The 72,089-nt window shown below is 44.2% G+C and overlaps 1 long non-coding RNA gene across 1 annotated transcript; it reads left to right on the forward strand.

The window, feature by feature from the left end:
* The first annotated feature begins 33,648 nt into the window (after window positions 1-33,648).
* On the forward strand, window positions 33,649-46,253 carry LOC122549598 (uncharacterized). The gene is made up of 3 exons (XR_015756820.1): window positions 33,649-33,745; window positions 40,608-40,672; window positions 44,640-46,253. It is a non-coding gene; the product is annotated as an uncharacterized LOC122549598 (long non-coding RNA).
* The last annotated feature ends 25,836 nt before the right edge of the window (window positions 46,254-72,089 follow it).

The following is a 72,089-nucleotide window of genomic DNA, read 5'->3' on the forward strand; positions in this document are numbered from 1 at the left end:
AGACAAGACCAAAGAGGTGATGCTTGACTTTTACAGTAATGAGGAGAGAGTAAAGAAGTTAAGATGCTCTCCTCAAAGACAAGAAGAAGAAGAAGAGATCTGATAGAGATTTTCATAATCATGATCTGGCTGGATAAAGTAAATAAGGAGAAACTATTCCTGCTCATAAAAGGAACAAGAACAAGATGGCAAATATTGAAAGAAATCTTCAAAAGAAGCAAAGCTGAAGTGAGGAAAAATCTTTTCACTCAGCGAGTCGTGAGGGAATGAAATGCACTGCCTGGACATGTTATGGAGGCAGGTTCATTTGAGGCATTCAAGAGGGAGTTGAATGATTATTTAGATTAGAAATAATGTACAAGTGTGTGGGGATGGAGCAGGAGATTGGCACTAGGTAATGATGCTTGTTTAACAAGCCAGTGCAAGCACATTGGGCTGAATGGCCTCCTACTGCACGGTAAACACTTCCTTGATTTTGTGATATTAAGGAGTATTCACTCATTTTTTAATTTCAAATCTGTGCTTTATTCATTTTTTAAAAATCTGTAAGTACATACAAAAGGTGCTCAAACAGTTCTGTACAGTTTTTGCATAGAAAAAGCAAACCACACCTTGGAATTTGATATTCTTCAGAGGTTTCCTGTAGTTACAAAGCAAAGGCATTTTCTAGTCATGCAGGAAACTATTTACATTTATTTTGAGTTAATAAGGTCGTCTAACAACTGAAAAGGACCCTCGTTATACTTTGGCAGAAAGACCCTAGACAGTGGCCTTTCCCCACTGCACTTTGACAGCAGCTGCTCCAAGCTGTAGTCCTGGACCTTGGAATGTGCCAGTCTGACATACTAATGGAACTCTTTACACTGCAAGACTGTAGTAGGGGAATGAGAGGTTTGGGTCATTTTAGGGTAGCGAATACTAGAAAGAACATCAGGGTTATCTGATTTAACCAAATCAGGAATTTTATACATATACTTAATAAAAGCAGAGGGGGTAACAAACTGATTACCACAGCTGGATGTTGAGATTTCACTCACTATTGTTGGTTTACTCATTCATTCATTCAATTTCACTGAAGCACTATTTTGATAGTAACTTTCTTCAAAGAGACAGAGGTCCTATTCAGGCATGTATCTAACAGGTACGCGTTGATAAAGAAAACTTGCTTGATGTCCTACAGGCTATTCAGTTCCCAAAAGGTGGTGCTGAGGGAGGATTAGTAGTATAATCGTTTCATAGTTTTGGGTGATGTAGTGCGATGGGGAATGGAGACACCACAGTTTTATGAATGAATGAATGAATGAATGAATGACTGAATGAATGAATGAAAGGTGGTAATACTAAATACAGAGTGCTTGTGACTGGATTGGTAAAACAAAGGATTTTAATACAAAAATAAAGAAACTTCTATGTGATTCTATGATGTGGGTAAGCAGGGCAGACTTTTAGCAGATCACAGGATATTCAGGGGCAAAGATTCCAAGATAAGCAAGTGACTACATAAGCGAACAAACACCGTGTGTTTGAATCCAATTTGGAGCTATGTAATACACAATGATTTGATGTAATCAAAATGGCCAGTTAATTGAATTATAAATTTGATGTAGTTATTTGTAGACCTGATGTATTTAACTGCCTAGTCAAATGATTTACCGACTTCGCCTAATTGATTGACTTATGAACTAGATATTTTGATGTAAGAAGGTATAAAGATAGCATTGTGTAGGTGTTTGACGGATTGAACTCGATCATCCTGCATGATGATCTTGAGTTCCTCTTCTTGCTGCAATCAATTACCGCTTGAATAAAGTGCTGTTCCTGCTGAATTCTCAACACCTTCAGAGTCTTCTTGCCTCAGAGACCGAGGTCACTCCTATAAAGACCAAGGTTTGGACTGATTAAAGAGGGTCTTTCACCAAGTGATGGTCTTTCAGGCATAGTTGATGTTTGTCTGGATGTGCATCCCAGCCCATAGTGTACACAGTCCTGCATCACGGAGCTGCTTAGGATGTACCTCGACAAACACCACTGCATCTCTCTCCAGACATACATATGTATATACATAGATGCTTATATTAATTAATTAATTTGTTCATTCATTCATTCATTCATTCATCAGGTCCCTCATCCCCTATGTCTGCCTCTCATGTGTCCAATAAGTAATAGCATCTTCCACTTGTATTCACTTCCTTGCAGTGACAACAATGCTGGTGTGGACTTGCCTGCCATGTCAGAATTAGCACGTTATGCTGAAAATGTTATCATTCTACATGTGGGTTATTCTGTTGCAAAATGACTACAAAATGTCCTTAAATTCTAACTTTAATGTGCATCAGCCAAGGTAGTTACAAATCAAAAGTGGCACATGTACAGTTTAAGTTTCAGTAGGTGCAAGATTACAGAAGTCGGCCATGCATTCTCTAATGGTTCGAATTCACATTGGAATAAAGCATTCAATCTGTCATCTTAACATATCTGGTCATCATGATGGTTAATATTTGACAATGTGTATTCATTAGTGAACATGATAGAGTATGGAGAGTCATAGATTCAAACTAAGATTTCCTGATGTCATGAAGAAAGTAATTTTGGAACAGCAGTCTGATCACGATGGCATGATGTAATCCTTTTCAAGTGAATCAAGGGTTATATCAGTAGGATTGATTTGATCATTAAAGGAAAAGTCCTTATTAATACCTCCACAAGAACGGTTATATTCAAATTTTCTGCTCCAAAGTTTCTGCAGGATGAGATGTACGTCTTTATTGCAATGAATTATACAATTACTGTTGATGATCATTGTTCAATCAGCAGATGCCCTGATGGTTCATGTGAGGTTTTTCATTTGAATCAATTTGACTTGGACACTTTATTTTCCACAAATGTTAGCTTCTCATATTGAAATAACTACACAGAGGCTAGTATCCTGCCACTAAGTTACCCTTTATTTACTTTTGCACAGAACACCAGCTGTGGCCAGTGAGCTAGGAGTTAGTCACCTCAACTAAGGAGATTCTAATCTCCTGGTTATATATTTTTTTTTCCAATGACAAGCAAAGCTCAGTGCAAGCAATGCTGCCTCCTGTTTATATTTTCTTTCTTTAAAATACTTTTTAGGAGATTCTAATCTCCTCATTACATATATTTTTTTCTTTCTTTATAAAATTCCCACACTTATGCCTGACAGTGGTAGTGCTTATTTTTCCCCAGCATTCATGTTGTGTGTGTGTGCGCAGGTGTAGAACACAGTGAAGAACAACAAGTATACATATCTTTATTCAGTTGCCACCACCAGGAAGAAAGGAAACATCCGAGTGGCCAGTGACAAGCAATGCCCTCCTTATCAAAGGGCAGTGGCTGCATGATCAAAAAAGTGAAGGAGAGGGCAAAAATTAAATCAAAATAGAGTTGAAGGAAGAAATGAGACACTCCACACCCTGTGGTGCCCACCTCTCCCTGTACAGCTCGAGGGTGTTGGTGGACAGTGCATGCTCCTTCTGTGGGGAAACCCAGGCTTACCTCCTGTTTTTTTTTTAAGAACCTATATTCTCTTTTTTTAAGCATAACTGCTGACTCCTTTTTTTCCTCTTTTTTTTCTTTTTTCTTTTTTTCTGAATAAACAGAACCTCTGACACGTCTTTTTTTTTCTTCGTTACCCCTGCACTACTGCCTAACTGAGGTAGTACTTATATTTTCCTCCGCACCCATGTTGTGTGTGTGCAGGTGTAAGACACAATGAAAGACAGAAGGTGCACGAATCTTTATTCAGATTCTACCACCAGGAAGAAAAGAAATACTCAAGTGGTCAGTGACAAGCAGTGCCCTTCACATCAAAGGGAAATGCAGTGTGATCAAACAGTGAAGGGTAGGGCAGGGATTAAATCAAAATAGAGTTGGAGGGAAATAATTCACCCCACTCCCTGCGGTGCCCACCTCTCCCTAAACAACCCCAGGGTGTTGGTGGACACTGCGTGCTCTGTCTCTGGGGACACCCGGGCTTGCCTCCTGGTAATTTTTTTTTCCACACACTCACACTGATCCAACTCTCAAATGGAAAACACACAAGTGGCCAGTGACAAGCAGTGCCCGTACAATCAAAAAGCACTGCTGTATGATCAAACAGTGAGGGGGAAGAGTAGGGACAGCTCCTGTTTATTTTTTTTTTCCTTTTTTAACCCACACACTACCGCCTGACTGCAGTAGTGCTTATTTTCTCCCCCCAGCACCCATGGTGTGTGTGTGTGCAGGTGTGAGACACAGTGAAAGACACAAAGTGCACAAATCTTTACTCAATTTCCACCACCAGGAAGATAGGAAAACACCTGGCCAGCCAGTGACAAGCACTGCCCTTCACATCAAAGGGCAGTGCTGTGTGATCAAAACAGTGAAGGGGAGGTCAGGGACTAAAATCAAAATAGAATTGGAGGGGGAAATAATGCACTCCACTCCCTGCAGCGCCCACCTCTCCCTGAACAACTCCAGGGTGTTGGTGGACACCGCGTGCTCCTTCTCCAAGGACACCCGGGCCCTAACGTAACCGCGGAAGAGGGGCAGGCAGTCGGCCCTAATGACCCCCTCCACGGGCTGCTGCCTCGACCTATTTATGGCCAGTTTGGCCAAGCCCAGGAGCAGACCCACGAGGAGGTCTTCAGACCTGCCCTCCCTCCTCCGTACCGGGTGCCCGAAGATCGGGAGCGTGGGACTGAAGTGCAACCAAAAGCAGAGGAGGAGATTTTTGAGAAAATCAAAAAGGGAGTGCAAACGCCCACACCCAATATATACATGGTCCACGGACTCCACAGCGCCACAGAACAAGCAGTTGGGCTGGGAGTCCGTGAACCACCGCAATCTGCGGTTGCAGGGGACTGCTGCATGCAGCACCCTCCACCCCAGATCCCCGAGAGAAAGGAGGAGGACTCCCGCGTAGAAAGTCCTCCACTGGGGATCCCCACCGCCCGGTGGCAAATGGGCAACCCAAGGCGTGTCCGGACGGTGGATGAGGGAGAAGAGGTGGACGGTGTGCAGCAGCAGTCTGTACAGGGCCTTCCTTTTTACATCCTTGAAAGAGACAAAATTAAAATTTCGGGGGCGGCTCAGGTTGTGGGGCACAGGCTCCCACGGGAAGTACGGGACCTTGGGGCCAATGTGAAATTCCGTCCGGGCTGGGGTGAGCGCGGACGGGATCCCACCGCACACCTGAGCGTCCTCCAACTGGTGCACTACGTCGGGTCCGAGCACCGCAGTTTTAAGGCATCGGATGGCGGTGGCCACATACTGGACGTCTACCACTGCCCTGCTCGCTATGTCCTGCGGCAGCGTCCAGCCCAGGCCCCCGGCACCCAGCACGTCCCCGACCCTGGTCACCCTCGCCGCCACGGCCCTCCCCTCCGACAGCCACTCGAACCCCCGAGTACGGAGGTGCGGATTCCTGAGCAACGGATCCCTGACGACAGCCGCTACTCCAGCCGGAGGGTAGGCGCGACGCGATTCGACCATGTTCCAGACAGTGATCAGGTCCTGGTAAAAGACAAGCAGCGTCTTGAGGGCGACCTCCAAACCGTCACGGTCGACGAACAGTAGCTGCGTGTCATAGTTGAGGTTACGCAGCTGGCGGAAAAAATACGTCACCAGGGCACACCACCTAGGAGGAGGCTCGACGTAAAGGTATCGCCGCAAGGTCTGAAGGCGGAACGTCGCGACCTGGGTGCGGACGCACACCAGCGACTGACTGCCCTCCTCAATAGGGAGACTCAGAACCTGCGCGGCGACCCAGTGCATCTTTTTGTCCCAGAAGAAATCGACCAACGTTCTCTGGATGTCAGCGACAAAGCCAGGAGGAGGGACCAAAGTGACCAGCCGGTACCACAGCATGGCGGCCACCAGCTGGTTTATGACCAGCACTCGACTCCTGTAAGACAGCACTCGGAGCAGTACTGTCCAGCGGCCTAGGCGAGCCGAGACATTGGCCTCCAGCTCCTGCCAGTTGGCCGGCCAGGATTCCTCAGCCGGGCTGAGGTAGACCCCCAGGTAGAGGAGATGGGTGGTACTCCAGCTGAACCCCCGTAACTCCTCTGGCAGAGAGTCCACCCGCCACGGACCGACCAGTAGTCCGGAACATTTGGCCCAGTTGATCCTGGCGGAAGACGACGCCGAATACATGGCCTGGCACTCGCGCATCCTCCCCAGGTCAGCCAGGTCGGTGAAAGTGAGGAGCACGTTGTCGGCGTAGGCCGAGAGGACCACCCCCGTGCCCGCGCCGCACAGAACCAGCTCCAACAACCTCCTCCGCAAGAGGCGCAGGAAAGGCTCCACACACAGGGAATACAGCTGGCCGGACAGGGGGCAGCCTTGACGCACTCCTCTCCCGAAGCGAAGGGGCGCCGTCAGGGACCCGTTAACTTTAACTAGACACTCTGCGGCGGCGTACAAAAGTCAGATCCGGGCGACGAACTGCATCCCGAACCCGAATGCCCGCAGAGTCCTGAGCAGGTACTCGTGATCGACCCTGTCGAATGCCTTCTCCTGGTCAAGAGACAGGAAGGCACTCGGCAGACCAGCCCGTCGACAGAAATGGATCAGGTCCCGAGCCAGGTGGACGTTATCGTGTATCCTCCGGCCCGGGACCGTGTAGGACTGGTCCGGGTGAATCATGTGGGCCAGCACGGAAGCCAGGTGAGAAGACAACACCCTGGCAAAGATTTTGTAATCCGTGCTGAGGAGGGAGACCGGACGCCAGTTCTTCAAAGAACGAAGGTCCCCCTTCTTTGGCAGCAGGACGATGACCGCCCTGCGCCAAGAAAGGGGCAGCTCTCCGGCATTTAGACACTCCCCCAGGACCTGTGCGTAGTCGCTCCCCAGGACGTCCCAGAACGCCCTGAAGAACTCCCCAGTCAGCCCGTCCAGCGCTGGGGACTTGCCCCTCGAGAGCCGGTCGAGGGCGCCGGTCAGCTCCTCTAAAGTGATGGAGCGTCAAGCCTTCCGGCGTCCTCCGGGCTGAGCTGCGGCAGGTCTTCCCACAGAACTCTGCGAGCATCCTCGCTGGACGGATCCGGAGAGAACAGAGCCGTGTAATAGTTCCGGACGTGGGCCCTGACTCCCTCCGGATCCGAGACGAGGGACCCGTCGTCGGCCAGCAGCGCAAGGAGCTGCTGACTGGTGCCACGCCTTTTTTCCAGCGAGTAGAAGAAGGGGGAGCCGCGGTCCAGGTCCTGGAGGAGCTGAATTCGCAACCTCACGTACGCGCCCCGAGCCCCGACGAGCTGCAGGTCCCGGAGCGCGGCCTTCTTCTCTTCGTACGCCCCGCGCAGGGCCGGGTCCGCGTCGGGCTGACCGAGGCGTGACTCCAGGTCGAGCACCTCCCTCTCCAACTCCCCGATCCTGGATTTCCGCCTCTTCATCGACCCCCTCGCGTACTCCTGACAGAAGACACGGACGTGAGCCTTGCCCACATCCCACCATAGCCTCAGGGAGGGGAAGCTTCCCCGCTTCCTTCTCCAGCCGGCCCAGAAACGACGAAACGAGTCCCGGAACCGCTCGTCCTCCAGCAGCAGGTTGTTAAAGTGCCAGTACGTGGAGCCGAGCCTGGCGCCGAACGGAAGGAGTTCCACCCACACCAGGTGATGGTCCGTGCACGACACCTGCCGCGTGGAGGCCTTCGGAAAACAGGAGGCGTACGCCCGCGAAACGTACAGGCGGTCGATTCTGGACACTCCGACCCCAGGCCTCACGAAGGTGAAGGCGATGGAGTCGGGATGGAGATTCCGCCAGACGTCCACCAGGTCGAAGGACTTGACCAAGTCCCCCAACCTCCTCCCCGACGCCCAGCCAGTGCGGGTACCGCCGTGGTCCCTGCCCTCGAGGAGGCAGTTAAAATCTCCCCCGAGGACGACACACTGGTTCTCGTTGATGGAAGCGAGATGAGTGCACACTTCTTCAAAGAAGCTCGCTTGCCTCGGCCCGGCCAGGGGAGCGTAGACGTTCACCAAGTGAAGCACCGCGCCCCCCAGCCGAACCGTCAGGTGAAGCAAACGGCCTGGCACTGGCTCCCTGACCCCCAAGATCTCTGGCTGAAAATGCGGGGCCAACAGGATAGCCACCCTGCCAGATCTGCGGGTGAAGTGACTCATGTAGATCCCCCCTCGCCACTGCAGGAGCCAGGTGGCTTCGTCTCCCGGGGTAGTGTGGGTTTCTTGCAGGAAGCACACCGCATACCTCCCGTCCCGAAGGACCGAGAGGGTCTGGAATCTGCGCTGTGACTCCCTGCTGCCGTTGATGTTGAGACTGGCTATAGTCGTCTCCATGTCGGAAGCGTTGTGCAACCACCACCAGTACAGTTAAACCGATATACATATTTACAGGGAGGACGGGGGAGGGGCACAGAAGTCCCTCGCCCTCACCAGGAGTGCTCCAGGAAGTTCCTGACTTGCTTTCGCTCATTGACATCGAGCCCAGGCGCCTGGTGAGCAGCGTGGGCCGACCAGTAAACTTTCAAAGGAGCTCCAGCGGTCGAGCGCCAGTTGGGCTCTATCCCGGCGACTCCAAGTTTCCTCGACAAATTCCCAGAGTTCCTCGAGGGGGATGAGGGGGAGATCGGTGGGGGGCACTTGGGATTCGAAAATGTCACTGCAGACGGAGCCCGCGTTGTCCCCGGTGTCCGCCACCGATCCCGAACCCTCCTCCGGGAAGTCGCCCACAGTCACCGACCCCTCCCCCACCGAGAGGATGGGGGCTGGTCTGGCGCCGCCAACCGGCCTCAAACCCCCAGCGACCCCACCCCCAGGGTCACCGGCGGTACCTTCCTCGGCGCACCCCTTCCCGGAACACCCCGAGTTAAGGTTGTCGGGCAGCAGAGGCTCGGGGCCCCGCTCCTCTCCCGACACCGGGACGCCTGGCTCCTCGGGGAAAAGGTCATCCCCCAGGAAAAGGTCGTCCCCCAGGGCCAAGGCCCCCGGAAAAACAGTCTGGGAGGGAGGAGCGAGGATAACACCCTCCTCCCCTCCACCGCTCGACGACCCAGCAGAGGGTCCTCCGTCGTCGCCCGCACCACGGCCCTCGTGGTTGTTAAAGTTCTCCCCAGGGGCCGGAGGAGTTGAGGCAGCAGGAGGCCCTACCATAGCCCCTGGGGGTTGGGGTAGGGGTAGGGGTAGGTCGGGCCACGGTGCGGGACAGTCAAGAGGCACCGTTAGCTCTTCCCAGAGAGACAGGGAGGAATTTATGGGCCTTCCCCTCCCCGCCCGCCTTGGTGGTCATGGGGCCCGAGGCGCCTCCCACCAGCCTTTCCCGGAATACGATTGGGTGGGGGAAGACAGGGGGCATGGCCAGGGTGGGGAGAGTCAGCCGTGTCACTCCCTGCCCCGGCCCTGGTTTATCAGGAGATCGCCGGCGGGCGGGCGGGCCAGGGGCCCAGTTCCCTCTCCGGGGCCCAGAGACACGGTCGCTGCAGGAGGTGGGGCAGCGGTGGTTCCCCCCAGGTTAGTGGCAGGGTGTGGCGGGGCGTGGCGGGGCGGGGCGGGGCTCGGGGGCCCCCGGGCCATCTGTTACAGCGCCAGGGGCAGGTGTTGAAACCCCAGGGGTTTCTCAATCGGGGTGGGGAGTGGATATGGGGTCTGTGGGACCAGGATCAGGTACGGGTTTGGGGGTCAGGGTTCCCACGCCGGGGCGATGCTGGCACGGCCACAGGGGCATTGTCGTGCCGGGGTGGGGCAGGTCGTGGGCTAGGTGTCGGGGAAGGGGATAGGATGGTCTCCCTGTGGGTGGGCCTGATGCGTCGCGTCTTCTTCAGCGCCTTCTGGCCAGCCAGGCGCTCACCTCACCTCCCCCCCCCCACCCCCCCCCTCCCCCGCCAGAGGCTGGAGCATCGGAAGCCTCCGGCTTAGCCTCCGGTGCCGGGGCTTGTGGTGTTGACTTCGGGGGAGGGGGCGTGGGTGCGGTGGCACCACCATCAGCCGTTGGCACGGGCTGGGCAGCCTTCTGGGTGGGGCAGTTTTTTCTAATGTGCCCCACCTCGCGGCGCAGGTGGCACCGCACGCTGTCCGCCGTCCAGAAGGCACGGTAGGCCGCACCCTCGTGGAGGAGGGTGAATGAGCCCTCGGTGACCTCCTCCCAGGCCAGGCAAATGAACACCTGGCGTCAGAAGGAGTAGATGTGTTGGAGGGCAGGGTCCTTCAGACCGAGCAGGAGCGGCTGGACCCCTGACCGGATCTCCCCCAGGGTGGTGAGGTGGGGAAGAAGCAGCTCACTGGCAATGAAGGGCGGGACGTTGGAGATCATGACCCTCTGGGCCGTAACCTCCAGAGGGTCGACGGGCAAATGTGTCCCACCCACAGTGAGCCCCCTCTCCACGGCCAGGTGGACCGCCTGCTCAGTCTTTTGGAAAAAGACGGCCTTCCCATACATCCGGGCCGCAGCGATGATGACCAGTGGGCCGACCACACTAGCCATGGCCTTGCTGCAGGCCTTGATGGACGTGTTGGGGTGGGGATAGGCAGCAGTGGAGGTGGGCCTCCAGCAGTGGCAGTGGTGGAGGTCCTGGGGAGGGTACAAGGCGAGTCCCAGGCGTTTAGTCAGGTGCCTGAAGGGGGTTGCGGTTGCAACCGGGGTTGGGACAGCCGAGCCTAAGGCAGCAGCTACCCCGGCGTAGGTGCGGCTGGGCCCCGCGACCTTCGGGCTTGCCATACTCTGCTGCTGGATATTGGTAGGCCCCAGGCAGTAGCGGTGGAGGTGGGCCTCTGGCAGCAGCAGAAGTCCTGGGAGGTGCCCAAGGCGAGTCCCAGTCAGCAATGGTGGAGACCGGCCTCAGGCAACAGCAGCGGTGGAGGCAGGCCTCGGGCGTGTCCCAGGTAGGCCCTTGGTCGCAGCGGTGGGGGGCAGACCTGTTGGGGAGGGTCCCCAAGGCAAGTCCCAGGCAGCCCCAAAATTGAGTCCCAGGCAGCAGCAGCAGCAGTGGAGGTGGGCCTCCAGCAGTGGCAGTGGTGGAGGTCCTGGGGAGGGTACAAGGTGAGTCCCAGGCAGCTGTGGTGGAGGCAGGCCTCAGGCAAGTCCTAGGCAGGCCCTCGGTCGCAGCGGTGGGAGGCAGACCTGTTGGGGAGGGTCCCCAAGGCCAGTCCCAGGCAGCCCCAAAATTGAGTCCCAGGCAGCAGTAGTGGTTGAGGTTGTGGGGAGGTGCCCCAAGGCGAGTCCCAGGCAGCAGTAGTGGAGGCAGGCCTCAGACAACAGCAGCAGTAGAGGCGGGCCTCTGGCAAGTCCTAGGCAGGCCCTTGGTTGCATCGGGGGGCAGACCTGTTGGGGAAGGTCCCCAAGGCAAGTCCCAGGCAGCCCCAAAATTGAGTCCCAGGCATCAGCAGTGGAGGTGGGCCTCTAACAACAGCAGCAGTGGTGGAGGTCCTGGAAGGGGCCCTAAGAAAAGTCCCAGGCAGCAGCAGTGAGGCAGGTCCAAAGCAGCAACAGCTGAGGCAGGTCCAGGCGGGGTCCCAGAGACCAGCAGTGGGAGTGGGCCCCAGGTCAGAAGCAACACTCCCTTGACCTGGGTGAGGCCCAGGCTGCAGCTCCAAAAGTAGGCCCCAGACTCAAAATCTCTCACCTCCTTCTGCTTCTGCCTCCTCCTCTTCTTCTTTCCTTCCTCTCTCTCTCGATGCAGGGCAGCTAATCCAGGGACAGTCCCCTTCAAGGAGGAGAGTCCTTGCACGTGTGCACACTCACTCACACTGTTCCAACTCTTAAGATAGGCCAACACCCGAGTGGCCAGTGACAAGCAGTGCCCTTCACATCAAAGGGCAGTGCTGTGTGATCAAAACAGTGAAGGGGAGGGTAGGGACTAAATCAAATTGGGTTGGAGGGAGAAATAATGCACTCCACTCCCTGCGGGGCCCACCTCTCCCTGAACAAATCCAGGGTGTTGGTGGACACCACATGCTCTGTCTCCGGGGACACGCAGGCTTGCCTCCATCTTTTTCAAACAGTGAAGGGCAACACTCCTTTTTAAATTAACCCCCACACTACCGCCTAACTGCGGTAACATTCCTGTTCATTTTATTTTTTGTTTATTTTCTTTTTTATTTAACCCTCACACTACCACCTAAGTGCGGTAGTGCTTATTTTTTCACAGCATCCATGGTGTGTGTGTATACGTGTGAGACACAGTGAAAGACACAAAGTGCACGAATTTTTATTCAAATTCCACCACCAGGAAGATAAACACTCCTGTTTATTGTTTTTGTGTGATCAAAACAGTGAAGGGGAGGGTAGGGACTAAATCAGAATAGAGTTGGAGGGGGACACTCCTTTTTTTTTTCTTCTTTTTTTTCTTTTTTTTTTCTTTTCTAACCCCTACACTACCACCAAAGTGTGGTACTGCTTATTTTTTTCCCCAGCACCCATGGTGTGTGTGTGTGCAGGTGTGAGACACAGTGAAAGACACAAAGTGCACAAATCTTTATTCAAATTTCACCACCAGGAAGATAGGAAAACACCCGGGTGGCCAGTGACAAACACTGCCCTTCACATCAAAGGGCAGTGCTGTGTGATCAAAACAGTGAAGGGGAGGGTAGGGACTAAATCAAAATAGAATTGGAGGGAGAAATGATGCACTCCACTCCCTGCGGCACCCACCTCTCGCTGAACAACTCCAGGGTGTTGGTGGACAACGCGTACTCCTTCTCCAAGGACACCCGGGCTTGCCTCCATTTTTTTTTTCTCTTTTTACTGTCCAGGTATTTTTTTTTTTTCCCCAGCACCCATGGTGTGTGTGTGCAGGTCTGAGACACAGTGAAAGACACAAAGTGCACGAATCTTTATTCAATTTCCACCACCAGGAAGATAGGAAAACACCCGGGTGGCCAGTGATAAACACTGCCCTTCACATCAAAGGGCAGTGCTGTGTGATCAAAAACAGTGAAGGGGAGGGTAGGGACCAAATCAAAATAGAATTGGAGGGAGAAATTATGCACTCCACTCCCTGCGGCGCCCACCTCTCCCTGAACTCCTCCAGGGTGTTGGTGGACACCGCGTGCTCCTTCTCCAAGGACACCTGGGCTTGCCTCCAGTTTTTTTTTTTACCCGGGTGGCCAGTGACAAACACTGCCTTTCACATCAAAGGGGTCACCTGTTTATTTATTTATTTATTTATTTTTTAACCCCCACACAACCACCTAAGTGCGGTAGTGCTTATTTTATCCCCACCACCCATGGTGTGTGACACAGTGAAAGACACAAAGTGCACGAATCTTTATTCAATTTCCACCACCAGGAAGATAGGAAAACACCCGGGTGGCCAGTGATAAACACTGCCCTTCACATCAAAGGGGTCACCTGTTTATTTATTTATTTTTCTTAATTGGAGGGGGAATCTCCTGTTTATTTTCTTTTTTTTTCTTTTTTTTTCTCTTTTAACCCCCACACTACCACCTAAGTGCGGTAGTGCTTATTTTATCCCCAGCACTCATGGTGTGTGTGTGTGCAGGTGTGAGACACAGTGAAAGACACAAAGTGCACAAATCTTTATTCAATTTCCACCACCCGGAAGATAGGAAAACACCCGGGTGGCCAGTGATAAACACTGCCCTTCACATCAAAGGGCAGTGCTGTGTGATCAAAAACAGTGAAGGGGAGGGTAGGGACTAAATCAAAATAGAATTGGAGGGAGAAATGATGCACTCCACTCCCTGCGGCGCCCACCTCTCGCTGAACAATTCCAGGGTGTTGGTGGACACCGAGTGCTCCTTCTCCAAGGACACCCGGGCTTGCCTCCAATTTTTTTCCAGGGTGTTGGTCGACACCGGGTGCTCCTTCTCCAAGGACACCCGGGCTCTAACGTAACCGGAATCTCCTGTTTATTTTTTTTTTAACCCCCGCACTACCACCTAAGTGCGGTAGTGCTTATTTTATCCCCAGCACCCATGGTGTGTGTGTGCAGGTCTGAGACACAGTGAAAGACACAAAGTGCACGAATCTTTATTCAATTTCCACCACCAGGAAGATAGGAAAACACCCGGGTGGCCAGTGATAAACACTGCGCTTCACATCAAAGGGCAGTGCTGTGTGATCAAAAACAGTGAAGGGGAGGGTAGGGACTAAATCAAAATAGAGTTGGAGGGAGAAATGATGCACTCCACTCCCTGCGGCGCCCACCTCTCCCTGAACAACTTCAGGGTGTTGGTCGACACCGCGTGCTCCTTCTCCAAGGACACCCGGGCTTGCCTCCATTTTTTTTTTGTGAAGGGGAGGGTAGGGACTAAATCAAAATAGAGTTGGAGGGAGAAATGATGCATTCCACTCCCTGCGGCGCCCACCTCTCCCTGAACAATTCCAGGGTGTTGGTGGACACCGCGTGCTCCTTCTCCAAGGACACCCGGGCTCTAACGTAACCGCGGAAGAGGGGCAGGCACACTCCTCTTTATTTTTTTTTCTTTTATTTGTTTTTTATTTTATTTTTTTTTAGTGCACCAATCTTTATTCAATTTCCACCACCAGGAAGATAGGAAAACACCCGGGTGGCCAGTGACAAACACTGCCCTTCACATCAAAGGGCAGTGCTGTGTGATCAAACAGTGAAGGGGAGGGAATTCCTTGTTAATTTTTTTCTTTTTTTTTTCTTTTTTTTGGACAGTGAACACTCTGGTTCTTTTTTTTTGTGAGGGGGAGGGTAGGGACCTCTCCTGGTTTTATTTTTTATCTTTTTTTTCTTTTTTGTGTGTGTGCAGGTGTGAGACACAGTGGAAGACACAAAGTGCACCAATCTTTATTCAATTTCCACCACCAGGAAGATAGGAAAACACCCGGGTGGCCAGTGACAAACACTGCCCTTCACATCAAAGGGCAGTGCTGTGCGATCAAAACAGTGAAGGGGAGGGTAGGGACTAAATCAAAATAGAGTTGGAGGGAGAAATGATGCACTCCACTCCCTGCGGCGCCCACCTCTCCCTGAACAACTCCAGGGTGTTGGTCGACACCGCGTGCTCCTTCTCCAAGGACACCCGGGCTTGCCTCCACTTTTTTTTTTAAAATAGAGTTTCTCCTGTTTATTTTTTTCTTTTTTTTTCCCCTTTTTTTCCCTTTCTATTTTTTTCTTTTTGTTTTTTAACCCCACACTACCACCTAAGTGCGGTAGTGCTTATTTTATCCCCAGCACCCATGGTTTGTGTGTGCAGGTCTGAGACACAGTGGAAGACACAAAGTGCACCAATCTTTATTCAATTTCCACCACCAGGAAGATAGGAAAACACCCGGGTGGCCAGTGACAAACACTGCCCTTCACATCAAAGGGCAGTGCTGTGCAATCAAAACAGTGAAGGGGAGGGTAGGGACTAAATCAAAATAGAATTGGAGGGAGAAATGATGCACTCCACTCCCTGCGGCGCCCACCTCTCCCTGAACAACTCCAGGGTGTTGGTGGACACCGCGTGCTCCTTCTCCAAGGACACCCGGGCATGCGTCCATTTTTTTTTTTAGGGTGCTGGTGGACACTGCGTGCTCCTTCTCCAAGGACACCCGGGACCTAACGTAGCCTCTTGTTTATTTTTTTTTCTTTTTTTTTCCTTTTTTTCCCTTTCTATTTTTTTTCTTTTTCTTTTAACCCCACACTACCACCTAAGTGCGGTAGTGCTTATTTTTTCCCCAGCACCCATGGTGTGTGTGTGCAGGTGTGAGACACAGTGAAAGACACAAACTGCATGAATCTTTATTCAAATTCCACCACCAGGAAGATAGGAAAACACCCGGGTGGCCAGTGACAAACACTGCCCTTCACATCAAAGGGCAATGCTGTGTGATCAAAACAGTGAAGGGGAGGGTAGGGACTAAATCAAAATAGAATTGGAGGGAGAAATGATGCACTCCACTCTCTGCGGCGCCCACCTCTCCCTGAACAACTCCAGGGTGTTGGTCGACACCACGTGCTCCTTCTCCAAGGACACCCGGGCTTGCCTCCACTTTTTTACAAAGTGCACCAATCTTTATTCAATTTCCACCACCAGGAAGATAGGAAAACACCCGGGTGGCCAGTGACAAGCACTGCCCTTCACATCAAGGGACAGTGCTGTGTGATCAAAACAGTGAAGGGGAGGGGAGGGACTAAATCAAAATAGAATTGGAGGGAGAAATGATGCACTCCACTCCCTGCGGCGCCCACGTCTCCCTGAACAACTCCAGGGTGTTGGTCGACACCGCGTGCTCCTTCTCCAAGGACACCCGGGCTTGGCTCCATTTTTTTTTTTCTTTTTTTTTTCAGTGCTGTGTGAATCCCTATTTATTTTTTTTCTCTTAACACCCGGGTGGCCAGTGACAAACACTGCCCTTAATCTCCTGTTTTTTTTTCTACTGCCTAACTGCGGTAATCTCCTGTTTATTATTTTTTTTATTTTTTTTTCCCCCTTTTATAAAACCCCCACACTACCACCTAAGTGCGGAAGTGCTTATTTTATCCCCAGCACCCATGGTGTGTGGATGTAGGTGTGAGACACAGTGAAAGACACAAAGTGCACCAATCTTTATTCAATTTCCACCACCAGGAAGATAGGAAAACACCCGGGTGGCCAGTGACAAGCACTGCCCTTCACATCAAGGGACAGTGCTGTGTGATCAAAACAGTGAAGGGGAGGGGAGGGACTAAATCAAAATAGAATTGGAGGGAGAAATGATGCACTCCACTCCCTGCGGCGCCCACCTCTCGCTGAACAACTCCAGGGTGTTGGTGGACACCGCGTGCTCCTTCTCCAAGGACACCCGGGCTTGCCTCCATTTTTTATTTTTTTTTCTTAAAGACACAAAGTGCATGAATCTTTATTCAATTTCCACCACCAGGAAGATAGGAAAACACCCGGGTGGCCAGTGACAAACACTGCCCTTCACATCAAAGGGCAGTGCTGTGTGATCAAACAGTGAAGGGGAGGGAATTCCTTGTTAATTTTTTTCTTTTTTTTTTCTTTTTTTTGGACAGTGAACACTGGTTCTTTTTTTTTGTGAGGGGGAGGGTAGGGACCTCTCCTGGTTTTATTTTTTATCTTTTTTTTCTTTTTTGTGTGTGTGCAGGTGTGAGACACAGTGGAAGACACAAAGTGCACCAATCTTTATTCAATTTCCACCACCAGGAAGATAGGAAAACACCCGGGTGGCCAGTGACAAACACTGCCCTTCACATCAAAGGGCAATGCTGTGTGATCAAAACAGTGAAGGGGAGGGTAGGGACTAAATCAAAATAGAATTGGAGGGAGAAATGATGCACTCCACTCTCTGCGGCGCCCACCTCTCCCTGAACAACTCCAGGGTGTTGGTCGACACCACGTGCTCCTTCTCCAAGGACACCCGGGCTTGCCTCCACTTTTTTACAAAGTGCACCAATCTTTATTCAATTTCCACCACCAGGAAGATAGGAAAACACCCGGGTGGCCAGTGACAAGCACTGCCCTTCACATCAAGGGACAGTGCTGTGTGATCAAAACAGTGAAGGGGAGGGGAGGGACTAAATCAAAATAGAATTGGAGGGAGAAATGATGCACTCCACTCCCTGCGGCGCCCACGTCTCCCTGAACAACTCCAGGGTGTTGGTCGACACCGCGTGCTCCTTCTCCAAGGACACCCGGGCTTGGCTCCATTTTTTTTTTTTCTTTTTTTTTCAGTGCTGTGTGAATCCCTATTTATTTTTTTTCTCTTAACACCCGGGTGGCCAGTGACAAACACTGCCCTTAATCTCCTGTTTTTTTTTCTACTGCCTAACTGCGGTAATCTCCTGTTTATTATTTTTTTTATTTTTTTTTTCCCCCTTTTATAAAACCCCCACACTACCACCTAAGTGCGGTAGTGCTTATTTTATCCCCAGCACCCATGGTGTGTGGATGTAGGTGTGAGACACAGTGAAAGACACAAAGTGCACCAATCTTTATTCAATTTCCACCACCAGGAAGATAGGAAAACACCCGGGTGGCCAGTGACAAGCACTGCCCTTCACATCAAGGGACAGTGCTGTGTGATCAAAACAGTGAAGGGGAGGGGAGGGACTAAATCAAAATAGAATTGGAGGGAGAAATGATGCACTCCACTCCCTGCGGCGCCCACCTCTCGCTGAACAATTCCAGGGTGTTGGTGGACACCGAGTGCTCCTTCTCCAAGGACACCCGGGCTTGCCTCCATTTTTTTTTTCCAGGGTGTTGGTCGACACCGGGTGCTCCTTCTCCAAGGACACCCGGGCTCTAACGTAACCGGAATCTCCTGTTTATTTTTTTTTTAACCCCCGCACTACCACCTAAGTGCGGTAGTGCTTATTTTATCCCCAGCACCCATGGTGTGTGTGTGCAGGTGTGAGACACAGTGAAAGACACAAAGTGCACGAATCTTTATTCAATTTCCACCACCAGGAAGATAGGAAAACACCCGGGTGGCCAGTGATAAACACTGCGCTTCACATCAAAGGGCAGTGCTGTGTGATCAAAAACAGTGAAGGGGAGGGTAGGGACTAAATCAAAATAGAGTTGGAGGGAGAAATGATGCACTCCACTCCCTGCGGCGCCCACCTCTCGCTGAACAACTCCAGGGTGTTGGTGGACACCGCGTGCTCCTTCTCCAAGGACACCCGGGCTTGCCTCCATTTTTTATTTTTTTTTCTTAAAGACACAAAGTGCATGAATCATTATTCAATTTCCACCACCAGGAAGATAGGAAAACACCCGGGTGGCCAGTGACAAACACTGCCCTTCACATCAAAGGGCAGTGCTGTGTGATCAAAACAGTGAAGGGGAGGGTAGGGACTAAATCAAAATAGAATTGGAGGGAGAAATGATGCACTCCACACCCTGCGGCGCCCACCTCTCCCTGAACAACTCCAGGGTGTTGTTGGACACCGCGTGCTCCTTCTCCAAGGACATCCGGGCTCTAACGTAACCGCGGAAGAGGGGCAGGCACACTCCTCTTTATTTTTTTTTTGTTTTATTTCTTTTTTATTTTATTTTTTTTTAGTGCACCAATCTTTATTCAATTTCCACCACCAGGAAGATAGGAAAACACCCGGGTGGCCAGTGACTAACACTGCCCTTCACATCAAAGGGCAGTGCTGTGTGATCAAACAGTGAAGGGGTGGGAATTCCTTGTTAATTTTTTTTCTTTTTTTTTTCTTTTTTTTGGACAGTGAACACTCTGGTTCTTTTTTTTGTGATGGGGAGGGTAGGGACATCTCCTGGTTTTATTTGTTTTCTTTTTTTTCTTTTTTGTGTGTGTGCAGGTGTGAGACACAGTGGAAGACACAAAGTGCACGAATCTTTATTCAATTTCCACCACCAGGAAGATAGGAAAACACCCGGGTGGCCAGTGACAAACACTGCCCTTCACATCAAAGGGCAGTGCTGTGTGATCAAAACAGTGAAGGGCAGGGTAGGGACTAAATCAAAATAGAGTTGGAGGGAGAAATGATGCACTCCACTCCCTGCGGCGCCCACCTCTCCCTGAACAACTCCAGGGTGTTGGTCGACACCGCGTGCTCCTTCTCCAAGGACACCCGGGCTTGCCTCCATTTTTTTTTTGTGAAGGGGAGGGTAGGGACTAAATCAAAATAGAGTTGGAGGGAGAAATGATGCATTCCACTCCCTGCGGCGCCCACCTCTCCCTGAACAATTCCAGGGTGTTGGTGGACACCGCGTGCTCCTTCTCCAAGGACACCCGGGCTCTAACGTAACCGCGGAAGAGGGGCAGGCACACTCCTCTTTATTTTTTTTTCTTTTATTTGTTTTTTATTTTATTTTTTTTTAGTGCACCAATCTTTATTCAATTTCCACCACCAGGAAGATAGGAAAACACCCGGGTGGCCAGTGACAAACACTGCCCTTCACATCAAAGGGCAGTGCTGTGTGATCAAACAGTGAAGGGGAGGGAATTCCTTGTTAATTTTTTTTCTTTTTTTTTTCTTTTTTTTGGACAGTGAACACTCTGGTTCTTTTTTTTTGTGAGGGGGAGGGTAGGGACCTCTCCTGGTTTTATTTTTTATCTTTTTTTTCTTTTTTGTGTGTGTGCAGGTGTGAGACACAGTGGAAGACACAAAGTGCACCAATCTTTATTCAATTTCCACCACCAGGAAGATAGGAAAACACCCGGGTGGCCAGTGACAAACACTGCCCTTCACATCAAAGGGCAGTGCTGTGCGATCAAAACAGTGAAGGGGAGGGTAGGGACTAAATCAAAATAGAGTTGGAGGGAGAAATGATGCACTCCACTCCCTGCGGCGCCCACCTCTCCCTGAACAACTCCAGGGTGTTGGTCGACACCGCGTGCTCCTTCTCCAAGGACACCCGGGCTTGCCTCCACTTTTTTTTTTAAAATAGAGTTTCTCCTGTTTATTTTTTTCTTTTTTTTTCCCTTTTTTTCCCTTTCTATTTTTTTCTTTTTGTTTTTTAACCCCACACTACCACCTAAGTGCGGTAGTGCTTATTTTATCCCCAGCACCCATGGTTTGTGTGTGCAGGTGTGAGACACAGTGGAAGACACAAAGTGCACCAATCTTTATTCAATTTCCACCACCAGGAAGATAGGAAAACACCCGGGTGGCCAGTGACAAACACTGCCCTTCACATCAAAGGGCAGTGCTGTGCGATCAAATCAGTGAAGGGGAGGGTAGGGACTAAATCAAAATAGAATTGGAGGGAGAAATGATGCACTCCACTCCCTGCGGCGCCCACCTCTCCCTGAACAACTCCAGGGTGTTGGTGGACACCGCGTGCTCCTTCTCCAAGGACACCCGGGCATGCGTCCATTTTTTTTTTTAGGGTGCTGGTGGACACTGCGTGCTCCTTCTCCAAGGACACCCGGGCCCTAACGTAGCCTCTTGTTTATTTTTTTTCTTTTTTTTTCCTTTTTTTCCCTTTCTATTTTTTTTCTTTTTCTTTTAACCCCACACTACCACCTAAGTGCGGTAGTGCTTATTTTTTCCCCAGCACCCATGGTGTGTGTGTGCAGGTGTGAGACACAGTGAAAGACACAAACTGCATGAATCTTTATTCAAATTCCACCACCAGTAAGATAGGAAAACACCCGGGTGGCCAGTGACAAACACTGCCCTTCACATCAAAGGGCAATGCTGTGTGATCAAAACAGTGAAGGGGAGGGTAGGGACTAAATCAAAATAGAATTGGAGGGAGAAATGATGCACTCCACTCTCTGCGGCGCCCACCTCTCCCTGAACAACTCCAGGGTGTTGGTCGACACCACGTGCTCCTTCTCCAAGGACACCCGGGCTTGCCTCCACTTTTTTACAAAGTGCACCAATCTTTATTCAATTTCCACCACCAGGAAGATAGGAAAACACCCGGGTGGCCAGTGACAAGCACTGCCCTTCACATCAAGGGACAGTGCTGTGTGATCAAAACAGTGAAGGGGAGGGGAGGGACTAAATCAAAATAGAATTGGAGGGAGAAATGATGCACTCCACTCCCTGCGGCGCCCACCTCTCGCTGAACAACTCCAGGGTGTTGGTGGACACCGCGTGCTCCTTCTCCAAGGACACCCGGGCTTGCCTCCATTTTTTATTTTTTTTTCTTAAAGACACAAAGTGCATGAATCTTTATTCAATTTCCACCACCAGGAAGATAGGAAAACACCCGGGTGGCCAGTGACAAACACTGCCCTTCACATCAAAGGGCAGTGCTGTGTGATCAAACAGTGAAGGGGAGGGAATTCCTTGTTAATTTTTTTCTTTTTTTTTTCTTTTTTTTGGACAGTGAACACTGGTTCTTTTTTTTTGTGAGGGGGAGGGTAGGGACCTCTCCTGGTTTTATTTTTTATCTTTTTTTTCTTTTTTGTGTGTGTGCAGGTGTGAGACACAGTGGAAGACACAAAGTGCACCAATCTTTATTCAATTTCCACCACCAGGAAGATAGGAAAACACCCGGGTGGCCAGTGACAAACACTGCCCTTCACATCAAAGGGCAATGCTGTGTGATCAAAACAGTGAAGGGGAGGGTAGGGACTAAATCAAAATAGAATTGGAGGGAGAAATGATGCACTCCACTCTCTGCGGCGCCCACCTCTCCCTGAACAACTCCAGGGTGTTGGTCGACACCACGTGCTCCTTCTCCAAGGACACCCGGGCTTGCCTCCACTTTTTTACAAAGTGCACCAATCTTTATTCAATTTCCACCACCAGGAAGATAGGAAAACACCCGGGTGGCCAGTGACAAGCACTGCCCTTCACATCAAGGGACAGTGCTGTGTGATCAAAACAGTGAAGGGGAGGGGAGGGACTAAATCAAAATAGAATTGGAGGGAGAAATGATGCACTCCACTCCCTGCGGCGCCCACGTCTCCCTGAACAACTCCAGGGTGTTGGTCGACACCGCGTGCTCCTTCTCCAAGGACACCCGGGCTTGGCTCCATTTTTTTTTTTTCTTTTTTTTTCAGTGCTGTGTGAATCCCTATTTATTTTTTTTCTCTTAACACCCGGGTGGCCAGTGACAAACACTGCCCTTAATCTCCTGTTTTTTTTTCTACTGCCTAACTGCGGTAATCTCCTGTTTATTATTTTTTTTATTTTTTTTTTCCCCCTTTTATAAAACCCCCACACTACCACCTAAGTGCGGTAGTGCTTATTTTATCCCCAGCACCCATGGTGTGTGGATGTAGGTGTGAGACACAGTGAAAGACACAAAGTGCACCAATCTTTATTCAATTTCCACCACCAGGAAGATAGGAAAACACCCGGGTGGCCAGTGACAAGCACTGCCCTTCACATCAAGGGACAGTGCTGTGTGATCAAAACAGTGAAGGGGAGGGGAGGGACTAAATCAAAATAGAATTGGAGGGAGAAATGATGCACTCCACTCCCTGCGGCGCCCACCTCTCGCTGAACAATTCCAGGGTGTTGGTGGACACCGAGTGCTCCTTCTCCAAGGACACCCGGGCTTGCCTCCATTTTTTTTTTCCAGGGTGTTGGTCGACACCGGGTGCTCCTTCTCCAAGGACACCCGGGCTCTAACGTAACCGGAATCTCCTGTTTATTTTTTTTTTAACCCCCGCACTACCACCTAAGTGCGGTAGTGCTTATTTTATCCCCAGCACCCATGGTGTGTGTGTGCAGGTGTGAGACACAGTGAAAGACACAAAGTGCACGAATCTTTATTCAATTTCCACCACCAGGAAGATAGGAAAACACCCGGGTGGCCAGTGATAAACACTGCGCTTCACATCAAAGGGCAGTGCTGTGTGATCAAAAACAGTGAAGGGGAGGGTAGGGACTAAATCAAAATAGAGTTGGAGGGAGAAATGATGCACTCCACTCCCTGCGGCGCCCACCTCTCGCTGAACAACTCCAGGGTGTTGGTGGACACCGCGTGCTCCTTCTCCAAGGACACCCGGGCTTGCCTCCATTTTTTATTTTTTTTTCTTAAAGACACAAAGTGCATGAATCATTATTCAATTTCCACCACCAGGAAGATAGGAAAACACCCGGGTGGCCAGTGACAAACACTGCCCTTCACATCAAAGGGCAGTGCTGTGTGATCAAAACAGTGAAGGGGAGGGTAGGGACTAAATCAAAATAGAATTGGAGGGAGAAATGATGCACTCCACACCCTGCGGCGCCCACCTCTCCCTGAACAACTCCAGGGTGTTGTTGGACACCGCGTGCTCCTTCTCCAAGGACATCCGGGCTCTAACGTAACCGCGGAAGAGGGGCAGGCACACTCCTCTTTATTTTTTTTTTGTTTTATTTCTTTTTTATTTTATTTTTTTTTAGTGCACCAATCTTTATTCAATTTCCACCACCAGGAAGATAGGAAAACACCCGGGTGGCCAGTGACTAACACTGCCCTTCACATCAAAGGGCAGTGCTGTGTGATCAAACAGTGAAGGGGTGGGAATTCCTTGTTAATTTTTTTTCTTTTTTTTTTCTTTTTTTTGGACAGTGAACACTCTGGTTCTTTTTTTTGTGATGGGGAGGGTAGGGACATCTCCTGGTTTTATTTGTTTTCTTTTTTTTCTTTTTTGTGTGTGTGCAGGTGTGAGACACAGTGGAAGACACAAAGTGCACGAATCTTTATTCAATTTCCACCACCAGGAAGATAGGAAAACACCCGGGTGGCCAGTGACAAACACTGCCCTTCACATCAAAGGGCAGTGCTGTGTGATCAAAACAGTGAAGGGCAGGGTAGGGACTAAATCAAAATAGAGTTGGAGGGAGAAATGATGCACTCCACTCCCTGCGGCGCCCACCTCTCCCTGAACAACTCCAGGGTGTTGGTCGACACCGCGTGCTCCTTCTCCAAGGACACCCGGGCTTGCCTCCATTTTTTTTTTGTGAAGGGGAGGGTAGGGACTAAATCAAAATAGAGTTGGAGGGAGAAATGATGCATTCCACTCCCTGCGGCGCCCACCTCTCCCTGAACAATTCCAGGGTGTTGGTGGACACCGCGTGCTCCTTCTCCAAGGACACCCGGGCTCTAACGTAACCGCGGAAGAGGGGCAGGCACACTCCTCTTTATTTTTTTTTCTTTTATTTGTTTTTTATTTTATTTTTTTTTAGTGCACCAATCTTTATTCAATTTCCACCACCAGGAAGATAGGAAAACACCCGGGTGGCCAGTGACAAACACTGCCCTTCACATCAAAGGGCAGTGCTGTGTGATCAAACAGTGAAGGGGAGGGAATTCCTTGTTAATTTTTTTTCTTTTTTTTTTCTTTTTTTTGGACAGTGAACACTCTGGTTCTTTTTTTTTGTGAGGGGGAGGGTAGGGACCTCTCCTGGTTTTATTTTTTATCTTTTTTTTCTTTTTTGTGTGTGTGCAGGTGTGAGACACAGTGGAAGACACAAAGTGCACCAATCTTTATTCAATTTCCACCACCAGGAAGATAGGAAAACACCCGGGTGGCCAGTGACAAACACTGCCCTTCACATCAAAGGGCAGTGCTGTGCGATCAAAACAGTGAAGGGGAGGGTAGGGACTAAATCAAAATAGAGTTGGAGGGAGAAATGATGCACTCCACTCCCTGCGGCGCCCACCTCTCCCTGAACAACTCCAGGGTGTTGGTCGACACCGCGTGCTCCTTCTCCAAGGACACCCGGGCTTGCCTCCACTTTTTTTTTTAAAATAGAGTTTCTCCTGTTTATTTTTTTCTTTTTTTTTCCCTTTTTTTCCCTTTCTATTTTTTTCTTTTTGTTTTTTAACCCCACACTACCACCTAAGTGCGGTAGTGCTTATTTTATCCCCAGCACCCATGGTTTGTGTGTGCAGGTGTGAGACACAGTGGAAGACACAAAGTGCACCAATCTTTATTCAATTTCCACCACCAGGAAGATAGGAAAACACCCGGGTGGCCAGTGACAAACACTGCCCTTCACATCAAAGGGCAGTGCTGTGCGATCAAATCAGTGAAGGGGAGGGTAGGGACTAAATCAAAATAGAATTGGAGGGAGAAATGATGCACTCCACTCCCTGCGGCGCCCACCTCTCCCTGAACAACTCCAGGGTGTTGGTGGACACCGCGTGCTCCTTCTCCAAGGACACCCGGGCATGCGTCCATTTTTTTTTTTAGGGTGCTGGTGGACACTGCGTGCTCCTTCTCCAAGGACACCCGGGCCCTAACGTAGCCTCTTGTTTATTTTTTTTCTTTTTTTTTCCTTTTTTTCCCTTTCTATTTTTTTTCTTTTTCTTTTAACCCCACACTACCACCTAAGTGCGGTAGTGCTTATTTTTTCCCCAGCACCCATGGTGTGTGTGTGCAGGTGTGAGACACAGTGAAAGACACAAACTGCATGAATCTTTATTCAAATTCCACCACCAGTAAGATAGGAAAACACCCGGGTGGCCAGTGACAAACACTGCCCTTCACATCAAAGGGCAATGCTGTGTGATCAAAACAGTGAAGGGGAGGGTAGGGACTAAATCAAAATAGAATTGGAGGGAGAAATGATGCACTCCACTCTCTGCGGCGCCCACCTCTCCCTGAACAACTCCAGGGTGTTGGTCGACACCACGTGCTCCTTCTCCAAGGACACCCGGGCTTGCCTCCACTTTTTTACAAAGTGCACCAATCTTTATTCAATTTCCACCACCAGGAAGATAGGAAAACACCCGGGTGGCCAGTGACAAGCACTGCCCTTCACATCAAGGGACAGTGCTGTGTGATCAAAACAGTGAAGGGGAGGGGAGGGACTAAATCAAAATAGAATTGGAGGGAGAAATGATGCACTCCACTCCCTGCGGCGCCCACCTCTCCCTGAACAACTCCAGGGTGTTGGTCGACAGCGCGTGCTCCTTCTCCAAGGACACCCGGGCTTGGCTCCATTTTTTTTTTTTCTTTTTTTTTCAGTGCTGTGTGAATCCCTATTTATTTTTTTTCTCTTAACACCCGGGTGGCCAGTGACAAACACTGCCCTTAATCTCCTGTTTTTTTTTTCTACTGCCTAACTGCGGTAATCTCCTGTTTATTATTTTTTTTATTTTTTTTTTCCCCCTTTTATAAAACCCCCACACTACCACCTAAGTGCGGTAGTGCTTATTTTATCCCCAGCACCCATGGTGTGTGGATGTAGGTGTGAGACACAGTGAAAGACACAAAGTGCACCAATCTTTATTCAATTTCCACCACCAGGAAGATAGGAAAACACCCGGGTGGCCAGTGACAAGCACTGCCCTTCACATCAAGGGACAGTGCTGTGTGATCAAAACAGTGAAGGGGAGGGGAGGGACTAAATCAAAATAGAATTGGAGGGAGAAATGATGCACTCCACTCCCTGCGGCGCCCACCTCTCCCTGAACAACTCCAGGGTGTTGGTTGACACCGCGTGCTCCTTCTCCAAGGACACCCGGGCTTGCCTCCATTCATCACTGTAGGCTTTCCTGATTGGCCCAGTTTAACAATCCCAATCAATGACATCATAGTCAATGAAGTCATCCTGGTTCCAATCGCTACTTTTATTGTGAGCAAACTCAAATACTATTTGCACTGTGGGTGAAAATGGGCAGAAATTGGGAGACATTTTAATGAAGGAAAGAGTAATTTTGAGGACAGTGGTTCAGTGGTTAGCCTTGCTGCCTCACAGTGACAGGAATCCAGATTTGATTCCACCCTCAGATGACTGCGTGTGTGGAATTTGCACATTCTTCTCGTGTCTGTGTGGGTTTCCTTCAGGTACTCTGCTTTCCTCCCACACTCGAAAAACGTGTAGGTTAGTTGGATTGGCCATGCTATATTGACCACTGTGTCCAGGGATGTGCTGGATAGGTGGATTCATCATGGGAAATGCAGGGTTACAGGGATAGGGTAAAGTCTGGATGTTGTTCAGAGGTTCAGTGTGGACTCAATGGGTCAAATGGCCTGCTTCCACACTATGGATTCTATGATTCTATGAAAAATATAATGTTATTAAAATGATTATACATAAATACTCTTTTGTGAATGCATTTTAATCCATTTAAACTGTCTCATTTAACAGCTTAGAGCAAAATCTTCCCAGGCCCTGATCGATTTGGGGAATAGTAAGAAATCTGGGAGAGTTATGTGAGATGTCAGGTGAGGCCTTTTCCCAAAGTCAGGAGCAGCAAGTCGCATTTGCCAAGTATGATCTGACGCAAATCAGTACACCATCCTACTTGTCAGAATGCTCCATGTCCCACTTCTATATGGAAGAATATGTTAAGCCATCTTTTGAAAGGGATGTAAATGCTGATTGCTCCTATTCTTAAGGACCTTTTCTGTATCATTTGCTTTCCACGCAGTAAGATTGCAAATGTGAGTGATGGATCCAGCCACTACTGGGGTTATCGCAATCTTTACTATGATGAAAGCATGATGTAGAGAAACAGAAGAGGAACTGATGGGCTTGTGAGCTTAGGAGAATCAGAAATCTGCATTAAACCCTAAAAGCATCCAGATGAAGACATTACAGGATGCACAGGAGATATATGGCAATCAAGGTCTTTGATGCCATTTTCTCAAAATGAACAAGGTGAAGTGTTGGCACAAGTTGAGCATGTCCAAGGGGCTATGCCAACTGATGGATTGGTACTTGTGACATAACGGAGTGGGTGGCCTTTCTTTGCTAGTAGTACACAGCTTGGCAACTGTGTTGAATGTTGATGAAGTTAGCTGTTTCCAGGGAGCCACTGAGGACCTCCATAGGATCTCTAAATTGTCCACTTTCTAAACTATCCAGAAATTAACCAATGCCATTTCTTCCAGATCACGCTGCTTCATCACTGAGAAGGTCATACCATAATGCAGCTGGGTTCATCGATTGGAAAGGATTCCATCCCATCAGTGTACAAATGAGTTATGATCGCCGGTTCCACTACTTAGAGGTTTGCACCCAGAACCTTTGGAGCTGCTATGATTCATACATCCTTGAGAACTCATGTATCTGTGCTGTGCTTGAGGGTCTTTTTACAAGGCTGGTTACTGGCAGACAATGGTTACCCACTGTGACCTTGGTTGATGAGGAGTGCAGCTACAATGCAGGCCTTTCTTTGACCAGGGTCATGAGGGAGCAGACAATATACTTGATGAAGAAGAGGTTCTGTTGCTTGGACTTGACTAATGGGCCAAGCAATATACTCCAGACAGAGTGTGTTGCATAATCATGGCACGTTACAGTCTCTGGAGCAGGCAGAGAAGGAATGTGATGGATATGGATAAACTGGGAAAGTGGGAGCAGAGAAGAATAAGGATAGTAAGCAAGGGGAGCAGTACTTTGTGCATAATACAATGCAACTATAACAGGTGTTACAAGCCAGTCATGGGCTTGGTGTAGTAAGCAAATTTATTGGTACTCACTCATTAGCAGTTTGTTTGTGTTCTGAGGGGCATCTTCAGATTTTGCTTGCTTGATTTCTCATGAGTTTTGATGATTGCATATAGAAGTTAATTTTTTTTTAAGCATTTGAAGGTTTTTCAGTGTGAGATGTCCCCACGTTCATTACTGATAAAATGGTGAGCATTCAAGAAAGCATAACTTTGATGTAGAGAGGCTTAATAGATGGGTTGTGGTTAAGGATTGAGGAGTTGTGTATCCTGGATCTTAAATAGCCATAGGTGTAAGAATGTGCACTTGTATGTGCAAAGAACAGTGCTACACATGTGCTATAAGATGTATTGGTTTGTGATTGCTGTAACGTGAAGGGGAACTCTGGACTGTCAATGTTTACCTGGGAGCACAGCTGGGGTATAAAAGAAGGTGCTAGTATCAGTACCAAGAATGCATATGCTGGAATATCTCAACAGTAGTGGATACATCCAGCTATGGTGAGTTGCAGAATCAGGCTAGCATCAGATGAGATGGGATGCTGGAAGATGTAGTAGATCATCAGTGAGAGAGGTTTGTGGCAATGAAGTGAGAAACTTCAATAAAACTCAATGAAAATGACACTTAAATAAAATATGGTAAGATTCAGCTCTGATGGTTTACTGTAAAGCCAGATATTAGCATTTAGTCTGTTGGAATAGGAAACTGGTGGCTGACAAATCTATTTATTTGTTGAGTTTTTGCTAGCTGAAGTTATAGAATAGGTAATTGCTGTCTAGCTCATTCATAACACTTAATAAACCAAACATTAATGTTCTCACTGGATAAAAGCAAATTACTGCGGATGCTGGAATCTGAAACCAAGAGACAATGCTGGAAAATCTCAGCAGGTCTGGCAGCATCTGTAAGGAGAGAAAAGAGCTGACGTTTCAAGTCTAACTGACCCATTGTCAAAGCTGATTCATGTTCTCAATTGTTCCTCAGAGCATATCCTATGTGTAGCTGGTAACTGCACTGCTTCTGGACCAACTGCTGCTATTGAAGCTAATGAGAAATAATTTATGTGGGAATGGTAATGATGCTGAGAGGAAACTAAGGATCCACAAGCTTCACATCTGTTGAACTTATGCCACAACATCTAAAAGACATAGGCAAGTTTTTGACACTTCGATCATTAATGATTTCATTGGAGGTGCACACAGATGACGATTGACTTATCATTGCTTCAGGGAGAATAATGTAATAGTTCTGCAGGGATTAATGGTCAGCTTCAGAACCATTTTCCTGTTGTAACCCCATCTTAAAACTTGAAAAGTGTTGCAATCCCTCGGTGAAAATGGAGAGTAGGAGTTGGGGAACTTGGGGTTTACGAAAGTAGAGGTATGTTAGAGTGAGGGGACAGCTGTTATAAAATGGTCGGAATTCTAGTGTCCTTTGTTGTGACAGAGCTCACAGTCCTGATGTCTGTTTTGGGAAATCCTGGGTTAAAGTTCATGTTACATTCACATGAGCCTTCGTAATGATGTCACCCACAGTCTGTAAAGACAGCAAAGGATCTCTATGTTTGGAAAATAAGACTAGGAGGCGGCCATCAGCCCTTTAGTCTGTTCTACCATTCAATAAGGTCATGGATGGTCTCTGGCCCAACTTCATGTCCTTACCTTTGTCCCATATCCCTTAATACTTTTCCTTAACAAAATAAAATCTATCCCAGAATTAAAGCTAACAACTGAACTAGTGTCAATTGCTCTTTGTGGAAGATAGTTCCAAATCTCTACCATCCTTTGTGTGTAGAAGTGCTTCCCAACATCTCTCCTAAACAGCCTGGCCCGAATTTTTCAACTTTGTCCCCGAGTTCTAGAATCTGTAACCTGGGGAAATATTTAATTTTTGTCTATCCTGGCTTTTCCTCTTAATATAATGTTCATTGCTCAGTCCAGAAACAGATCCTTTGGTCCAACCAGTCCATGCCGAACATAATCCCAAACTAATCTAGCCCCAGCTGCCTGTTCATGGCCCATATCTCTCCAAACCTTTCCTATTCATATACTTATCCAAATGTCTTTTAAATATTGTAATTGTACCCACATCCACCACACCCTCAGGAAGTTCATTTCAGACGTGAACCATCCTCTGTGTAAAATATTTGCCTCTTACGCCTTTTTTAAATCTCTTTCCTCTCACCTTAAAAATGTGCCCCCGGTTTTACAAACCCCCATCCTAGGGAAAGGACAACTACTTTTAACTCGACACACATCCCTCATTATTCTATAAACTTCTATCAGGTCGCCTCTCAACTTCCTATGCTCCAGTGAAAAAAGTTTTTCTTTAACTCAAACCTTCTACACCTGGCAACATCCTGGTAAATCTCTTCTGAACCCTCTCCAGCTTCATGATATCCTTCCCGTAACTGGGCAACCAGAACTGGACACAGTATTTCAGAAGAGGCTTCACCAATGTCCTCTACAACCTCAACATGACTTCCCAAATCCTAATCAAAGGGTGTGACTGGTGAATTCACGGCATATTTCAGAACATGTGATTGGGACGTCATAGCTCGTACAGAAACTTAGCTGAGAGATGGACAAGACTGGCAGCTCAATGCACCGGGTTTTAGATGCTATAGGAAGGATAGGAAATCTGGCAAGAAAGGAGGGGGAGTGGTGTGTTTGATTATGGAATACAGTACTTCTGTAACAGGGGAAGATTATTCTGAAATATTGTCCTGTGTAAATGCACTCGAAAGAAGAACTCATGTTATCACAAACAATGCAGTCCCTCAGGTAAACTGAACCTTGCAAATTGGACAGGAGCTTTATTTGTGGGTTAGAGAAATGGGACCTGCTCACTAACCCACAGTTAGATGACATTGTTATGCTAAGAGGTACGAGTGTGCTAGTTCAGCCTTTGGCCGCCTGAGGAAAAGTGTGCTCGAGGACAACAACATCAGATCCAACACCAAGATCCTGGTTTGCAGAGCTGTGGTGATCCTGCTTCCCAAGATAGCTCTGAGATGTGGACTGTCTACAACAGACGCCACAAAGCAATAGAGCACCATTGCTGCCTGCGCAAGACCCTATGAATTTACATGAACTGACATAAAAAAGTCGCACCAACAGCAGTGTTCTCAACCAGACGAACATCCCCAGTGTTGAGACACTGACCTCCCTTGATTGGCTCTGATGGGCTGGGCACATTGTCTCCATGACAGACATGAGACTTCCCAAGCAGGTGCTCTACTCCCAGCTCCAAAACGGCAGGTGACCCCCACCCCCCACTCCCAGGTACACATAGGAAGGGCTTCAGGGATACCCTCAAGGCCTCACTGGCAAAGTGTGGCATTCCCACGGACACCAGGACTCACTGGACCAAGAATGTCCTGAGTGGAGGAGGAGAATCTGGGAAGGTATTGAGCACCTCGGGATTTCCTGTTAGGAAAAAGCAGAAGTTGGGAGCAAACAGGGAAAGGAGTGCGTACCACGCCAACACCCCACCCATGTGTAACAGAGCCTGCAGAAGCTGCATTGGTGTGTATAGCCCCCATCGACTCACCCTAAGAATGGAAGGAAGTCGTCATTATCTGCGAGGGATTGCTGCTGATGATGAATGTGCAGCAAGATATCAGTCACAGTGAGGGGGGCGGGGTGGTGGGGTGGATTGCATTTGTTCTGTCAATGCTTTTTGGGAAATCTCCATATCAGTGCCAATTCTGCCCAGCTAGCATAGCTGAATGTTGTCAGCTAGGTCATTTTCAGGTGATTTTCTGAAACAGCAATAGGAAAGTTCAGACTGCAGCAAGGCAGTTTCAAAACAGACCACTTCAGTTTGCAACCATTGGAGGAATAGATGCAATCAAAGAACAATTGTCATTCTTTTATAGGAGGAATGGTGGTTCAATTATGGCATGTAATTAAATAAAGGTAATCAAGGGAAAGGGATATACCTAGGCTCAAGCTGGATCAATCTACAGCTGAACATTTCAAAATGCTTAATATATAAATGAATTCCAACTAAATTTTGCAATTGAGCTCCATCAGCAATCTACGAAAGCACTCATGATTTCTTTCAGCAAATAAAAATGACTATACTTTTGGATCTCCCAGCGATACAGTATTTCTTGGTGGAGCCTGAAGTTGTTTATCAAAATTAGCTCAGAGGTTCTCAAGAAGAACTGGAGTAATCTAACTAATTTAAGTGGACTCCTGAGCTAAAAGCTCAGCTATTCAAAGTCAGACCTTGCAACAAAGCCTCAAAGACTGAAAAGGAATACTTTCCTGTGTAGAAACACTCAATGTTTACATGGAATTGCACCTAAGTCTACACTAGCTAAGGTATTTCACAAAGTGATAGTCTCAGTGCTGGTGGAGGGCAGAGGTGAATGTCTTGCTGATAAATTCTCTGAGATGTCATAGGATTCATCCTCAGAAGCACTTCTATTGGAGTTCCGCTGAACACTTTTCTATTTCACGGTCTTTTGACTGCTTAGACCTACGGGACAGAAAAAAAAAGCACTCATTAGTGAAGAAGAACAAACCGTCAGTAAAGGATTAGGTAAGACAAGCTACACTTCTGATAAAAGTGCTGCTGACTGGCTTCCGCCACTTCAATCTCACAATCAGTACAGGACCAGTATTGGTCCTCACTCACCAAATCTTCCTCAACAACTCTGAGGGTGCAGTGATCAGGAAGCGCCCCCTAAAAAAAAGCTTCCCAAGAGTCTGGAGCCTCACGTTCATGTTTCATCCTACAATGATAGAAAAGGAAGGGTTGAGCTTGTTGGTAACATGTGCACGAGCATATGACGATCAAGCACAACCCCACCCTGTGGTGATCACTCTCCTGTGTGTAAGCAGGAAACACAGCTCAGGAAATGTTAAAATATTATCAGCTTAAGTTATGTATAAGCCTTTCAGACATCATCATGCATGTGATGCTGAGGTTTGCACATGGCGTGGCTGTACAATAACACAGCCTGCTTCTATGTGAGTACTGACTGCATTTCCCAACTGATATTTACATGGACTGACAAAGTATTTTAAGGTGCTAAAAACAAATGTTTTGTTATTTAGATCAGTGACTGGTTTCATTGCTGTGTTTCTGTTCTTATTAATATTAATCTTTACTGACAAAACACTGAATTGAAAATGACCACAGGGGATGCAGGCAGAAATAAGTTAGAAGTAAAAAAATTGCACTTGCTGATTTAAACTGACTTATGTATACAGAAACTTGTAGCTATCACAATGTTGATTGTGTCATTCATATTAACCTTTGGAGTGGTTGTGAATTGTTATGCACAGAGACAAGAAGTAAATCTTCCATTAAAAAGGTGTTGGAAACATTTCAATGTTCCACATAGATTAGTAGATTTATGTTACATTATCACTGATGTCAACAAATTGTTTACAGGAGTTCAAAGTTTTATTTACCAAATGGATAAATTTACAATTCAAAAGCTTGCATTAACGTGTGAAAGTTCTTAAACGTTGTCTAGGAAGCTAATCCCAGTGGTGGGAAAGATGCTGGAGTCAATTATAAAGGATGAAATTACAACACATCTGGATAGCAGTAACAGGATAGGTCAGAGTCAGCATGGATTTATGAAGGGGAAATCATGCTTGACTAATTTTCTGGAATTTTTTGAGGATGTAACTCTGAAGATGGACAAGGGAGATCCAGTGGATGTAGTGTACCTGGACTTTCAGAAAGCCTTTGATAAAGTCCCACATTGGAGGTTAGTGAGCAAAATTAGGGCGCATGGTATTGGGGGCAAAATACTGATTTGGATTGAAAATTGATTGGCTAACAGGAAACAAAGATGGGCGGCACGGTGGTTAGCACTGCTGCCTCACAGCGCTGGAGACCCGGGTTCAATTCCCGCCTCAGGCGACTGACTGTGTGGAGTTTGCACGTTCTTCCCGTGTCTGCGTGGGTTTCCTCCAGGGGCTCCGGTTTCCTCCCACAGTCCAAAGATGTGCAGGTCAGGTGAATTGGCCATGCTAAATTGCCCGTAGTGTTAGGTAAAGGGGTAAATGTAGGGGAATGGGTGGGTTGCGCTTTGGCGGGTCGGAGTGGACTTGTTGGGCCGAAGGGCTAAATGGCTCCCATTTGGAATGGCAGGCGGTGACCAGTGGGGTACCACAGGGATCAGTGCTGGGACTGCAGCTTTTTACAATATATATTTATGATATAGAAGATGGTATTAATAGTAACATTAGCAAATTTGCTGATGATACAAAGCTGGGTGGCAGGGTGAAATGTGAGGAGAATGTTAGGGGATTACAGGGTGACTTGAACAGGTTAGGTGAGTGGACAGATGCATGGCAGATGCAGTTTAATGTGGATAAATGTATGGTTATCCACTTTGGTGGCAAGAGCAGGAAGACAGATTACTACCTAGATGAAGTCAAGTTAGATAAAGGGGCAGTACAAAGAGATCTGGGTGTTCTTGTACACCAGTCAATGAAGGCAAGCATGCAGGTACAGCAGGTAGTGAAGAAAGCTAATAGCATGCTGGCCTTCATAACAAGAGGGATTGAGTATAGAAGCAAAGAGGTTCTTCTGCACAGGGCCCTGGTGAGACCACACCTGGAATATTGTCTGCAGTTCTGGTCTCCAAATTTGAGGAAAGACATTCTGGCTATTGAGGGAGTGCAATGTAGGTTCTCAAGGTCAATTCCTGGAATGGCAGGACTATCTTATGTTGAAAGATTGGAGCGACTGGGCTTGTATACCCTTGAGTTTAGAAGACAGAGAGGATCTGATTGAGATGTATAAGATTATGAAAGGATTGGACACTCTGGAGGCAGGAAACATGTTTCCGCTGATGGGTGAGTGCCGAACCAGAGGACACAGCTTAAAAATACAGGGTAGACCATTTAGGACAGTGATGAGGAGAAACATCTTCACCCAGAGAGTGGTGGGTGTGTGGAATGCACTGCCCCAGAAGGCAGTGGAGGCCCAGTCTCTGGATTCGTTTAAGAAAGAGTTGGATAGAGCTCTCAAGGATAGTGGAATCAAGGGTTATGGAGATAAGGCAGGAACAGGATACTGATTAAGGATGATCAGCTATGATCATAATGAATGGTGGTGCAGGCTCGAAGGGCAGAATGGCCTACTCCTGCACCTATTGTCTAATGTACTATAAAGCTGTAAGCAATACAACTTTCCTAGGTTGAAAGTGAAGACTACAGATGCTGGAGATAGAGTCAACAAATGTGGTGCTGGAAAAGCACAGCTGGTCAGGCAGCATCCGAGGAGCAGGAAAGTTGATGTTTCAAGCATAAGCTCTTTATCGAAAGATCGACTCTCCTGTTCTTCGGATGCTGCCTGACCAGCTGTGCTTTTCCAGCACCACATTTTTTTGGCCGCTAACTTTCCTAGGTTTATTCTCTGGTCTGAGCAAGTTGATTTCAGTTGGGGAAACAATTGAATTTAGATATTTTGATTGCTTTCAATGAAACATACTGCATCCCTTGATCTCACAAATCTGATAATGTTTACATTGAAAACAAATATTTTAATGCAGCTTTTCTATACATGACATTTCTCTGATCACTACATAATCATGCATTATTCATTGATGCATTGTAAAAAAAAAATTTTCATTTGCATTTATGCAGAGCCACCATAATTTGGTGCCTGTTGACTTTGAACTATATTGTTAAGACTAATCTCCCTGAAATAACTGAGGTATTTTTGTTCTGACCTTTTGTGCTTTCTTGGCTATAGCTGTTCCATCATTAAAAATCACAACAGCAGGTTGCAGTCCAACAGGTTTATTTGGAAGCACCAGCTTTTGCAGTGCTGCCCCTTCATCAAGTGGTTGTGGAACATTTAACTTTGTACACCCCAGTCCATGACTGTTTCATAACTGGTGGTAACACCTTCAGTTGAGTCAGCACAACCTCTTGAAGTCCTTTTCTGCATATCAATGCCTCACTTCCTACTTTCCTCCTTAAAGGCATGTATTGCTAAAAGCCTGCCTCGATGACCAATTATTCGATCATCTGATTTAGTGGGCAGACACCTATGGGGGTGGGGTGATGTGAAGTGAGAGAGGATAGTTTACACCCTCCTGGAAGGAAAGTTAATGGTCAATTGGAAGTTTCAGAGGAAACCTGTTCTGCATCCTTACCAATGCCAGGAGTGAGATATAATGATGTGGAGTAGGACTCCCACCCCTCAGTAGGAAGAGATTGCTGACAAATCTTCTTGGCCGACAATTCCAGGAGGCCTGGCAGTGCCAGAGCTCAGTAGTTGGCACTGCCATAACTGTAACCAGTAGAAAGTGAGGACTGCAGATGCTGGAGATCAGAGCTGGAAAATGTGTTGCTGGAAAAGTGCAGCAGGTCAGGTAGCATCAAAGGAGCAGGAGAATCAAAGTTTTGGGCATAAGCCCTTTTCCAGCAACAAATTTTCCAGCTCATAACTGTAACCAGTCCCAAGATAAAATGACCCAGGTAAGCAATGCACAATGTAAGGAGGAAGGCATGATGACTTTAATTTGAGTAGCATCTAGGCTGGAGCAGTTGGTTTTAAAACCGGTCTGAGGAATATGTGGGGTGTATTGCAGTGATGTGCGGAGGTCACGTACTCAATGTATTTTAAGAAGTGAGCTATTCACTCCCATCTGGTTTATAATATCAAAAGCATTTTAGAACGGGCAGGTTAATATTGAAGTCTAGATTATAGTGGTGCTGGAAAGGCACAGCAGGTCAGGCAGCATCCAAGAGTTAATTTAACAAGTTCAGTTTACCTATAATTCTCCAGAGCACCTCATTTTCTAGCTGGGTACCCTGCAGCCTTCTGAACTCAATATCAAGTTCAATAACTTTAGGGCTGGAGATCTCCCATGTCTTTCGTCCCTCAACCCCACACACACACACACGAGGCCTTGTTATCACAGTCTTCAATTACACACCAACCATTATTAGCCACTAATAGTCCCCATTCACAGCTTTTCACTGTCCTAGCCAGCTTGCTATCCACTCCTTTGACTAACTGTCCTGTCTCTTTAGCCTCTATCCCCAACTATCATTTATTCTTTACTGCCTCCCCCCAACCTATCTTCTGCATATAAACCAACATTTGCCCAGTGATCACTAGTTCTGAGGACAGGTCACTCAACCGGAAACATTAACTCTGATTTCTCTCCACATATGCTGCCAGACCTGCGGAGCTTTTCCAAAATTTTCTATTTTTACCCACAATTGTGTATTCACTGCTACTTTTAACACCCCCTCAACCTCTGTTTCAGGGTGGTGCATTCAGTGGTGTACAATACAATCATTAGGAGCAGTTGGGGTAAAACCAGCAAAATATGACAACTTTTCTTCATTATAACATATCATCTGCCTCCTGTGTTAAATAATTCAATTGGCTGAACAGCTGGTTTGCAATGTAGAGATAACACCAATAGCAGGACTTTGATTCCTGCACCAGTTGAGGTCATCTTTCCTCTTACCCGAGACATGGTGATGCTCAGGTTAAACCATCAGTCACCCCTCTCTAATGAAAGAGCAGCGGTATGGTCTAATAGGGTTGGCATTTTTACCTTGATCACAATAATGGCATACAGTGAAAAGTCCATAGGAGCAGTTAACTTTTCCTGATTGAAGGTGGAAGAGGGATGATTTGAAAATCAAAAAGTTCGCTGATCCTGTAAGAATTAAGAAGCAAATGTTTAAAAAGGTTAACAAAATAAAAGTGATTTGTAAATTATTTCTGACATGTTGACTTCACTACATAAACTTTCCACATATTTCACTTTTATGGAGTCTTCACTTTCAAAGAGATGGTTCCATGCCCTATGGCTATTGTTATTAATTTCCAAAGCAGTTCTCTATCATAATTTTAACTGATATCCTAGAGACATGGTGGCAATGTTTCCACAGGTCATCTTCAAAAGCTATGGTTGAAATTTCTTTTTTGTTCTGTTTCATCCCTCCCTTCTTTCCTGCCTGCGCATTCTGTATTAAAGTCACAAGTACTCAAATATCCATCAGCACACACTTTGTAGAGATGAATGAGTGGTGGGTTAGGGCAGCATATTTACTCCTGAACTACAAACACCATTAAAAATGGAGCATGTCAGTGATAAAAAGAAAATGAATGGTGTGTCCAAAGGGAAACCAAATTCTTTTGCTTTGCACATAACATTCATCAAGTTTATGTTAATAATAAATTCAGCTTTATGCTTTGACCACTCATCATAGAATGCTAAAAATGTGAAATGCACAAGAGTTGTAAGTGTCTTGTATTCAATATTCATGTAAACTGAACTTCACTTCACTTTTGAAGGAAAAAGTGGTTGTAACAATTTGAAAATGTTCAAATCACTTTTGAGGTAATAGAAAATGGGACTAAAAAAGGCAAAGATATTTGCATTATACAACAGGAAGCCACCTGCAATATTTTTTGAAACAGTGCCAAAAAAATGAATGCCCCTTGTGCAATTGTTTATTTAATATTTTATGGCAAAATAAACCATCAAATCTCTTCCAGCAGAAAGACTTAGCAGGACAATTCCATCAGTACATTTAAACAGATTGAAAACCAAAACACTATATCTATGTAAATATAAGGATATGTAAAGTATAGGAGAAGCTATATATTTATGTGTATACCTAAATAAAAGCACACGTTTGGAATTATCTAATTGCCTGTATTGTGATATGACCCTATTGGATAATGACAAGTAGACATTAGTTTGCAGTAGACATTGGGAATGCAGTAAGAGAAGCTTTGAGTGTGGTTGGATGGGATGACAGGTAGACTGTGTGGTCTGGTGAAATAACTATATTTTAATTATTTAGATATTTAGTCATGTTTTGATGTCCCCGATATGAATTACTTATTAATCAGCACCAAATTCCCCCTTTCATAAAACTTCCATTGTTGCCCTGTTTAGCAAGCCATTTTGTTGAGTTATTTCAGCCAGTGCAGTCCTGATCTGTGTTTACTATCATGATGTTATGGTTTTGGTTTGGTTATCTTAAAACGTAGCAAGGATCCACATAACTGAGTTAAGCCACTGTGCTTAGTTGGCACCATGCTACAAATCAATGAGGTATGTAAATCCACAAGATCATAGACACAGGAGCAGAAATTAGGCCATTCAGCCCATCGTGTCTGTTCCACCATTCAATCATGGCTATTAAGTTTTTCAACCCCATTCTCCCGCTTTCTCCCTGTAACCCTTGATCCCCTATCTATCTCAGTCTTAAATATACTCAATGACCTGGCCTCTACAGCCTTATGTGCCAATGAATTCTATAGATTCACCACTCTTTGGCTGAAGAAGTTTCTCCTTATCTCTGTTCTAAAAGGACTTCCCTTTATCTAAAGCTGTGCCCTCGAGTCCTGTGTTTCCTACCAATGGAAACAACTTCCCAACATCCACACTGTCCAGGCCATTCAGTATTTTGTAAGTTTCAATTAGATCTCCCCTCATCTTTCTAAACTCCGAGTATAGACCCAGAGGCCTCCATGATATTCTGACCTGTAGGAGTTTAAAAGATTATAAACAGAACAACCTCGATTGTTCAAACATCAAAAATCCGAATTTCGGATTATCCAAACAAGATCTCAAGGTCGTGTAAAAATGGTGCTAAGCAACTCAGCATTCAGTTAATCGGCATTATGACATGCATTGCTGGATAATCGAGGCATGCTCAATAAGCGGCACTCAAATTACCACTTGCTTACAATCAGATCAATTACCCAAGTGATCAATTATCAGTTAAACGACATTATGGTGTGCATAGCTGGATAACGGAGGCACAGTTGGATAACCGGCACTCAAATTACTGCTCGTTTACGATCAGACCAATTATCTGAACAAAATACCCCCTGCCTGTCTCATTCTGTAAATCAAATTTGTTCTATATATTCTTTCTAGGGATGTGGACATTGCTGGCAAGGCCAGCGTTTATTGACCACTGCAAATTCTTTGAGAAAATAGTGGTGAGTATTTCTCTTTCACTAACAGACATGGCATTCTAAACAGAGGAGAAGATCAAGCAAGGCCAACTGTACAGCTTGTGGAACAGCTCTTGCTGGATGATCCTAGTTCTAAATCATATCATTTGTCTCTCAAATGGAAAAAAAAAACATTTTAACTATAGCCCCATGATAAAGTGGGAGTACGAAGTAGTAAATATTGTGATAAGGGAAAGATACATGCTAATTATTATTTTACAAGCCAAATTCAAGCTTATCTGCTGAGGAGATATTCAGTTACAAGAACAAACACATAGCTCTATTAAAGTTTTATATTTCCTGAGGTATGTTTCACCTGATAAATTATTTCAAGTTTTTAATTTAAATATAAATTGAATTTTGCAAGGTAATACTGATCTTCATTTGATCCAGGTGGAACTCACATTAACATATTTCCACTTTATATTTCATGCATATATTTGTGAACTTTATTCTTTTATATTGTATTAAAAGAAATAATAATTAATCTACATTTTCAATGATAAGAGAATGCAAATGTACTGGAAAGGCAAAGGACTATCTTTTCTTCCATTTAAACAAACAAGAGCAATTTGCAGTTGCTTCATAATTTATAAAACATTAACAAAATTGTAGGACTGCACAGCTTGAAGTCTTTAATTCCTAGGAACATAATTTCATTAGCAGCAATGAATTGCAGCTAATCATAATACACATGTAATGATTTTTTTTTTAAGCTGGGTAAGACATACGCAGAAAAGTATCACCAATATTTAAAGAGTTTTGAAACCAAGCCAAACAAGTTGCTGAGAAATCTATATAGGCAGCATTCCTTGGTACAAGATTTGGGGACCTTTGCTTATATTGGTTATATACTTCAATAGTCCTTATTCCTGCCTTCTGTTATGAAGATTGACTTCCTGTCAATGCCCTTGATATTCTGAATTTCATCTGGAAGTAATACTTCCCTTGCAGCTTTACATACAATCAATTGTAAGAACAGCTTCATAGTGAGGGGGAAAAGTAAAACTGATCTTTGAAATTTTCTTTTTGTAAATGCATAACACCTGCATAAGGGATGTGGTAGTTCAGTTGGCTGGATGGCTGGTTTGCAATATGGAGTGTTACCTGCATAATTTTCTTTTCTATTGTTGAAGTAAAAAGTGGAATCTTTCATTTTTGTCAATGGTGTAAACCAGTTATTTATACTCCCTGTTTATTATGCAGTCCATAAGACTTTTATTTCCATTGATATCATTGGTGTGGATAGCTTGTGTGTAATGGATGGGCTATTGAGTATTTTCAGTGATACACATTATCTCAGTTTAAAATTATTCCCATTGGGCAGAAAGCAAGTTGCTGATTCTTTATTGTCTATTTTGGATTGCTGAGCTACAAGCACAATTTTATGATTATAGACTCACATTGCAAGGCATATCACTTTCTACAGATGGACTGCAGTAACATGCAAAGTTTTATTTGACCGTATTGTGCAAATTCAAACATTTATGCAACTTTATATAACTCCTTTATTCAAAAAAGGGAAGGAGGTACAAAATGAGGAAATGACCAGCCATACTGCTAAACAGACTTCACAGGATAGACATTTTAAATAAAATATATTGCCCTGGGACTCAAAAGGACCACCACTGGTGTTCTGACATGACTTTGAATGGGTAAGATTAGAGAAACCTATGGAAACTCAAAAGAAAATTTATAAGCTCTTGTTTTGTAGCGAAGGACAGATTGCTCAGTGGTTACCACTGCTGCCTCAAAGTGCTAGGGAACCTAGGCTTGATTTCAGCTTTTGGTGACAGTCTGTGTGCACCTGTGTCTGTGGGTATTCCCTACGGGTGCTGTGGGTTCCTCCCACAGTCTAAGATGAGCCAGTTAGGTGGATTGGCCATGCTAAATTGACAATAGGGATGTGCAGGCTAGGTAGATTAGGTATGAAAAATACAAGATTACAGGGATAGGTTGGGTGTGCTGGGCCTGAGTGGAATTTTTTCAGGGGTTGGTGTGGAGTTAATGGACCAAATGGCCTGCTTTCACACTGTAGTGATTCTGTGAGTTATTCTGTTGTATTTATGATAACATTAGACTGCCTTCTTGACCTGCCATCAATTGAGGTCGATAACTAGCCTTTGGGGTCTCATGCTGTGCTACAGATATTAACTCAAAAAAAGTGACTAGTGGGGAAGTTACAAAGTGTGGAACACAACTTTTGAGGGGTGGGATGTATGATGTGCTGGTCCATCATTCAAACTGGCCGATAGAGGGACGTAGCATTTGGAAGGGAGAGCCCATTGACAGCCACCACCTTGCCTTTGCCACTAACCTTTCTCCTCACTCTAAAGTCCCAAAATCCCCACTCCATAAATCCTCACACACCACCAACCCAACACTCACCTGTGGCTTATGATCCGCCGATGTTTCTCGGCCTCAACTCATTGTCGTACCAACGACAGCCACCACCAGCTGTTCAATAGATTAGCTGGAAGCTCTTGGCATTTCTTCACCAGAATGTAGTGAGCCACAGAAAGCAACTGAGCCTAAAACACCAAATGTTTTCAGGAAGTTAGATATAGCTCTTGGGGCTAAAAGTGTCAAAGGAAATGGGGCGAAAGCAGGAATAGGATACGGAATTGGATAGTCAGCCATGATCACGTTGAATGACAGAACAATCTCAAAGGGCTGAATGGCATACTCCCAGTCTTATTTTTTAAGGTTCAATGCAGAATGCTTCTCACTCTCAGCTCCCTTGATTCTGTGGTTGCTCAGTTATGTATGTATATGCCACTTACTTCTGTAGGATTTCATTAAAACAGGCAGCACAGCTCAGCCTCACCTACTGACCAGCAGCCGAACACTCACTGTTCCCTAAATGCTTTCTTTTCATTGATAGCAATCTCAAAATTAATAAGCAGTCCTCTAGGGATGAAGCAATTTTCTGTTCAAGAATCTCACCACAAGCTTGACTATTTGCTTTCAATTAAATGTTTTATCCTGAATTCATCTAACAAAGGATTTGAGCTAAAGGGATAGGCTGAATAGGCTGGAGCTGTTTTCTCTAGAGCATTGGAGGCTGCAGGGTGACCTTATAGATCTTTATAAAACCATGAGGGGTATGGATAAGGAAAATAGATGTCATTTTCCCTGGGGTGGGGAGTCCAGAACTAAAGGGCATAGGTTTAGAGTAAGAGAGAAAAAATTTAAAAAAGGTTCTAAGGGGCAACATTTTCCATCAGAGAGCGGTGCATGTATGGAATGAGCTGCCAGAGGAAGTGATGGAGGCTTTTACAATTACAATATTTAAAAGGGATCTGGAAGGGTATGTGAATAGGAAGGGGTGAAAGGGTTATGGGGCAAGTGTTGACAAATGAGACTAGTGTAGGTTAGGATATCTAGTCGGAATGGATGAGTTGGATGGAAGGGTCTGTTTCCGTGGTGTTCATCTCGATGACTCTAAACTCATTATATTCCATGAAAATAATTACCACAAACCAAGCACAAATAACATCTCTCTAGTTTCCGTTAGTCAATCTAATGGCTTATTTGGCTGTGAAATTAATAGCAATTCAATTATTAGCTTTCATATTTTGGTAATTTAGAGTAATTATTCTTCAGTTTGGAAATCCTACTGTAAAAGCACAAATGTGTCATGAAAACATTTATGAATTGATCACCTAAGTTTATCACTTTGTCAACCATTTAAGTCTGTTATGCAAGGAGCAATATCTGAAAGAAGAGCAAAAATAGTCAATTGAATTTAAGCCCTTGTTGGAGATAATTATGAAAAACCAGGGGTTGAATTTAGGTTGAATGCAGATCTAAGGTTTTGTGATAAGAACAAGTTGCATGTACTGAAGAGCAAAAGAACTAAGGTTATCACGATAGTGTATCCTGATCGGCAGCTACTTTTCGCTGTTGTGACCAAACTTTGTTGATATTTTATCTTTTTCTATTCACTTAGGGATGAGAGAATTGTTGACTGAGCCTGCACTTCTTGCCCTTGAGAAGAATTTTTGTGATTCACTGATGTTTCTCAGCCTCAACTCATTGTCATACCAACAACAGCCACCACCAACAGTTCAACAGCTCATGATTAGCTGGGAGCTCTTGGCATTTCTTCACCAGAAGGTAGTGAGCCACAGAAAGCAACTGAGACAAATACAAATGTTTTCAAGGAGCTGACTTCTTGAATTGTTACTGTCCATGTGGTGTAAGTGCACCCATAATGCTGTGAGAGAAGGAGTTCCAGGATTTTGAGCCAACAACACTGAAAGAACCAAGTCAGGCTGATTGTTGGCTTGAAGGTGGTGCTTTTCCCATGTTTCTAGATGTCTTGTCCTACCATGCTCTTGGCTTGTGCTTTATAAAAGGAAGCCATTGTTTGTGGAGTCAGGACTGAGTTATTCAGTTCAAGATTCTGAGCTTCTAACCTTGTAGACAGTATTTATACGGTGAGCCCAGTTTAGTCTCTGGTCAATGGTAATACCCAGGATATTGGTAATGAGGACCTCAGAGGTGATGATGACATTGAACATCAAAGGTCAATGGTTAGATTCTCATTTGCTGGAGATGGTGATTGTCTGGTTCGTGTGTGGTGCGAATGCTACTTGCCACTTATCAGACCAAGCCAGTATAATTTTTTTTTAAGATAACTTAGTGTGGAAACAGGCCCTTCAGCCCAATAAGTCCACACCAACCCGCTGAAGCACAACCCACCCAGACCCATTCCCCTACATTTACTCCTTCACCTAAAACTACGGGCAATTTAGTGTGGCCAATTCACCTAACCTGCACATTTTTTTGGATTGTGGGAGGAAACCAGAACACCCAGAGGAAACCCACGCAGACACGGGGAGAATGTGCAAACTCTACACAGAGTCACCTGATGCGGGAAGTGAACCTGGGTCTCTGGTGAAGTGAGGCAGCAGTGCCCATGTGCAGGCCTTATTGCATTTGGGCATGGACTACTTCAGCAACTGAAGAGTCTTGAATGGTGCTGAACATTGTTTAACAATCAGCAAACATCCCCTCTTCCGACCTTATGATCGGGGAAGGTCATTGATGAAATGTCTGAAGATGGTTGGGCAGAGGATACTATGCAGGAATATCCTGGAGCTGAGTTGACTGACCTCCAATAACCACACCATCTTCCTATTTATCAGATATGACCTCATTAGAGAGTTTTCCACCTGATTCCTATTTACTCCAGCTTTGGTAAAGCTCCTTAGTGTCATACTCAATTAAATGCAGCTGTGAAGTGAAGCACATTTACTCTAAACTCATCTTTGCAAAGCAGCTATAGATAAGATTAACCACTATCTATGGAAATTAAATTTTGAATACATATTTCCTGGAAAGGGAAGGAAGTGTAGGTAGAAATAAGGCAACAGAGCAGTTATTTCATTTTCTAAGGTTCAGTGCAACTAACAACTATTACACATGGGATTAGAGGATAGACATTTCATTATCAGTGGTTCTGACACATGCATGAAGAGCATTACAAGAAATTGTTCATTCCTACACTTAATTTGTTAATCCGTGTCAATTCAGAATCTATAAATAACAAGGTACTAATCAAGATGCAAGACCAATTAACAATGGATAATTTGTTGTGGTTAATGGTATTATGTTGCAATTTAAGAATTAAAGTCGTGAATTTATGATTGCTGACACTTGGGTGGTAGTTGCTAATACTCTATTTCATTCCCAAATTAATTCTTGTCTGAAGTTGCAAAATTGTGGAACTCCATATCATTTTCAAGTTTTACATTTTGTTGCAATCTGCAGACTTTTCTGACCCAAGTTTCATTAAGGACTCTTTATGGTCCAAAAAGAGATTTTATTATGTGTTCTCATGTATGAGATAAATTTGAACTTTGCCCTTACTTTTAAACTTACCTAAGTTATTTCAGTTACGAGGGGACGGTGTAGATTTGAAAAAAAACTCACTCACAGGTATAGGATTTTAAATAACAATTCCTGCTGGGCTACAGAGATAGCAGAAAAGGAAAATTGTTCACAAATGGAGGAAGGGTCACTAAAGAAAGGCCATAGATACTAAATATTTCATGGGGCCTTTCTCTATCATCTTCTCACTTCACAATACCCAGGAATACTTCCTTTGTTAATTAAGCTTCACAAAGCTGGAGATCAGATGACAATGTCACTTTCTTTTACTAGATCTGCAACTGCAGAGAAGGTTTGTTAAGGTGTCAATCACCCTCAATTTAAGCAGCTTGAGATTCTTTCAGTCTACAGCACAAAAATTCAAAACTATTCTTCCAATGTTCCATGTATTGCTATGTCAGGAAGACAATGGAGTCTCAGAATGCAGGGAGCAGCAACTTAACTTGAGTGGCTCTGCCACAGTAATGGCTTTTGCAATTGTACAGGAAAAAGAACAGCTAAACATTTAAGTTCCTGTGGGCAAAACATTTTCATTGGAAGGTCCATAGATTGCACTCCTGAACACACAGTTGCCTTGTAAGAATACTCGTACCATCAGGTTGGTGAATTCTATTATGCTAGCAGCAGTTTCAATGTTCTTATCTGACCCAGTCTGTATTCTTGCCTTTCTTAAACCACTACATTAATTCAGTTGAATCAAAATGTCAGGAGATTAAGTACAGTACATCATTCTGAGACATTGGTAGGAAATGGGTTATTCAATACAATACTTTGTCTTCTCATTGCTATCATTTTAGAAGTCTTGCAAAAGTCAATGATAGTCAAATGCAAAGTGACTTAACAACATTTTCAGATAGCTATGCAAAGTCTATATGCTATTCGTGACAATGTTTAAAGAACAGGTCCTCATAGTTCTTCCTTTCCACACTCCACCACACAACCCATTGAGTGCACAATCCATTGGAGGAAAGAAGGGAAATAATGATAGAAGAGCATGATCAATGAGCATGATGACAGTTATCCCAACTTGATCCAGTCAAAACACCCTTTCAAGATCTTTGCTTGAACATATGAGCTTGTGGCAAGATAGTACATTGTTGTGTCTTGCCTAGATCCAATTATATTAGAATGAGCAAGAGTCAAGAAACACAAAGATAAAATATCCAAAATGCACATAAATCAACTTTTCTGCCTGAAAATATTGTGCCAGTAAAAAGCCACATCTGCAACCAACAAAATATATCCATCCATGATAGAACATAGTCCTTTATCCTACCAGTCCTTTATCCTACTCCAAGATCAGACTAACCTACATACCATTCATTGTACTACCTACCATGTGCCTATCCAAGAGTTGCTTAAATGTCCCTAATGTATTTGACTCTACTGCCACTGCTGGCAGTGCATTCCATCTTCTCACCACTCTGTGTAAAGAACCTATCTCTGACATCTCCCCTAAATCTTCCTTCAATTAACGTAAAATTATGCCCTCTCATGATAGAGATTTCCACCATGGGAAAAGTCTCTGGCTATCCATCTTATCTATGCCTCTCAACATCTTTTACAGGTTTATCAAGTCACCTCTCCTCCTTCTTCACTTCAATTACAAAAGCACTCACTCCCTCAATCTTTCTTCTTAAGACATGCTCTCCAGTCTAGGCAGCAACCTGGTAAATCTCCTCTGCACCCTCTCTAAAGCTTCCACATCTTCCCTATAATCCGGTGACTGGAACTGTGCACAAATATTTCAAGTGTGCTTTAACTGGAGCTCTATAGAGCTACAGCATAACCTCATGGCTCTAAACCCAATCCCCCTGCTAATGAAGGCCAACACACCAAATGTCTTATTAACAACACCTTCAACTTGGGTAGCAACTTTGAGGGATCTATGGACATGGACCTCAAGATCCCTTTGTTCGTCCACACTGCAAAGAATCCTGCCTTTAACCCTGTAAACGGCATCCAAATTAGACTTTCCAAAATGAATCACTTCAGGCTTTTCTGGGTTGAACTCCATCTGCTACTTTCAGCCCAGTTTTACAGCCTGTCAATGTCCCATTGTAATTTACAACAGCCCTCCAGACTACCTACCACTCCACCAACCATTGGCAAACTTCCTAGCCCACCCTTCCATTTCCTCATCCAAATCTGTTATAAAAATCACAAACAGAAGAGGTCCCAGAACTGATCCCTGCGGAACACCACTGGTCACCAAGCTCCATGCTGAATTAATTCCATGAACCACCACCTTCTGTCTTTTATGGGCCAGCAAATTCTATATCCAGACAAAGTTGCCCTGTATTCCATGCCTCCTTATTTTGTGCATGAGCCTACCATGGAGAACCTTATCAAGTGCCTTGCTGAAATCCATTTACACCACATTCTCTATTCTACCATCATTGTGTTTTGTCACATCCTCAAAGAATTCAATAAGACTTGTGAGTTATGACTCACCTCTCACAAAGCTATGCTGACTATCTCTAATCAAATTATGGTTTTCCAAGTCACCACAAATCCTGTCCCTTAGAATTCCCTCCAATACTGTGCCCACCACTGACGTAAGACTAATTCCCAGGATTATCCCTATTTCCTTTCTTGAAAGAAGGGTTAACATTTAATACCCTCTAATCATCTGGCACTACTCCAGTAGACAGTGAAGATGCAAAGATCATCACCAAAGGCTCAGCAATCTCTACCCATGCTTCCTGTAGCAACCTGGAGTATATCCTATCTGACCCAGGGTATTTATCTACCTTTATGCTTTTCAAACTTTTTAGCACATCCTCCTTCCTAACATCAACTTGTTTAAGCAGATCAGTCTGTTTCACACTATCCTCAGAAATATCAAGTAGTGAACACTGAAGCAAAATATTCATTAAGGATGTCCCCTCTTTCCACCAACTCCAGGCACAAGTTCCCTCCACTATCCTTGATTGGCCTTACCCTCAATCTGGCCATCTTCTTATTCCTCACGTGAGTATAGAATGCCTTAGAGTTTTCCTTAATCCTACTCACTAAAGCTTTCTCATTCTCTCTTCTAGCTCTCCTAAGTTCATTCTTCAGTCCCTTCCTAGCTATCTTGGAACCTTCTAATGTCCTGTCTGATCCTTGCCACCTCAATCTTAAGTAAGCTTCCTGCCTTCTGACTACATGTTTCACATTCCTTGTCATCCAAGGATCTTTCAACCTACCATCCTTTCCTTACCTCAGTGGGACAAACCTGTCCAGTCCTATCAGCCAGTGCTTCCTAAACAACCTCTATATTTCTGTTGTGCATTTCCCTGAGAACATCTGTGCCCAATTTAGGCACCCTGGTTTCTGCCTAATAGCAATGTAATTCCCCATCCCCCAATTAAATACTTTCCCATGACAGACATTATATCACAGAATGAAGCCACACAGCTATAGGTTCCTACAGCACCGAAACAGATTCTTCAATCCAACTCATCTGCTCCGACCGGACATCCCAAGCTGACCAAGTCCCATTGACAGCACTTGGCTCATATCACTCTATCATGGGGCAGTACAGTGGCTCAGTGGTTAGCATTGCTGCCTCACAGTTCCAGGGACCTGGGTTTGGTTCACCCCTAGAGCTGTCTGTGTAGAGTTTGCATATTCTCCCCTAGCATGCGTGTGTTTCTGCTGGGTGCTCCAGTTTCATCCCACAGTCCAAAGATGCACAGATTAGAAGTAAATTGATCATAGTGTCCAGAGATGTGTGGGCAAGCCATAGGGAATGCAGGGTGACAGGAGTAGCGGGTATGTCTAGGTGGGATGCTGTTCGGAAGGTTGTTGTGGATTCGATGGGCCAAATGGCATGCTTCCACACTGTAGGGCCTCTATGATTCTAAACTCTTCCAATTCATATACCCACCCAGATGTCTTTTAAATGTTCTAATTGTACCCATCTCCACCACTTTCTCTAGTAGCTCATTCCATGCATGCATCACCCTCTGCATGAATAAATTACCCTTCAGGTCCTATTTAAATCTTTCCCCTCTCACCTTAAACTTGATATAGACTCTGCCACCTTAGGCCAGATTATGATAATTGTGCAGTGACATGGTCCAGCTGTATTGTCGCTCTAACAAAGCATTATCGCAATGTGCAGAGTACATACTATAGATTAGATTCTCTACAGTGAGGAAACAGGCCCTTCAGCCCAACAAGTCCACACTGACCCTCCAAAGAGTAACCCACCCAGACCCATTTCCCTCTGCCTAATGCACCTAACACTATGGGCAATTTAGTATGGCCAATCCACCTGACCTGCACATCTTTGGACTGTGGGAGGAAACCGGAGCACCCAGAGGAAACCCACACAGACATGGGGAGAACGTGCAGACTCCACACAAACAGTCGCCCGAGGCTGGAATCGAACCCGGGTCCCTGGCACTGTGAGGATGCAGTGCTAACCACTGAGCCACCATGCCACCTCGGATTCCAATTCTTTAAGAGAAAAGGGGATATTGTAGTATTCCATGGATTGCAGACATTTACATGACATTGAGCATATGACGATCCAGTATAATGAAGCTCTCATTACCTTCAGTCAGGCTCCCAGTGCAATGGAGTCAATATAGCATGCTCAGTCAGTTATCTATATGTAATGCATGGAAGCAGAGAATACAGACTATAACTCTGGAAGTATAATTATATAAGTAGCTACTACTGTTAGTAAACTCTAAGACACTATCTTCATAGCAAATCAATCTTTGTGTTTAGGTTATGTGATCTAACATATAGTGTAGCAGTCAAACTTAACATACTGGTCGTGGTATTTGAGCCACAAAACCACATCAGAGGCATTAGCCATCGGATGTTGCACTGCACCTCTAAGTAAAAAGAGAACATAACATTAATTAATTTGACTGATTAAAAATTAAGCAAATATTCCAATAAATATTCAATAGGTATATCTGCTTCCTTACCTACCAGTGAAAAATGCCTTGTTCACAGTTCTTCTGATGAGAGGCTATTTTCTCCCCTGCAAAGGTTTTCAGAATAAGTTTTACAAAGGTGTCTACCTTATATTGAACCTTGGATGAGGAGTATTATGACCATCAGCAACAACAACAACAGTCTTCTGTAGATAGAACTGCAGTGGAACAACACAGAGAGGAGCAGCGGAGAGATTGAGATCGCAGGAAACACTACCAATAACACAACTGGTACAGATAATGGCAGGGATTGATTGTGGTGCCGAGGGTGTGAAGTTGAGAGTATGGTGCTGGGCAAACACAACAGGTCAGACAGCATCTGAGGAGAAGGAGAATCAATGTTTCGGTCAAAGGTCCATCATCAGGAATGAGACTGTGAGCCGAGGGAGTGGTGAGATAAATAGGAGGGGGGTGGGGGGAGGGAGGCGAAGGTAGCTGAGTGTGTAATAGGTAATTGGAGGTGGGGGGTAATGGTGATAGGTTGGAGAGGAAGGTGTATCAGATAGCTAGGAAGGAAGATGGACAGGTAGGACAGGTCATGAGGATAGTGCAGAGTTGGAAGGTTGGAACTGGGATAAGGTGGGGGAGAGGGGAGATAAGGAAACTGGTAAAATCCTCAATGATGTCGTGGGGTTCGAGGGTCCCGAGGCGGAAGATGAAGAGTTCTTCGTCCAGGCGTTGGGTGGTTAGAGAGTGGCGGTGGAAGAGGCCCATGACCTGCATGTCCTTGGCAGAGTGGGAGGGAGAATTGAAGTGTTCGGCTATGGGGAGGTGGGGCTGGTGTCCCGGAGATGTTTTCTGAAGCGCTCTGCAAGTAGTCATCCTGTCTCCCCAATGTAGAGGAAAACCACATCGGGAGTGATAGATACAGTATATGAAAATTGGAGTCCCAATGCTCATAGAGTCTCAGGTTGTGAGATCAGAATTTGGGAAGTATCTGCACTCTCCTAGAAGACATCATGCTCCCTGTTGCATCTGTGTTGTCAGTGTAACTAACCCCTCCCAGTAAATACATTGATAAATTGAAACCAAGGAAACTTTCCTTTGGTCTAATAATCTCCATGACAATGTAACATGCTCTTGGCTGGCCTTAACATGATATTTTGGGTTTGTTTCTGGATTGTTGATACTGTAAGCTTTGCAGATACCACCATCTCAAGCTGCATAAGTGACCAGCTCTTTTTATAGCTTAATCGCTTCGATTTTGATTCTATGAAGCAAACATTTGGAACCACTCAAACTACCATTTGTTTTATGTTCAGGAAATCACTAAAGCTCAGCACTTTAATTGCCTCACCTTCCAAGCTTTTCACCTCTTAAAGCAATTAAATCCCAACCTTTTATGGGCACAAGATCATAAGGTGTTTCAATTGCATTTATCCCATGGTTTTATAGTTAACTTTTATTTTCTAAAGATTATACAGTAACACATATAAACTATGATTAGATATTTGGAACACAATATTCTAGTCAAAACTTTTAATTAAATTCATTTTTTAAACATCAACAAAAAACATAGCATACAAAACATACTTTTTGATGATGGACAGTTTAATTCTTGATGAGGTCTGTCATACAGGTTGAGTTTTTCTGTAAAATTCTTCTAAACTAATCAGAAATATAGAGTTTAACCTGACATATGCCAGATAATTCATCGAACGCATTTCAGCTTGTGTCATTTTCTTTAGAAATGATTGAATACTGTACGCTTAAGTACAGTAATGTGTTTGTTGCAATAAGAGCTCTCACACTGCTTGGGCTAGCTTTTGGCTTAATGTCTAATACCATCAACCCATCCTTAATTAAATCATGGGTTGCATATGAATCATATAATGCTTTAGGCAATGCCTGACAATTAATTTAAATGATTTTATATTTTACAATAAAAATCACCACTGTTATTACCACCAAAAGTAGTATAGGAGATTTGCCTGTGCAACCTTTTATGGTGAAATGGAAATATTAAACCAAGTTTCAGACAGTATGCCTACTTACAGCATATCAACCCTGCTAATAATTATTCTAAATTATGGCATCCACCATTATGCAATTAATTGTTTATATAAACTATTGCCCAATATTAATATCTATAAGCAATTTATTATTCAAACTCTAAACAGAGTAAATCTACAAATTTAATCAAATTGCATTTGTGAACCAAACTTCATTTGACACCAGGCACCAAATAACATCACACATTGAAACATTATCCCAGTGTGCCTCTTTTTATACATATTGAAAAAGATAACACATACTGATGACATTAATATTAAACAGATGCACCAGCAACCATTCAGTGGTGTGCTAAGAATCTAATATTGGGATTCCACAAAGACTAATAACATCTTGTAATAGGGTGGTGGATGTGGCAAGAATTAAAATATAATTGAAATAAACATTACAGTTATAAAGCTATTCTGCAGAATAATTTTAATTTAAAGTTCAATTCAAATAATTTGAGGATTCAACTCAGTTTAGTGCATAATAAAAAAAACTGAATTAACAACAGTAATTGAGAAAGATTTCTACGTTATGACTAGATGATAAACAAAAGGAAATGCTCAGAACCACAAGCATTCCTCAGGGATAATGACACTTCTCAAATCTAATAGACTGCCTTTTCAGTCATCATTATGTACCCTTGTGTACACCACATTAATCATATACTGAATGAGAAAGATAGCATGATCTGAAATGATTCTGATGGATCTAATATAGCTTGGGCTAGCTTTTGGCTTAATGTCTAATACCATCAACCCATCCTTAATGTTGACTGTTGCCTTAAGAACAGATGTGACCTTCCTATTAACTCATAAAGTAAACAAGCTTGTGTATAGTAAGGATTACAGGTAGAATGGGAAATACGAAACATCCTCAGGGACTGCTGACAACTCTTCACATTGATAGATCACTTTTGTGTTTAGGGTAGTTCTTGCATTAAATCTCTTTAACTAAAGTGAAATCTGACCTAAAAAGAGAATAATAATCAGTGCCTGTGGCTGTTTCCTAAACCATTCAGGGAGAGGATATGGTGAGTACAGCACCTATACAAGAGGTCGAGGATCTTGCTTTAAAGATACATTAAAAGCATTCACCAAGGCAACAATTTCCCAATGGGAAGAAGAAAGGAATCATAGAACAGGGAGAAGACATTGTTGATTGTTTGATTCTCCTGGAAGGTCATTGCTGATGCAGTGAGAGTACAGAGATGTCTTCTGGCATGAGGACAGGAGGAGAATAACCAGCCCCACTGACTAAGGAGGTAAGGCTGCACATTTTAGAAGCTGCCAGGAGGCAGGGATGTGGAAGTGGTTTAATGGCATTGCATTGTTTGGCAATACAACTAGCAACAATTGCTCTCTCAACACCAAAGCATCCTCTGTAGACTTCTCTGATTGAGAAACCTAATTGTCACAAACATTAACTTTCTCTCCAGTTTTCTTGACACATGTCCATTGAAACTAACAACAGTCCAATTTATTAATTTCCAAATATCCTTTGGCATCCACTCTTCCCAGCCACCTTCTGAAATGTTCACCCTCTATTCTCAGTATACACTTTACTTCTCACACTCCTAACTTCCTTTTTTTTTTGTCATTGTAGGATAAAAGAGACCATAGCTACAGGGAGAGGATCTGATAGAACTGGAAGTGTAGACACAATGAGTTCACAATGGATAATGATGTTCTATACATCAGCAGAGAGACACCAGTTCAGTCCATTGCTGATGGAGAGATGGGGTGGCTCGGAGACTTGTTTACAGCATTTGATATCATATTGCAACTTAATGCTGATTTATCACTTCAGTTGAATCAATGTCATTAATACATGAAATGGCATGATCTGAACTTTGTAACCTAATTTCACCTTTATTCAACAGACATGAAATTGATCTCATTTGTGTCCATTGATCGAAGAGATGAGGAATAAGTCCTCAAAATAGCTGCTGAAGTTGCACTATTGCCTAGCAGAGAGAATTGGGCAAGCATTCTATTGGCTATTGGGCCACAAATGCAGGTGGCACAGATTTTGGCAGAGCCCTCACCAGCTCCAAAACACACTATGCATATCTCATGTCTCTATGGAAACAGAGTGCCACAGAACTCAAGTCCTTCTGAAGCCATAGAGATAAAAGTGTGCAAGTGTAAAAGACAAGGCATTTGCATTTGCATTTCCATCCATGTTTCAGCCCAAAGTGTCAACTGGATGACCCATCTTGATGCCCCATTCAGGATACCAGCATCACAGATGCCAGTCTTTAACCAATTTAGTTCACTCCACATGATATCACAAAGTGACAGAGTGTGCTAGGTAATGAAAAAGCGATGGGTTCTGATAATATTCTTGCAATAATAACAAAGATGTGTTCTCCAGAAATAGACATAGATCTCGCTGTGCTGTTCCAGCCCACCTACAACGCTGTATATACTCAACAATGTGGAAAATCACTTCGGATTATCATGTGCACAAAACACGACAATTGTAACATGAACAATTACCACCATATTAGCCTGTTCTCAATCATCAAAGTTATGGAAGTGACAATGGACAATGCTATCAACCATCACTTGCAAAGGGATAAACTGATCACTGACACTCAGTTTGGGTTCACTCAGCTCCTGATCTCATTATGGCCTTGGATCAAATACAGACAAAATAACCGAACTGCAGAGGTGCAGTGAGAGTAACTGCCTTCAACATCATGGCAGTATTTAACTGAATATGGTATCAAGGAACTTAACAAAACTGGAGTCAATGGGAAGCAGGTGGAAAACTCTTTGCTAGTTGGTGTCATACTTGGCACAAAGGAAGATAGCTGTGATTGTTGGAAGTCAATCATCTCAGCTCCAACTCTAACCCTAAACCTATCACAGTAGTGTCCTGGACCTAACCATCTTCAACTGTTTCATCAATGACTTTCTTTCTATCATAAACTCAGAAGAAGAGATGTTCGTTGATGCTCGTACGAAGTTCAACACCATTTGGAGCTCCTCACAAAACGAACAATTTTTGTCCCGATGTAACAGGACAGCATCCAAGCTTGAGGTGCCAAAGGGAAAGTCACACAAGTGCTCGTCAATGACTATCTCCAATAAAAGAGAATCTAACTCTTGACTTTTAATAGCATTAATGTCACAGAATCCCCCACTATCAATATTTTGGGAGTTAATGTTGTCTAGAACCTGAACTGGGAGAAGCCATGTAAATACTGGAAGGTCAAAGAGCAGGTCAAAGGTGAGGAAATAGCAGCAAGTAGCTTACCTCCTATCTCCAAACTACCTATCCATCATATGCAAGGGCGAGGCCAATATGTGATGGAATCCTCTCCACCTGCATGGAATGGTCCAACTTCAACCACAACGAACAATATCAGCACCATCCATGACAAAGCATTTTACTTGACTAGTATTCCCTCCCTTCTCCACCTAGACTAGTGATTGGAACTAGATGGATCTAATTGTTTATGAGATCCTTGATTAGGGTTGTTAACCTGGGCAAATCAGAGAGCTCCAGCTGACAAAAATAAACAGAGGGTACTGTTTTGATCACACAGCACTGCCCTTTGATGTGAAGGGCAGTGTTTGTCACTGGCCACCCGGGTGTTTTCCTATCTTCCTGGTGGTGGAATTTGAATAGAGATTTGTGCACTTTGTGTCTTTCACTGTGTCTCAAAGCTGCACACACACACCATGGGTGCTGGGGAAAAAAAAGAAGCACTACCGCAGTTAGGTGGTTGTGTGGGGGTTATGTAAAAAAAATAAAATAAACAGGAGTTACCCTCCCTTTAAAAGAAAGAAAAAAAAAGAAAAAAATAAACGGAGGGTACTGTTTTGATCACACAGCACTGCCTTTTGATGTGAAGGGCAGTGTTTGTCACTGGCCACCCGGGTGTTTTCCTATCTTCCTGGTGGTGGAATTTGAATAAAGATTCATGCACTTTGTGTCTTTCACTGTGTCTCACACCTGCACACACACACACCATGGGTGCTGGGGAAAAAATAAGCACTACCGCACTTAGGTGGTAGTGTGGGGGTTAAAAAGAAACAAAAAAAAACAAAAAAAAACAAATAGGGGATCTAATCCTTGGGTGCTGGGGAAAAATAAGCACTACCACAGAAAAAAAATAAAAATAAAGAAAAAAATAAATAAAAATAAACAGAGGGTACAGTTTTGATCACACAGCATTGCCCTTTGATGCGAAGGGCAGTGTTTGTCACTGGCCACCCGGGTGTTTTCCTATCTTCCTGGTGGTGGAAATTGAATAACGATTGGTGCACTTTGTGTCTTCCACTGTGTCTCACACCTGCACACACACACCATGGGTTCTGGGGATAAAATAAGCACTACCACACTTAGGTGGTAGTGTGGGGGTTAAAATAAAAAAAAAAAACAGAGGGTACTGTTTTGATCACACAGCACTGCCCTTTGATGTGAAGGGCAGTGTTTGTCACTGGCCACCCGGGTGTTTTCCTATCTTCCTGGTGGTGGAATTTGAATAGAGATTTGTGCACTTTGTGTCTTTCACTGTGTCTCAAAGCTGCACACACACACCATGGGTGCTGGGGAAAAAAAAGAAGCACTACCGCAGTTAGGTGGTTGTGTGGGGGTTCTGTAAAAAAAATAAAATAAACAGGAGTTACCCTCCCTTTAAAAGAAAGAAAAAAAAAGAAAAAATAAACGGAGGGTACTGTTTTGATCACACAGCACTGCCTTTTGATGTGAAGGGCAGTGTTTGTCACTGGCCACCCGGGTGTTTTCCTATCTTCCTGGTGGTGGAATTTGAATAAAGATTCATGCACTTTGTGTCTTTCACTGTGTCTCACACCTGCACACACACACACCATGGGTGCTGGGGAAAAAATAAGCACTACCGCACTTAGGTGGTAGTGTGGGGGTTAAAAAGAAACAAAAAAAAACAAAAAAAAACAAATAGGGGATCTAATCCTTGGGTGCTGGGGAAAAATAAGCACTACCACAGAAAAAAAATAAAAATAAAGAAAAAAATAAATAAAAATAAACAGAGGGTACAGTTTTGATCACACAGCATTGCCCTTTGATGTGAAGGGCAGTGTTTGTCACTGGTCACCCGGGTGTTTTCCTATCTTCCTGGTGGTGGAAATTGAATAACGATTGGTGCACTTTGTGTCTTTCACTGTGTCTCACACCTGCACACACACACCATGGGTGCTGGGGAAAAAATAAGCACTACCGCAGTTAGGCGGTAGTGTGGGGGTTACATTTATAGAAAAAAAAAGAACAGGAGTTTCTTTTTCCCCCTCCAACTCTATTTTGATAAAAAAAAGAAAAAAAAAACAGAGGGTTATTTAATCCCTGCCCTCCCCTTCACTGTTTGATCACACAGCATTGCCTTTTGTGAAGGGCAGTGCTTGTCACTGGCCGCTCGGGTGTTTTTTTATCTTCCTGGTGGTGGAAATTGAATAAAGATTCGTGCACCTTGTGTCTCTCACTGTGTCTCGCACCTGCACACACACACCATGGGTGCTCGGGAAAAAAATAAGCACTACCACAGTTAGGCGGTAGTGTGGGGTTTAAACAAAAAGCAAAAATAAAGAAGGAAAAAAATTAAACAGGAATGTTTAAAAAAAAACACAGAGGGTTCAGAGTCTCCTCACTTCAGGAACTGACTCTGAACTGGCTGGCTATAGCCAGTCTATTGTGCGCATGTAAATAAATGGTGACTTGGCAATGGGCTGCCTGCCTCTGTGTAGTTATTTCACTGAGATAGAATGGCAGCAGTGTGTACCATCTACAAGATGCACTGCAATAACTCCTTATTCAACACAGTTCAAGTCTGTGACCTCTACTATTTAGCAGAACAAGGAGAAGAACAACAAATACAAAAAAATAGCAATTTCCTCTTCAAGCCACACACTATCCTGACTTAGAAAGGTACAATTGTTTCACCGTCATGGGGTCAGAATTCTGTAACTGCCATCCGAACAGCTCTATGTGGGCCTCTACAACCCAAAGACTGCAGTCGTTCAAAATCATAATCTATCTTTGCTTCTTCAAGACAATTAAGGCTGGACACCAAATACAGACCCAGGCAGAATCACCTACAACCCACAAGAGAATAAAAGCAAAACATATCAAAATAATGGTGGAAATAATAACAGGATCAGTGCATCAGGTCATTGCTGACCACACAGAAAAGTCATAAAAATCATAAACATGAATAATGAGGTGGATGTGCCGATGTTGGATTGGGGTAGACTAAGCCCTAACATGTACTCACACACATAGAGGTCTATGGGGTGAATTTGTATTTGAAGATTTTTATTTGCAGATACATTCTATTTTGTTCAAAAAGCACACAATCTGTAGGCAGTCAGTCCATGTGACATTTTATAAATTCCTACTTTGGAAATAGAAGCAGTCTGACTCAAGTTTGGAATAGGGACAGATTCTAACCTTACACCTTTAATGCATTGTCTGGGCTGAGATGTCACTTTTTACATAAAACCTTACGTTATCTTGGGAATGTGGCTTTAAAAAAAGTTCTGAGATTTACATCTTAATGAATTGAAACCTGTAACCCATTCTAAGTGATTAAGACTTAACAGCAATCTAGGTTTGTTCAATACATCGCATCAGTTGTATGACACTTTGATCTTTTAGTATTAATTCTATGTCCTATAATCCTGACCCACTAGCTACCTGACGAAGGAGAAGCACTCTCTGAAAGCTTGTACTTCCAAATAAACCTGTTGGATTAGAACCTTTGTTGTGTGATTTTTAACAATGGAAAATGAGAACACAGCATTGGATTCCAAAATGTTGAAGAATTAAAATCAACAGTTCACCAGAATACAAAGTTTCCAATGCAATGTTAGGGTAATCTGTAAAATAATGTCAACAATGGTTTACTTTATGACAGTAAGATATTATTGCAGTAAATTGTCAATTCTATTTGGCCTGTCACTTCTATTTGCATTAAGAGATCTTCCATTGGGACATTTAGATAATCTAACAGATGATTTGTTTTCAGCAATTACGCATGTAATTGGTTGCCAATCCACAAACTTGTGTTTGTTTTTTTCATTTTCATCCACTTTTGCAAGGTTCTGCACAGGGTTAACAATTTCTACATCCGTCAGCAACTGAGAAATCAGGATACCAACTTCAAAACTCTAATCAAAACGTAATTCTTTTGCAGTTATGAAAGGGAACTTCTTGCACTTAATGAAGCTCATTTATTCAGGATCAAACATTACCAGCTGTATTGGATTTTTTTAAAAGCATGTTCACATAATATACGTATCTCTGAAGCCGGAAGGTGGGTAGGCCGTCCTGACTGCTGTCACCCTGGGCGGGTACCGGGGCGGGCTGTCCTAGAGGTGGTCGAAAGGTGTGTCAGGGCGGACCGAGAACTGGAAGGGGCATGGGGTGGACCGAGAACCGGAAGGTGGGTAGGGGCGGGCTGCCTCAGAGTGGTCGGAAGGTGGGAGGGGCGGGGGCTTGCTGGGTCTGTATTGTCTGCACCTTTGTATGTAATGGTATTGTCTAATGTACAAATGTCATTGTCACTGTCTTGTCATATGTGGAACTGGGATTTGAGGTTTGTCCTCCTCTCCCTGTAAAATGGTTGAACGGTAGGGTTCGGGGCCTAGCTTTGCTGCTCCTCTCCCTTGTAAAACCGCTGTCTTTTGTGTACAGCTGTCAATGTTTTTTGTAAACTGTTTTGTAATTTGTTTAATAAAATAAAATATAAGTATCTCTGAAGCCGGAAGGTGGGTAGGCCGTCCTGACTGCTGTCACCCTGGGCGGGTACCGGGGCGGGCTGTCCTAGAGGTGGTCGAAAGGTGTGTCAGGGCGGACCGAGAACTGGAAGGGGCATGGGGTGGACCGAGAACCGGAAGGTGGGTAGGGGCGGGCTGCCTTAGAGTGGTCGGAAGGTGGGAGGGGCGGGGGCTTGCTGGGTCTGTATTGTCTGCACTTTTTGTATGTAACGGTATTGTCTAATGTACAAGTGTCATTGTCACTGTCTTGTTATATGTCGAACTGGGATTTGAGGTTTGTCCTCCTCTCCCTGTAAATTGGTTGGGGTTTGGGGCCTAGCTTTGCTGCTCCTCTCCCTTGTAACATTGCTGTCTCTTATGTACAGCTGTAAATGTTTTTTGTAAACTGTTTGATTGTAATTTGTTTAATAAAATATAAATATAAGCATCTCTGGCTAGGCCTGCATTTATTGTCCATCAATAATTGCCAGCGAGCAGATAAAAGTTAACCATACTATAGTATGTCTGAAGTTACATATGGGCCAGATCAGGTAAGGACAGCAGTTTCATCAACTAAAGATATTAGTGAACTAGACTTTTTTTTTCAACAATCAACAATGATATCATGTTTGTTATTAGACTCAATTTCAGATTTGTTATTGATTTCAAATTCTACTGTCTGCCATGATGGGATGTGAATTCAGATCCTCAAAATATTACCTGATTTTCTGGAGTAAAAGTTCACCAATAATACCACTAGGCCTTCATCTTGCCTATAAACAAGTTCATAAACACGTATCAGTAGTATTAGGTTTACAACAAGTGACAATTGCTTACTTTCATGTCCTCTGAATTGAATTCTAAGGACTATGAAGCTTAATAAAAATGGTCTGTGTGCAACAATAATAATGCTATGTGCAGAGCCTTTATTACTTCTGAACAACTTCTTTGGTCTTGACAAAAATAAATTAGAAGTCTTCAGTGTAATTCTTTAAATTCAATGAAAATAAGCCCATACATCTTAAAATAATGTAAATGAAAGTAAACTTTACTTATGACATTTTACTTGTGGCCTTTAATACCAATTGTATTTTCTAATCTATGAAATGATTAAAAAATGAATTATAATTATTACTTTTTACAACTTGGTTTTCTGTCTATGAGAATTATTCATTCTGATGGCTACTTAACCTGCTTGATGACTTCACTGTTCTCAAACCTACAGATCACCTGTAGATAATGACCAAATGAAATTGATCTCATTAAAGGTGTAATTGACACCACAGATCCCATTAAACTTTTATGGGCCACTTTTCTCAAGGTCAACTGTGTCATCACCAATGTCCATGAAAACTAGGTTAATATAAACCTGACATATGATTGCTGAGGCAAAGACAATAAAATACTTGTTAATCTGATCTGAAAATCTTTAGGAATCTACTGAAGATTGCAATAAAAATCTTCTGCCCTTCTGAGTAAAGAGCCAGAGGAATGAAAGATATTTCAACAGCCTCAAATGTGGTCTATTATTAACTTACAACCTAAATATTGCAGGATTTCAGTGGAATGTTTAACATTTGATATGTTGTGAATAATATTTGCTTCTTAATATTTAACATTGCCGAATAAACATTATACATTAATGAAACAATGTTTATGACATAAAGGCTAGAAATTTGTATTTAATGTAATAGTATTTAAAACATATTACTAGTTCATGTTTAATGTTACTCAATATTTTATGACTGATTTTTAATAATTAAGTAATTTTGGTGAACTATTTAAGATTATTTGTGATCTTCTGAGGCCTTAAGATTAGAGTTCAGAATACAGGAAATTCCAGTACAACATAGGGAAGTTAGGACTCAATCTAAGGGGCAGCTGAAATGAATGGAATGGTTAGAGGGATGGGAGTCAGTTTGAAGTTGGAGTTGGGGATTTAGAAGATCAGGGCAGAGGTGGATAATCTTGTTAAGCAAGCTGAATCTTACCATGCTGAAAGCGTATCAAACGTGTTGTGCAACTTCGAAACGAGGAGAATTCTTGCATGTTTTGGACAACAGAAGTGGAATCCAGCAGATGGACAACAGATGCAATTGCCCTCAATGTAATGCGTTCACATTCCAAAATTGCTCAAGTAATCACATTTAAATTAGCTACATTCCTTGTAAATTTATTTTCTGCTGGACTGACCTCTGAAGCCTGTGATTTGATAAGTGCTCAGCTAACCAAAATATATTTGTTGGAGGAACAAATCAAATGATGTAAGCCTGCAGCTGAAGGTTGCACAAGCTAAAGTTCTGAGTAAAATCCCAAAGATCTCACACAAGCTAAAAGATTACCCTCAGGCTAAAGTTTCAAACTTCATTTCTTTTCGTCTTGCTAAATTTGCAGGATAAACTGTAGGTACTGAAGAATAAATTTAATAATATTACTAGCAGAAATAATCAAACAATGATGCAAGAAATATGTGAGGACTTTGCTACATTATTCAGGCAAAATGCATGTTCAAAGATTTATCTCTGAACATCAATGAAATTTGTCCTTTTCAGTTTGGTTCACTAAGATGATAGAAACCAGTCAGTCTGATTATGTCCACTGGTAGTTTCTCTGCAACAATTCAGTGCTGAAAGTAATGTGATCGATTATTAATTTTCATGACATTTGCTGACAACATCTGAGTGGAACTGCTGAGAAATCTGCAACAGCTACTCTGATCTTATATGCTATTTGTTATGTATTGTGGATTGTTTGATCACAGTCCACTCTCCTTATCTACTACATGTTAATTCTGGGTGTGAGAAACAAGTTCTACTTTTGTTGCAAGTTGTATGACAGTTCTAATATTGTATAGTGAAGCTTCTTATCGGTGCGAAGACATGAGATGAGGATGACTCAAACAGTCTGCTGAGGGATACAGACAAATTAAGTGGGTAGGCAAAAACTTGGCAGATGGAAGACAATGTGGAAAAATATGACATTATGCAACTTGGCAAAGAGGATGAAGGAGTTATATATTATTTATATAGAGAAAAAACCTACAGAAACTACAAAACAGAGGTATTTAGGAGTCATCGTGTATAAATAACAAAAAGCTAGCATGAATTATCAGCAGGTAATAGCAAAGGCAAATGGAATGTTGCTGTTTATTTCAAAGGGGATAGAATATCGAAACATAAAAACAGAAAATAGAAGCACGAGTGAGCCGTTTGGTCCTTTCAGCCTGCTCGGTCATTCAATACAATCATGGTTGATCATCCAATACTCTGATCTCGCTTTTTCCCCACACTATTTGATCCCTTTAGGCCTAGGAATTGTATGTAATTCCTTCTTGAAAATATTCAATGTTTTGGCCTCAACCTCTCCCTGTGGCAAAGAATTCAACAAGCTTACCAGTCTCTAGCTAAAGGAGTTCCTCCTCATCAGTTCAAAATGGTTAACCCTGCATTCTTAGACTGTGATCCTTGGAATAAAAAAAATGAGAGTTCTTGCTAAAACTACACAAGAAACTCGTCAGACTGCAGGTGGGATACTGTGAACATTATCTGAGGCAAGTTATACAGGTACCTTCACTATAAGTAGTAAAGGTTCACTAGCCTGATCCTGGGCCTGTGTTATGAAGATCAGTTGAGTAGGGTGACCCTATATTCACTGAAATTTAGAAGAATGAGTGTTAACAACATTGGTACAAGGTTCTTCACCAGTAATATTTCCCCTTGTGGGAGTGTCTATGGCCAGATGGTATAACCTCAGAGTGAGGGGTCACACAATTAAGAAAGAAACAAGGAAGAATTCTTCTCTCAGAGTTGTGAATCTATGGAATTCATTATCATAAAGGGTTTTTGATGTTGAGTCATTAAGTATATTCAAGGTTGAAATGGACAGGTTTTTAATCAATACTGGAATCAATGGTTATGTGGATAGGACAGGGAGTAGAATTGAGGCTTATCAAATCAGCCATAATTTCATCGATTTATGGAGTAATGTAATGTATGGTGAACTTCTGCTCCTACACCTTACAATCTTATAGTCTTAACCATGGAGTCCTGTATCTTTACTCTTTTACTAAATTCCCTGCATATCTCTCTTTGTCTATCTTAAAATAATAGTTATTGTTTCCGAGCCAGATTATAGTATACATTTTGGCAGACTGGTCCAGGATTACAACACTAGCTTTCCACTTATGTGTCATAAACCTATTGCGTTTATCAAGACTGAGCCTATCTTCTACCAAAGACTTCATGTGCGTATCCTTCCCAATTTGTTGTCAGTAAATTCGACTAATACCAAGAAGGATTGGTGACAGTGAATCTACCAAAGACTTGCCTTGAATTATTCAGTTGCTTAACTAATTTAACAATACTCTTTGTAAGATACTGAACAGTGATGAAAATGTAACCACACATAAACATCACAAATTGCTGGTTTCATGTTTAATCTCAAACTAATGGGATCTCACAACTAACTTCTTCATGAGTTTGCTCAGTAAAATGCATTAACCTACCAAAGGAAATTAGGACTAGTACTTAACAGCATTTAAATATTTTCATCAGACAAATTTCTGCTCCTGCAAGGTCAATCGGCCTCTTCACTCAAATTAAGGCAACAAGTGGAACAGGTATCAAATTATTCTTAGAAGTTGAAAATAAGATGAAAAAAAACTTTATTTTCTTACTTTGCTTTAACTATCCATCTTATTTCTTATACCAGTCCGGGATGTTCTAACTGGCATTGCTGTTCCATTCTCGCTTGCTGTTCCAACAACTTATGATTCCAATTTCCTTGAATTCCAGGTTGAGGCTAGGACCAATTAATAGCACACACTGAGATTTTCCTTTCGAAGATTTGTGGCTAATGTCTCATTTTGGGGCAGCACGGTGGCTCAGTGGTTAGCACTGCTACCTCACGATCCCAGGTTCGATTCCAGCCTTGGGCAATTGACTGTGTGGAGTTTACACATTCTCCCTGTGTCTGTGTGGGTTTCTTCTGGGTGCTCCGGTTTCCTTCCACAATTCAAAGTTGTGCAGGTTAGGTGAATTGGCCATGCTAAATTGCCCATAGTGTTCAGGAATGCGCAGGCTAGGTGCATTAGTTAGGGGTAAATGTAGAGTAATAGCGGAACGGGTCTAGGTGGGATACTCTTTGGAGGGTTGGTGTGGACTTATTGGACTAAGTAGTCTATTTCCACATTGTAGGAATTTTAATTCACCCTATTTATTTTGCAGTATTTCCATGAAGTAGCTTGGGATATTACATCATCTTTAAAAGTATTGCATAAATTCAGCTGATGTTGTATCCCTAATTCCAAATATTTCTTCTATCAAAATGCATCTCTAAAATTTTCTAAGAATAAATTTACAAATCAATTTCGAAACAAACTGTTAAGTATAATTTATGTCATCCCATGACCGAGAATCTCTCTCAGAAACCATTAACATGCATTGATATATTTTGCGCTTGTTTCTCATTGACATGGTTTTAACTGCTTTGAAGCCAAATTCTTCAATATCTGCTCGCTTATATTTACATTTATGCCTATAACCCTTTATACTATAAATAAACAGCATTAGTCCTCTGCTTAATTAAAAATATCATTATCTACTGAGTAGTGTTTGAAGACGGTGAAATCATTTTCAGTTCAAAGCATTATTTTAAATTGGCCTTCAAACAGATTGTAGGACTTAAATATTGCATCAATGGATTGCCAGTATTTCTATTTCTTTATGGAACGCATGTCAACACTAACTAAATGTTCACAACTCCCAAGTCACATGTAATATGAAATAGAGTTTGATGTGCCTTATATCAATTTATTTTAAATATCAATTATGCTCGCTAATGTAATTTGATGGCATGATACATAAATATTAAAGAGTTTTGCAATTCAATGTAACTGAGATATTGCAAACAATCAAATTGTATTGAGCTATGGTGAGACTGGCCCAAAATGTGTTTGTAATACTGAAGCAAGGACTGAAGAGCATTGAAGTTTTGTATTAATATCCTTCAGAGGAACATTTTAATTGATCATTTTTTCAATCAACTATGATTTTGATAATTATCTCTGTTTTCAGTTCTTTTGTTTTTATATGCTCATTCAGAGCTAGTGTATTATCGAAAAATTTCCTATGTCTCAATATTGTCCTGCACCATTTGTATCTGTTCTGAAGCAACTGAGCATTTAAACACATCAAGATCCATAAAGCTCAACCTGTTTAGCTGCATCATTGCACAGCTCTAAGCATGTAGGACTTGAGCCCAGCCGTCCTAACTTCAGGGTACAGATCCTACCATTGAATCACAAAAGCCCCTCAACACTCTGGCTCAGATATGGATTCACAATCCTAAACCATTGTTATTTAGACTTATATTGAAGGTAAATACTAATTGCCAACTGTTTTTAATGAATATAAAAATCTTTCCTTAATTTTCTTCCTTGTAAGTCTTTCTCATAAAAGTAGCTGGTATCTCATTAAGTGTTATTGATGGCAGTATATACAGTATAGGTTCCTGCATATGTTTCATTAAGTGGTGTACATCTTTCACTATACATTGTATAAACCATGAAATATTTTAATTCAACCTGGTGGGATGATGGGAACCTGGTGTTAACTATAGTGAAGAATCTTCATTGTGGGATCCAGAAATCCTGTAGCACAATATTAGAACATAGAACATAGAACATAGAACAATACAGCGCAGTACAGGCCCTTTGGCCCTCGATGTTGCGCCGATCCAAGCCCACCTAACCTATACTAACCCACTATCCTCCATATACCTATCCAATGCCCGCTTAAATGCCCATAAAGAGGGAGAGTCCACCACTGCTACTGGCAGGGCATTCCATGAACTTACAACTCGCTGAGTGAAGAACCTACCCCTAACTTCAGTCCTATATCTACCCCCCCTTAATTTAAAGCTATGCCCCCTTGTAATACCCGACTCCATATGCAGGAAAAGGTACACACTGTCAACCCTATCTAACCCCCTAATCATCTTGTACACCTCAATCAAGTCACCCCTAAACCTTCTTTTCTCTAATGAAAACAGCCCTAAGTGTCTCAGTCTTTCCTCATACGATCTTCCTTCCATACCAGGCAACATCCTGGTAAACCTCCTCTGCACCCGTTCCAGTGCCTCCACATCCTTCCTATAGTATGGCGACCAAAACTGCACACAATATTCCAGATGCGGCCGCACCAGAGTCTTATACAACTGCATCATGACCTCAGGACTCCGGAACTCAATTCCTCTACCAATAAAAGCCAGTACGCCATATGCCTTCCTCACCGCACTATTTACCTGGGTGGCAACTTTCAGAGATCTGTGTACATGGACACCAAGGTCCCTCTGCTCATCCACACTACCAAGTATCCGACCATTAGCCCAGTACCCCATCTTTTTGTTACTCTTCCCAAAGTGAATCACCTCACACTTAGCTACATTGAATTCCATTTGCCACCTTTCTGCCCAGCTCTGCAGCTTCTCTATATCCTGCTGTAACCTGCCACATCCTTCCTCACTGTCAACAACTCCTCCGACTTTTGTATCATCCGCAAACTTGCTCACCCAACCTTCTAAACCCTCTTCCAGGTCATTTATAAAAATGACAATTAGCAATGGTCCCAAAACAGATCCTTGCGGAACACCGCTAGTGACGGCACTCCATGAAGAAACTTTGCCATCAACTACTACCCTCTGTCTTCTTCCATCCAGCCAATTCCTAATCCAAACCTCCAACTCACCCTCAATGCCATATCTCCGTATTTTCTGCAATAGCCTACCATGGGGAACCTTATCAAACGCCTGACTAAAATCCATATATACCACATCTACCGCTTTCCCCTCATCAACCTCCTTCGTCACCTTTTCAAAGAATTCAATAAGGTTTGTGAGGCACGACCTGCCCTTCACAAAACCATGCTGACTATTCTTGATCACATTATTCCTATCCAGATGTGCATAGATCCTATCCCTTACAATTCTCTCTAAGACTTTGCCCACAACAGAAGTGAGACTCACCGGCCTATAGTTACTAGGGTTATCCCTACTCCCCTTTTTGAACAAGGGAACCACATTTTCTATCCTCCAGTCTTCTGGCACTACTCCTGTAGACAAAGAGGACAGAAAAATCAAGGCCAATGGCTCTGCAATCTCCTCCCTTGCTTCCCAGAGAATCCTAGGATAAATGCCATCAGGCCCAGGGGACTTATCTATTTTCACCTTTTCCAGGATTTCCAACACCTCTTCTCTACATACCTCAAAGCCATCCATTCTACTTATTTGTGACTCAGTATTCACATCAACGACAATGCCCTGTTCCTGAGTAAATACTGAAGAAAAGTATTCATTCAGTGTCTCCCCAATCTCTTCCGCCTCCACACGCAACTTCCCACTACTATCCTTGACTGGACCTATTCCTACCCTAGTCATTCTTTTATTCCTAACATACCTATAGAAAGCCTTAGGGTTTTCCCTAATCCTACCGACTAAGGACCTTTCATGTCCCCTCCTTGCTGCTCTTAGCTCTCTCTTCAGGTCCTTCCTGGCTACCCTATACCTCTCAATCGCCACAATTGAACCTTCACGTCTCATCTTGAGATAGGCCGCCCTCTTCCATTTAACAAGGGATTCCAATTCCTTATTAAACCACGGCTCCCTCGCACGACCCTTTCCTCCCTGCCTGACAGGTACATAATTATCAAGGACACTCAATTGTTGCTCCTTGAACAAGCTCCACATATCATTTACACTCTTGCCTTGGAGTCTACTTTTCCAAGCCACACATCCTAAGTCATGCCTCACCGCATCATAATTTCCCTGACCCCAGCTATAACTCTTGCCCTGTAGTACACACTTATCCCTCTCCATCACGAGAGTAAAAATCACCGAATTATGGTCACTATCCCCAAAGTGCTCACCTACCTCTAATTCTAACACCTGGCCTGGTTCGTTACCCAGAACCAAATCCAGTATGGCCTCACCTCTTGTTGGCCTGTCTACATATTGTGTCAGGAAACTCTCCTGCACACATTGAACAAACACTGACCCATCTAACGAACTTGAGCTATAGCTTTCCCAATCAATATCAGGAAAGTTAAAGTCCCCCATAACAATCACCCTATTACTGTCACTCATCTCCTGAATCACCTTCCCTATCCTTTCTTCAATGATTCTAGGACTATTAGGAGGCCTGTAAAAGACTCCTAACAGGGTGACCTCACCTTTCCTATTCCTAACCTCAGCCCAAACTACCTCAGATGGCAAGTCCTCATCCATCGTCCTTTCCACCACTGTAATACTATCTTTGACAAGCAATGCCACACCTCCCCCTCTTTTACCCCCACCTCTGACCCTACTAAAACATTTAAATCCTGGAACCTTCAACAGCCAATCCTGTCCCTGTTCTAGCCATGTCTCCGTAATAGCCACAACATCGAAGTCCCAGGTACCAACCCACGCTGCAAGTTCACCTACCTTATTTCGTATACTTCTTGCATTGAAGTATACACACTTCAAGCCACTTTCCTGTTTACAGGCACCCTCCTTGGAAATTGAGGCCATGTTCCTAACCTCCCTACACTCCAGGCCCTGCACCCTGAAGCTACAATCTGGGTTCCCATGCCCCTGCAGAGTTAGTTTAAACCCCCCCCAAGAGCACTAGCAAACCTCCCCCCAAGGATACTGGTGCCCCTCAGGTTCAGGTGTAGACCATCCTGTTTATAGAGGTCCCACCGTCCCCAGAAAGAACCCCAGTTATCCAAAAACCAGAATCCCTCCCTCCTGCACCATCCCTGTAGCCACGCATTTAAGTGTTCTCTTTCCCTATTCCTCGAATCTCTATCACGTGGCACGGGTAACAAACCAGAGACAACAACTCTGTTCGTTCTAACTCTGAGCTTCCAACCTAGCTCCCTGAAAGCCTGTCTAACATCCTCGGCACTCCTCCTACCTATGTCGTTGGTGCCAATATGGACCACGACTTCGGGCTGCTCCCCCTCCCCCTCCAGGACCCGGAAAACACGATCAGAGACATCACGTACCCTTGCACCTGGGAGGCAACATACCAAACGTGAGTCTCTCTCGTTCCCACAAAACCGCCTATCTGTGCCCCGAACTATCGAGTCCCCAATTACTACTGCTCTGCTCTTCTTCACCCTTCCCTTCTGAGTAACGGGGACAGGCTCCGTGCCAGAGACCTGAGCCCTGTTACTTACCCCTGGTAAGTCATCCCCCCCACAAGTATCCAAAACGGTATACTTGTTCTTGAGGGGAACGGCCACAGGGGGTCCCTGCACTGGCTGCTTCCTCCCAGTCCCCCTCACTGTCACCCATCTATCTGCCATCTTTGGAGTTACTACTTCCCTATAACTCTGATCTATGACCCCCTCTGCCTCCCAAATGATCCGAAGTTCATCCAACTCCAGCTCCAGTTCCCTAACGCGGTCTTGGAGGAGCTGGAGATGGGTGCACTTCCTGCAAGTGTAATCGGCAGGGATGTCGATGGCATCCCTCACCTCATACATGTTGCAGGAGGAACATTTTTTTTTTAAATAAAAGTTAGCTTTAGAGGGATGGCAGTGAAGGCAGTGCAATGTTCCTCCTATTATTGAATGGTCAATTGTTATAAAAACAACATTTATTGCTTTATGGATTTGATAGATAACTGAGTGCATTCTGACCTCTTTAGACAATTTAGGAAGTGCATAGGAGTGGAAAATGTGCTGTGGAGGGCAATACTCGGTGTCCTGCAAGGCTTCTTGGTGTTCCAGATCTAAGTTATTCTGTGATTGACAGTAAAATAATATCAGATGCATCATATTA

The sequence above is a fragment of the Chiloscyllium plagiosum genome, unplaced genomic scaffold (genome assembly GCF_037043375.1).
Source record: "Chiloscyllium plagiosum isolate Xiang-an unplaced genomic scaffold, Cpla_swu_hap1 HiC_scaffold_4, whole genome shotgun sequence".
Taxonomy (NCBI): domain Eukaryota; kingdom Metazoa; phylum Chordata; class Chondrichthyes; order Orectolobiformes; family Hemiscylliidae; genus Chiloscyllium; species Chiloscyllium plagiosum.